This window comes from Ovis canadensis, chromosome 14, assembly GCF_042477335.2.
Source record: "Ovis canadensis isolate MfBH-ARS-UI-01 breed Bighorn chromosome 14, ARS-UI_OviCan_v2, whole genome shotgun sequence".
Taxonomy (NCBI): domain Eukaryota; kingdom Metazoa; phylum Chordata; class Mammalia; order Artiodactyla; family Bovidae; genus Ovis; species Ovis canadensis.
The window spans coordinates 77,394,351-77,451,012 of record NC_091258.1 but is presented as its reverse complement, the minus strand read 5'-3'; the positions used below and the strand labels follow the sequence as shown (position 1 = coordinate 77,451,012).

Below are 56,662 nucleotides of genomic sequence, written 5' to 3'. Positions count from 1 at the left end.
ACAGGGTGGCTTCTCTTCTGCAGCACACTTGAAATTTGTGCAAATTTTGCATTTTGCTGCAAATTTTACCCCAAGGAAAAAAAAAGAACCATTTAATGATATGCCTGTTTAAGTATGGGGGCAAGTTTAGCGGTGTCTACAGTTTCCTTTGAAATGGATCAGAGCGCATGTTAGTCACTCAGTCATGTCTGACTCTCCGAGACCACCTGGCTGCCCAGGCTCCTCTGTCTGTGGGATTCTCCAGGCAAGAGTACTACAGTGGGTTTCCATTTCCTTCTCCAGAGGATCTTCCCAACCCAGGGATCGAACCCAGGTCTCCTGCACTGCAGGCAGATTCTTTACCTTCTGAGTCACCAGGGAAACCTGAAATGGGTCAGAAATGGATCAAAAAATAAATAAGGTGGATTGACAGGGGGATAGATAGGTAATAAAGCAAAATATTCATGGTAGCATCTAGGTAGTGGGTCTCTATCTATTCAGTGTAACATTCTTTAGTGTTTCATCTTTATTGAGATATTGTTGATATGTAACACTGTGTAGGGTTCTTTGGAAACTTGTCTGTTCAGGTCCTTTGCTCAATTTATAACTTCCCTGGTGGTTCAGATGGTAAAGTGTCTGCCTACAATGCAGGAGACCCAGGTTCAATCCCTGGGTCGGGGAGGTCTCCTGGAGAAGGGAATGGTAACCCACTCCAGTATTCTTTCCGCCATCCCTCCCCACCACTGCAAAAAAAAGTGGCTCAAAGAAATATCTGGGCTTCCCTGGTGGCTCAGAGGTTAAAGCATCTGTCTACAATGCGGGAGACCTGGGTTCCATCCCTGGGTTGGGAAGATCCCCTGGAGAAGGAAATGGCAACCCACTCCAGTACTCTTGCCTGGAGAATCCCATGGAAGGTAGATTATTTGTGTGTGTGTGTGTGTGTGTGTGTGTGTGTGTGTTTCCCAGTGTAACATTCTTTCAACCTTTTTGTCTATTTGAAACTTTTCATGATAAAATGTTGCAAAAAAAAAAAAAAAGGGCAAGGCCATAATTATGCGTAGTCACTCAGTCCTGTTTGACTCTTTGCGACCTCATGGACTTTAGCCCACCAGTCTCCTCTGCCAATGGGATTCTCCAGGCCAGAATACTGGAGTGGATTGCCATGCCTTCCTCCAGGGGATCTTCCCAACCCAGGGAGCGAACCCATGTCTCCTGCATTGGCAAGTGGATTCTTTAATGCTTCACCACCTGAGAAGCCCAGGGCTGTAATTACAGCAACACAAAAAAGTAGTATTGGATTATAACCCAAATAAGAAATAAATGGCTGTGATCCCAGAATGATATAAACAATTGATCAAATAAAGTAATATATAGATGAGAGAGACGGGGCAAATTCCCTGTGCAGAATAATTCCAGATAATTGATGTGGAATCTCTACCCTCAAGGGTGGAGCATAACTCCCTACTCCTTAAGTGTGGGTTCAGCGAGATAACATCCTTCTAAAAGGAACAGCATGAAAGTGAGAGAAAAAGAGTAAGTTTGTAGTCAAGAAACCTGACAAGCCCTGCCTCAGCCAGGAATTCAAGGTCAGCATCAACAGTCCTGTTGATAGCATGTAGCCTTGATGGGGGTTGAGGAGACTGGCACTTCACGCTTCCGTGGTTTTCCTCCCCCAGACCTGGACCCCAGGCTAATCATGAGAAAAGCATCAGTCACACCCCAAGGGAGGGACTTCCCTGGTGGCTTCATGGTAAAGGGTCTGCCTGCCCATGCAGGAGACCATTTGAAACTTTCCATGGACCCCTGATCCAGGAAGATCCCACGTGCTGAGGAGCAACTCAGCCCGAGCACCACAGCCACTGAGCCTGCACTCTGGAGCCTGGGAGCTGCAACCGAAGGCACGTGGCCTAGAGCCGAGCTCTGCAATAAGAGACGCCACCGCGGTGAGACGCCCACGCACTGCAAGTAAGAAGTAGCCCTTTGCCACTGGAGAACAGCTCACGCAGCAACAAAGACCCACCAACAGCCACAAAGGAATCAATAAAGTTACCTTTTAAAACCCCAAGGGGGAGGAGCATCCTACAAAACACTGGACAGGTCCCCTTCAACATGTATCCAAAAACAAGGAAGAGGGGAGAAAGCACTGAAGCCCAGGGGAGCCTCAGGAGACTCTGTGACTTACATGCCACGTGGTCTCCTGGATGGGGGCCTGGAACAGAAGAAGGGCATGAGGTGGAAACCGCGGCGCTCCAGGTGAAGCTTGGGCCTTGGGCAACAACCGTGCCTGAACCAAGGCTCACTCACTGTGACGGGGGTGCCATAGCCACGCCACGTCAGATCTTAGCGGTGGGGGCAACGGGGGCCAAGGGTGGATAGGAGCTCTCTGTACCATCCTTGCAAACTTTTCTGGAAGTGCAAAACTGTTCTAAAATAAAAGATGGACTTAAATAAAGCAATCCCATTTTTTTTTTTTTTTTAATGATAGAGTAAAAAAAAAAAAAAAAAGTCTAGGCTTTGGTGCGAACAGGAAGCAGCTCCGTTCCTTCTCTGTCTGCCTTCACACTCCATCTGCCTGAGTCCCCTTTTCCTCCCCCGTCGCTATATGAGGAGCAGATACTCTACATTTTTCTTGCCATCTGGGGGTTTTCCACCTGTCCCGATTTCAAGGGGTCAACCGTCCAGCCTGACTTAATATCAGAATGTCCCCCTGGCATCCAGCTCGGTCACTCCCTGTTTTCCAAGGGGAGGCTTGAGCTAAGATGGGGGTGAGGGGGCCGGCCCATGGCTGGTTTGCCTGCTTACCTCGCCCTCTTGGTCCAGGTCTGAGACAGACGCTCCTTCCCGTGTGGTGCCAGGCATTCAGCTGATGTCTCTCTGTCTCACGGGAATCCCCCTCCCTCCTTCCCTCAAGCCCACCAAGAATTCCTGCTGCCCTTCTTCAGCACCAGATTTCTGCTGTTAATGATGCTCTCCAGCCAAAGACCGCCAGGAACACGCTTGCTCGCAGTTGAACGAGCTGGGTTTGCTACTCATCACAGTGGGAGAGAACTATGGGTTGAGAGGCGACTCTTTACCAGGGAAGTCCATGGGCTGCCCAGGGTCCCCGCCAAATTCACAGACCAAGGGACAGGGCGCTGCAAACTGCACTGTGAGCGCTCAGTTGTGTCCGATTCTCTGCAACCCCATGGACTGCAACCCTCCAGGCTCCTCTGTCCACGGGATTTCCCAGGCAAGAACACTGGGGTGGGTTGCCATTTCCTCTTCCAGGAGAGTCTTCCCAATCCAATGATCGAACAGGTGGTGGATTCTTTACCAGGGAAGTCCACGGGCTGCCCAGGGTCCCCGCCAAATTCACACATTGAAGTCGTCATCCTCAGCACCTCGGATGTGACTACAGTTGGAGAACAGGCCTCTGACCAGGTAATGAAGTTAATGTGAGGTCATTAGAGGGGGGCCCTAGTGGGATATGACTGCTGCCCTCACTAGAAGAGGAGATTAGGACACACGCATGACAGAGGGCCAGCCATCTGGGGACACAGTGAGGAGGAGGGCGCTTACGGGCCAAGGAGAGGAGTCTCAGAGGACACTAAACGGGCCGGGACCTTGGTCGCAGACTTTCAGCCTCCAGGATGGTCAGGAAATAAACTTCTGTTGTTGAAGCGCCTGAGTCTGTGGTTCTTTGCCACGGTGGCCAGGAAATGAGGCAGAGGGTGTGAGAAAGAGGCTACAACTGGCTTTGGATTTACTGGCTCACTTTGACCAGGGTCAGAGGAAGAGAGCTTGCCCTGGATTTGGGTGTTGTCAGGAAGCCGAGGAAACCCTGTGATTGGGTGTCTCAAGAAATCTTACCCACAAACAGCTCATACAATTCAATATAAGAAAAAACCCAATCCAAAAAAAAATGGGCAAAAGCCCTAAGCTGACATTTCTGTAAGGAAGACATACAGATGGCCAACAGGCACAGGAAAAGATGCTCAGCATCACTGATTATCAGAGAAATGGAAACCAAAGCCACAGTGAGGTTCACAGCTTCATGGCAAACCACACACCAGCCAGAACGGCCATCATCAAAAAGTCTGTAAACAATAAATGCTGGAGAGGCTGTGGAGAGAAGGGAGCCCTCCTACACTGTTGGTGGGGATGTAAACTGGTGCAGCCACTATGGAGAACAGTGTGGAGGTTCCTCAAAAACTGAAAATAGAGCTGCCATGCTGCTGCTGCTGCTGCTAAGTCGCTTCAGTCGTGTCCGACTCTGTGCGACCCCATAGACGGCAGCCCACCAGGCTCCCCTGTCCCTGGGAGTCTCCAGGCAAGAACACTGGAGTGGGTTGCCATTGCCTTCCCCAATGCATGAAAGTGAAAAGTGAAAGCGAAGTCACTCAGTCGTGTCTGACCCTTCGTGACCCCATGGACTCCGGCTCCTGGGCAGATACACACCAAACATGGCAACTCTAATTCAAGAAGATTCATGCACCCCAGTGTCCACAGGCGGCGCTAGTGGAAAAGCATCTGCCTGCAAATGCAGGAGACGCAAGAGACGAGGGTTCCGTTCCTGGGTCAGGAAGATGCCCTGGAGAAGGAAAAGGCAACTCGCGGCAGTGTTCCTGCCCGGAGAATCCCAGGGACAGAGGAGCCTGGCGGGCCACAGTCCACGGGGTCGACCTGACTGAGCACACACACCGCGTCCATAGCAGCACCATATGCGATAGCCCGAATGTGGAAGCAACCCAAGCGTCCGTCAGCAGAGGGCTGGCTTAAGAAGATGCGGCGGACGCATGCAATGGAGCGTCACTCAGCCATAAAGAAGAGGGGAAAAATGCCAATGTGGGCGGACCTAGAAATATCGCACTAAGCGAACTCATACAGAGGAAGAGAAGTCATATATGCCATCACAGTGTGGACTCTGAAAATTACTGATAATACAGATGAGTCCATATACAAAACAGAGGCAGACTCACAGACATTGAAAATAAGCTGTGGTTACTAAAGGGGAAAGGAAGGGGCAGGGAAGGGTAAATTAGGAGTGTGGGATTGACAGATACCAGCTACTACACATAAGAGAGACATCTATGTATCTACTGTATAGCAGAGAGAACCATATTCATCTTATAATGACCTATATATATACACATATATAAAGATGCTTACTCCTTAGAAGAAAAGTTATGACCAACCTAGATAGCATATTGAAAAGCAGAGACATTACTTTGCCAACAAAGGTCCGTCTAGTCAAGGCTATGGTTTTTCCTGTGGTCATGTATGGATGTGAGAGTTGAACTGTGAAGAAGGCTGAGCGCCGAAGAATTGATGCTTTTGAAGTGTGGTGTTGCAGAAGACTCTTGAGAGTCCCTTGGACTGCAAGGAGGTCCAACCAGTCCATTCTGAAGGAGATCAGCCCTGGGATTTCTTTGGAAGGAATGATGCTAAAGCTGAAACTCCAGTACTTTGGCCACCTGATGCGAAGAGTTGATTCATTGGAAAAGACTCTGATGCTGGGAGGGATTGGGGGCAGGAGGAGAAGGGGAAGACAGAGGCTGAGATGGCTGGATGGCATCACTGACTCGATGGACGTGAGTCTGAGTGAACTCCGGGAGATGGTGATGGACAGGGAGGCCTGGCGTGTCGGACACAACTCAGCAACTGAACTGAACTGAACTGAATGTTGTTATTTAGCTTCTAAGTTGTGCCCTACTCTTTTGCGACCTCATGGACTGTAGCCTGCCAGGCTCCTCTGTCCATGGAAGTTGCCAGGCAAGAATATTGCGGCGGGTTGTCATTTCCTTCTCCAGGGGATCTTTCAGATCCAGGGATCAAACCCAGGTCTCCTGCATTGCAAGCGGGTTTTTTTTTTTTTTTTTTTTTTTCCCCACTGAGCCACCAGGAACGCCGGTATTTTCTGCACACTCGAAACCAACACAATACTGTAAATCAATGAAAACCCTCCAAGTTTTAAAATTGACATATAAAAAGAGAGAGAGAGAGAAAGAAAGAAAAAGAGAAAGGAAGAAAGAAAGACATTTTGTCTGCAGGAGGGCAGAGGAGAGCAAAGTTAACCGGGTACCTGGCGAGGAAGCAGACTCGCGTCGCCGGGAAAGCGTTCGTGCTGCGGCTGCGGTTGACCCTGGCCTGGCCGAGGCGGGATGTGCAGCTTGTCCGCCTCCGCCCGGGAGCCTCACATCCCTGCCGCGCATCCTTTCCCACCAGGCGCCGGCGTTTTTCACCCCGATGGGCATGATCTCTTCTGACCAGTGCGTTATCTGCAGAGATGACCAGCCTGACTAACCTTCCTCCAGGCCCGGCCCGTGTCTCCCGGGTCCTGCGTGGGATGCCCCCACGGGTCTGGGGAGGCCCGCAGCAGACCTGGACACGAGGGAGAAGGGACTTAGACGGTGACAGACTCCGTGGTGGGCGTCTGCCTGTCGCGGTTCCACCCCAGGCCACCCGCGCCGCACCTGTCCCTCGCACTCGCTGGCTCCTGTCCTGCCCTGGCTCTGCTGGCCCCTGTTCTTCTCCACCAGGGCACCTCCGGGGCCCTCGCCACCTTGGGCAGGCCCCTGGGGTGCTCTGACTGCCTGGCGGCGCCCGCAGCTTCACACCTACTTCTGGTGTGTGTGTGTGTGTGTGTGCGTGCCAGCCGCTCAGCTTTACCTCACCTAACCTGGTGGCTCAGTCGGTAAAGAATCCACCTGCAGTGCAGACCGGGGTTCCATCCTTGGATCCAGGAAGATCCCCTGGAGGAGGGCATGGCAGCCCCTTTCTGTATTCTTGCCTGGACCATCCCACGGACAAAGGAGCCTGCCGGGCTACAGTCCATGGGGTTGCAAAGAGTCGGACACGACTGAGTGACTAACACCTCAACCTCACACCCCCCAAATTCAGAGGACCAGCCTTCTTCCACCGCGCTGCATCCCCGACCGGGGGAGGCTCTGGGATGTCTTAGAATACAGGCTGCCACACAGGCTGCCGCTGCGTGTCTGATGCTTCTGTGTGTTTATTAGACACACCACCGGCTTGTGCGCTGGTTGCTCAGTTGTGTCCAACTCTTTGCAACCCCCTGGGCTGCTCTGTTCATAGGATTCTCAAGGCAAGAGTACTGGAGTGGGTTGCCATTTCCTTCTCCAACCACCAGCTTGCAGGATCTTAATCCCCAGACCAGGGATGGAACCTGAGCCCCCTGCTGTGGAAGCACAGAGTCTTAACCCATGGATCCCCAGGGAAGTCTCATGAAGCTACTCTTTAGGACACGTGTGCATTTATTGTCCATGGGCTTTCCCCCCTGGGGCCTCAAACTGTGGAAATAGAGGAAATCCCCCCTGCTGTGTTTTGAACAGCTTTACTGAGATATAAGTGATATACAGAAAGCACATATTTAATCTGTGCCATTTGCTGACTTTGGAAAAAAACAAACCCTGTAAAAGCATTACCCCCATCAAGGTAATGTACATTTCTGACACCTCCCAGGCTCTTCTGCTTCCCTCTTGTAACACCCTTTTATGCTCTCCTTTGAGAATGCTTTCTCTTTTATTTTTTTGGCCTCATGCAGGACCTTAGCTCCCTGACCAGGGTTTCACCCTTGGCAGTGAAAGTTCGCAGTCCCAACCACCGGACCACCAGAGAATTCCCTACACTGTCATTTTGAAGTGACTTTAGATTTACAGAAGAGCTGTAAGGGTGGTACATAGACCTTTTGCTTAAGCTTCCTGATGTTAACATCTTACATAACCACAGTTTTCTTGCTTAATCGCTAAGTTGTGTCCGACTCTTTTGTGACCCCATGGACTGCAGCCCTCCAGGCTCCCCTGTCCATGGGATTTCCCAGGCAAGAATACTCGAATTGGCTGCCATTTCCTCCTCCAGGGGATCTTCCCAGCCCAGGATCAAAGCCCAGTCTCTGGATTGCAGGTGGGTTCTTTAACACTGAGCCGGCAGGGAAGCCATCAGGTGCAACAAGAAACCTGCTTTGTTTGGTATGCTGGGGAGGCATTTTGGAGGAAGTGATAGAAGATGGTCCCTGAAGGGTGAGAAGACGCTGTGGGGAGAGAGTCTCAGGCAGAAATAACAGCCCGTGCAAAGGTCCTGAGGCAGAGACAAGCTTAGATTTGGAGGAGCACACAGAACCAATATGTGTGTGCGTGTGTGTGTGGGGTGGCTGGTGGGAGCAAGGGAAGGGGTGTTCTGGAGGACGAGGTTGGAGAGAGGCAGGCCAGCTCTCCCAGGGTCTGAAGTCTGAGAGGCATCTTAGAGCTTAGCTTCAGGCAACAGAGCCATGGGTAGGGGTGGGGTTTAAGCAAACCTGGGTGTGGCATTGTGGCTACGAATGGAGTTTGACGGGAAATGGTATGTGTGTCCAGATGCTAGAGATGTGTTTAGATCTAGCCGGTGGGGACAAAGTCACGCCAGTTTGTTGACTGCATGAAAGCCACACAGCTAGGAAGACAGCATAACCTCGAGGCTCCCGGGATGCCCTCTGAGCGGGTATGTCTCACTTGGACAGGCAGGGATTTTCACTTTGCTTTTTCCTCTTTCCTCTTTCCTCTTTTTTCTTTCTTTGTGTCTGTGTGTGTGCTTAGTTGCTCAATCACTTCTGACACTTTGCGAACTCTGTCCGTGGGGATTCGATATTCTCCGTAGGCAAGAATATTGGAGTGGGTAGCTGTTCCCTTCTCCAGGGGATCTTCCCAACCTGAGCATCGAACCCAGGTCTTCTGCATCGCAGGTGGATTCGTTACCATCTGAGCCTCCAGGGAAGCCCATGAATACTGGAGCGGGTAGCCTATCCCTTCTCCAGGGGACCTTCCTAACCCAGGAATCAAACTGGGTTTCCTGCACTGCAGGTGAATTCTATACCAGCTGAGCTACTAGGGAAGCCCTAGTTCTTGGTATTTACACTCACTCTCTTTTGGGGGGATGGAGGGCAGGGAGCGCAACTCAATTCATGCTTAACAGGAAATCCTGCTCAGAAGACAAAGCAGAGAGAAGAGAAACCAGAACCGATGTGGGGGAGGGATGGATGGGAACTCTGAGCCCACAACGTGGTCCTTGTCTTTGGCCTGAAGGATAATCTCTCAAAGGAAGCACTGTGGTGCTTTGGGATTGGAAAGAAAACTGACCTTCTTCAGTCCTGTGGTAACTGCAGAGTTTCCCAAAACTTGCTGGCATACTGAGTACAGCACTTTAACAGCTTGGATTTGGAATAGCTCAACTGGAACTCCATCACTTCCATTAGCTTTTTTCGTAGAAATGCTTCCTAAAGCCCACTTGACTCCACACTCCAGGGTGTCTTCAGTTTAGAGTCACCCTTGTCACTTTCCACCTCAGTTTGGGTTGATTGCAGTGACTCTGTGACTGTTGCCTCCAGCCCTTGCCTCTCTGAACTAACCCCTGCGCTTCCCTCTCCCCAGCAGCCACACTGGGCTCCCTGCTGGTCTTTGAATGGGCTGCTGCACAGGCCCACCTCCCGCCTTTGCTCTCACTGTGCTCTCCTGGATGAACAGTGACCAACTTCGTCTCTCATTCTAACCCTTGCTCAAATGCATATCCTCAGCTCCTCCTCCTCAGACCACCTTATAAACATCTCAGCCTGCCCCCCAACCCCCAGGCATTGTAGCTCTCCCAGACCTTCCCTGCAGGTTCTTGCTTTTCCAAATCACTTTTCCTCTTCGAGAAGGGATGAATTTACTCATTGAGAAGACTCTTGAGAGTCCCTTGGACTGCAAGATGATCAAGCCAGTCAATCCTAAAGGAAATCAACCTCTGAATATTCATTGGAAGGACTGAAGCTGAAGCTCCAATCTGTTGGCCACCTGACAAAAAGAGCCAGGTCGTTGAAAAGACCCCGATGCTGGGAAAGATAGAGGGCAGGAGGAGAAGGGGGCGACAGAGCATCAGAAGGTTTCATGGCATCACCAACTCACTGGACACGGGTTTGAGCGAGCTCTGGGAGTTGGTGATGGACAGGGAGGCCTGGCGGGCTGCAGTCCCTGGGGTCATAAAGAGACTCACAAAGAGACTGCACAGCACTCTCTTCGCAAGAAGAAAAGACCCTCGAGGGCAGCGGGTTCTGTTTTGGTTTCTGATGGACCTCAAGAGCCTTGAAGAGTCATACACAGAGGATCAACAAATCCTTATTGAATGGAGAAATGAATTTGTCAGATTGAAAAAAAATTTTTTCCCCTTCCCTTCGGAAGGGAACTTCTTCTCTGTGGTAGCAAGAGGGAGCCCAAGATACAAGTTAATTCTCTGCAGCCCCAGACACCTAGCGGAGGAGAAGGCAATGGCATCCTACTCCAGTCCTCTAGCCTGGAAAATCCCACGGACGGAGGAGCCTGGCTGGCTGCTGTCTATGGGGTCGCACAGAGTCGGACACGACTGAGCGACTTCACTTTCACTTTTTTGTTTCATGCATTGGAGAAGGACATGGCACCCCACTCCAGGGTTCTTGCCTGGAGACTCCCGGGGCCGGGGGCGCCTGGGGGGCTGCTGTCTGTGGGGTCGCACATCCCAGGGGGGCCTGGGGGGCTGCCGTCTGTGGGGTCGCACATCCCAGAGGGGCCTGGGGGGCTGCCATTTGTGGGGTCGCACATCCCAGGGGTGCCTGGGGGGCTGCCGTCTGTGGGGTCGCACAGAGTCGGACGCGACTGAAGCGACTTAGCAGCAGCGGCAGCCAGACACATACAGCTTCCCGCATGGCTCAGCAGGTAAAGAACCTGCAATTCGGGAAACGCGAGTTTGATTCCTGGGTCAGGAAGATCTCCTGGGGGAGGAAGTGGCAACACACGCCAGGAATCTTGCCTGAAAAACCCAGGGGCAGAGGAGCCACAGTCCCTGGGGTCACAGACGGCGAGACAGGACTGAGTGACTAAACAGTCCGCTGCAGACACTCGTCGCCTCCTTATCGTGTGCATATCGTGAGTAACGCTGCAGAGAGCACAGGGGTGTTCATCACTCTTCAAGATCAAGCTCTCCTTTCCTTTGGAAAAACACGCAGGGGTGGGATCGCTGGATCACAGGATAGTTCTCTCTCTCTCTCTCTTTTTTTTTTTTTTTTTTAGGAAGAAGTGATTCTGGTTTTCATGCAAACACAGATGTGTATGGAAAGGATACCAACCAGCTCAGCTGAGCCGCCTTCAGCTCTCTGGGGACATCCCTGTGTGGACACCTGGGCGTCACCCTCCCACCTGCATCCTGAGGGCTGGCAGTTGGGAACTGGTGGCAGAAGCTGCAGCCCTTCCCGCTCATAGAGGAGCCCGACCTGGGTCTCACGGGACAGCCTCCTCCCGGGTCTGGGGACCGGAGGCGTCCTTCCTGTTCGGCTCCAGCCTTGCAGGGCGGGACCGCTCTGGGGGCCGGGGGTCAGCAGGCAGTGCCTCTCCCCATGAGAGCGCTCCTGTTCCTCGTCTCAGGAGATGCCTCTACCCAAAACCAGAGTCCTGTTTTATCCCATAATTTCCCAGGAATAATAAAACATTCCATAGTAATCAGCTCTTGACTAGCTTTTCTTTTCTCTTTTATTATTATTTTTTGAGACATCACACTGCTCTTTAGTTCTTATTTAATTTATTTTTGGCTGCGCTGCATCTTTGCAGCCGGCGTGTGGGCTTTCTCTAGCTGCAGGGAGTGGGGGCCACTCTCTCCTTGCGGAGCACCGGCTCTAGGGCACAGGGGCTTCAGTAGTTTGTGGCCCGTGGGCCCTAGGGCATGCAGGCTTCTGCGGTCCTGGCTCCCCGGCCCCAGGTGTGGGCTTAGTGGTTGCGGCACGTGGGCTTAGCTGCTCCATGGCAGGTGGAATTTTCCCAGATCAGGGATCGAACCCGTGTCCCCCGCATTGGCAGGCAGGCTCTCATCCACTGTGCCAGCAGGGGGGTCCTTGGCAAGGTTTTCTCGGTGGGCCCTTCATCATTTTTTAAATAGGATCCACCTTTTTCTTGTAACAGAGTTTTCCTCGAAAGGCAGTGAGCTCCCAGAATGGCAGCCATAACGTTGGCAAGTCGTTTTCTCGCGTGTCGATCGGCCCAAGCTCCAGACACGAGCAGGGCTGGCATTCTCAGTGCCTTGGCAGCCAGGATTGCGCCCGTCTTCCGCTATCTGCGGGGCTTAGCCCCGATTCTGGGGGCGGGGGGTTGTTATGTTTAACAGGGTGACGCTGCTGCTCGGTTGAGATTAGATCAAAGGTGAGGAGGTTAAAAACGAGTAACGGGGAGAAAGACAAGCAGCATAGGACATCGCTTATATGTGAAGCCTAACGTATGACACCAATCAACATTTCTACAGACACAGACAGACTGACGGACACAGCAAAGGGACTGTGGTTGCAGCGGGGTGGGGCTGGGGGAGAGACGGGCTGGGGGTTTGGGGTCAGTGGAGGCAAACTGTTCCCTATAGACTGGATAAACAGCAAGGTCCTGCTGTAGGGCACAGGGACTTATGCTCAATCTCATGGGACAAACCATGATGGAAAAGAAGGTAAAAAAGATTGTAAAAAACCCAAAATCAAGCAAAAAATTAGCAGAGAGGATAGATGTTTGCCTCCGGCAGGAAGAGGGCCTAGAGACCAGTCCTCCTCATCATTTAAAACTGGGGTTTCTATCCTTCTGAGCCTTGCTAACGCCCAGTCCACCTTCATCCCGGGATGTGGCCCTTGGTGGACATTCATGGGGTCCTCTCTCCACGATGGAGCCTTCTGCTTGCTACCCCGCCTTGAAAGTCCTGTTCAGTGAGATGGCCGAAACCCCCATCCCGCTTTCGCTCTCTTCTCCGTGCTTCTGCTGTCTAGATGCCGCAGGCCGCCGATGCAGCACTGTGCGCCCGTGACAAATCCCGCTGGCGTGGTTTCCTTCTCTTTTTCGCAATTTGGAACCAAAAATTCTCTCCTGCCTTGGAAACGCTCCAGGGCCGGCAACCAGATGTTCCTTATGCTTTGTCCCTGTTCTTTTGTTTCGTTTTTTCTTTTGCAAGTGGGAAGTTTAACCCAAAACAAGCTAGTCAGTCATTTTTGGAAACCAAACTTCTATCAGCATTTCTTTTGAGCTTACTTCCCAGTCTCAAATCCCTGTGTGTGTGTGTGTGTGTGTGTGTGTGAGAGTGTGTGTGTGGGTGAGAGTGTGTGTGTGACTGTGTGAGTGTGTGTGAGTGTATGAGAGTGTGCGCATGTGTGTGTGAGTGTCTGAGAGTGTGTGTGAGTGTGTGTGTGTGAGTGTCTGTGTGTGTGTCCTCAGTAGCTCAGTTGTGTCTGACACTTTGTGACCCCACGGACTGTAGCCTGCCAGGCTCCTCTGTCCATGGGATTTCCCAGGCAAGAATACTGGAGTGGGTTGCCATTTCCTTCTCCAGGGGATCTTCCTAACACAGGGATCGAACCTGGGTCTCCTGCACTGGCACGTGGATTGTTTATCCTAGAGCCACCTGGGAATCCCTGGCATTTTAGCAGTCACCATCCTGCCCCAAGCAACTCATCTCTTTCCTGGAGGACAAGAGCTTCTTAAGTAGTCAGTCTACCCATCCAAGTTTTGTTTTCTTTAATAAACACAAAATGTACGTTGATATTATATATCATTGCTAAACAGAGAAGCTCAACAATAGGTGACCACAAAGGATCTTCCCGGGTTGAAAGCCAGCCCCACCCCTCCCTGATTCTCATCACTGAAACCAGAGCACACGCGATGCCTGCCACTCAGTGTTTGTATTTTCCTTCTTCCAGGAATGGATGTGCCATTTTCACTCTCTCATTCTCCTTCGCCCCTCTGGTAGCAGAAGGTCTTAGTGGATGCTGAAGCCCCCAGATTTGGAAGAATCCTGGGAGAACAGGTCACCCCGTGGGAGGGACCCCGACTGCAGACCTGGAGACACCCCTAAGGAAGGGTCACATGAGTGAGAAAGAGACATCTTGTTGAGACACATTACTGAGGTTTTGAGGTTGATGTGTGAAAAAAAAGAAAAAAAAAATCGAGTGTTCCTAGCGATTGTTCAGCACCCCTGAGATCACGTGACTACCGGAGAGCTGTGATGTGTGTCTCCTTGACTAGGCTGGGAGCTCGAGTAATTTGCATGTTTCAAAAGATTCGGGTCTTTAAGAGACACCTGATTGGTTGAGCAACAAGCAATGAAAGAGAGGCACCAGGTACGCCTCCCTAGGGAGGTAACTCGCCTAAGGTGCCATATTCTACGAGTCGTTGCTCTTGTTCACTTGCTCAGTCGTGTCTGACTCTTTACAACCCCATGGACTGCAGCCCGCCAGGCTCCTCTGTCCATGGGATTTCCCAGGCAAGAATTCTGGAGTGGGTTGCCTCGCCCTCCTCCAGGGGATCTTCCAGGGATGGAACCCGTGTCTCCTGCATTGGCAGGTGGGTTCTTTGCCATCTGAGCCACCAAGGAAGCCCGGTGCCTCGGTTGGAGGGGTCATAACACGCTCCTTTGCCACTTAGCCTCCCGTGTGTTTCTTCTTTAGTTTACTTGCCACACGAGGCAGAGCTCATCTGGCCGTTCCCAGGAAAGCATTCCCCCTTTCACAGTGGTGTGGTCTCTCTGGGAGGTGGCTACTCACAAGGGAAGAATCTGCTGTCCGGTCTCAGGTGCATTCACCTGTGACCATAGTAAGTATTTACAGCCAAGAAATTTGGGCAGAAATAACATGTATCCTTTCCGGGCCAGCCATTTTACAGGTGGCTGCACCGTCTCTGCTTTCTCTTTCTCTTGCTTTTGGTTGGAGGCAGAGGGCACCACTGCCCATGAAGATGGTCAGGCCACAGATGGAAGCGACTGTAGTTCCTGAAAACTCCTAGGGAGGAAATTAGAACTTCACCCAGGAAAACCCACGTTGGTTATTTGCATAAGTGAGAAACAAACTTCCGTTGCGTTAAGACACTGGTGTCTCAGGGTTGACCTGCAGTTACAGTGGTGAGCGCTACTCTCCATTTATTTGTTTGATATCACAGCACCATTAAACAATTGATGGTTAATTCTTTGAGTCTGTCCCCGGTTGGATGGGAGCTCTGGGCACAGGGACCCTATCTGCTTCATTTGCTCCTGTGTGCCAGACGCCGAGCATGTGGCAGGCAGTGTGTAAATAGTGGTCAGCTGGCTTCTGAAGAAAGGGAACTGATGAGCTCACATTTATGAAAGTTCATGGGGGAAGCGACATGGCCAAGGTCACGGTGGAGACAGAATCGGAGGAAAATCTTATTCCGTCTGACTTCTCAGCCCACACTCTGCACGTCTTTCAATATTTCAAGGAACAAGTTTCCAATACACACCTACTCAGGGTGGCCAAAGTCCAAAACGCCGAGGAAGCCAAGTGCTGGGGAGAAATGTGGAGTGGGAGAAGCTCTCATCCTTCACTGGTGGGAAACGCAAAATGGGACAGCCGCTTCGATGAAAGACTGGCAGTTTCTTACAAAACTAACCCTGCTTCCCATGTGATCCAGCAATTGTGCTCCTTGGTATTTACCTAAATGGACTGAAAACTTATGTCTGCACAAAAAAGCTGAACACAGACGCGTACTGTCGTTCAGTCGCTCAGTCGAGTCCGACTCTTTGCGACCCCATGGACTGCAGCACACCAGGCCTCCCTGCCCATCACCCACTCCCGGAGCTTGCTCAAACTCACGTCCATCGAGTTGGTGATGCCCTCCAGCCACCTCATCGTCTGTCGTCCCCTTCTCCTCAGGCCCTCAATCTTTCCCAGCATCAGGGTCTTTTCCAACGAGTCGGCTCTTTGCATCAGGTGGTCAAAGAATGGGAGCTTCAACTTCCAATGTGTAGAGCAGCTGCTCTTTTCATAACTGCCCAAAGTTGGAAGCAACCAAGATGCTGATCAGTTGGAGAACAGATGAATAAACAGAGGTCCATGCACAGTATAGTACTCTGTGCTAAAAAGAGGAGCTAGCAAGCTCGTGAAAAAAGAGGGAGGAACTATATTAAAAAAAAACTTTTAATTTTATTTTCATTTTGTATTGGGGTATAGCCAATGCACGATGCGGTGATAGTTTCAGGTGAATGGCAAAGGGACTCACTATCCTTATACGGGTGTCCATTCTCCCCCCAGCTTCCCTCCCCTCCAGGCTCCCACCTAACACTGAGCAGAGTTCCCTGGGCTCCACAGTAGGTCCCTGTTGGTCATCCATTGCTAAGATAGCAGAGTGTGCATGTAGACACTGAGAAACTTTAAGTGCTTGTTACCCAGTGGAAGCAGTCACTCTGAATAGGCTAGACGGCATATGATTTCAACTCCACGACATTCTGGAGAAGGGAAAACTATGGATACGGTAAAAGGATCCGGGTTAGGGAGGGGGAGGGGATGAACATAGGGAGCAGAGGCATTTTCGGAGAGTGAAGCTACCGTATACGGGTCTGTAGTGCGGATTCATGGTGTTACGCGTTTGTCCAGACCCATAAAAGGCCCATCAAGGGTGAGCCCTGATGTAAACCACGGGCTTCGGGGGGTTCTGATGTCAGTGTGAATTCATCAGCTGTAACACATGCACCACCCTGGTGTCAGCCTGCTGGTAATGGGGGACGCTGTGCCTGTTGGGGGTGGGGCAGGAGGTGTATGGAAACCTTGGCATCTTCTGATCATCCACCCCCTTTTTTCCGTACTGTGCAGCTTGTGGGATCTTAGTTCTACAACAAGGGATCGAACCCAGGCCCCTCGGCAGTGAGAGTGCAGGGTCCTAACCACTGGACCTCCAGGGAATCCCTCTTCTGCTCGGTTTTGCTGTGAGCCTAAAACTAGTCTAGGAAATAAAATTTCCTTACGAAAAAACCCAAATTGCCCACAGGTGGTGGATGGTGTTTCAGATAACGTTGTTGCTTAGTTGCTAAGTCGTATTCTAGACTCTTTGTGAGCCTAGGAACTGTCAGGTTCCTCTGTGCATGGGAATTCCCAGGCAAGAATACTGGAGTGGGTTGCTATTTCCTTCGCCAGGGGCTCTACCCAACCCAGGGACTGAACCCACGTCTCCTGCATTGGCAGGTGGATTCTTCACCGCTGAGCCACCAGGGAAGTCCTCTCAGCTAAGTGAGCAGCAGTTTACTTGCAAAGCAGCTGAAACATCTGCTATGAAATGTTCCCTCCCCATGGACAGGGCTGGCAGTGAGGAGAAACGAAACCTCAAGGAAAGGAGTTACTTCCCTTCTTGAGAGAAAACTGTTGCCGGCCAAAAGCTTGGCCTTCTCGGCCCAGCGAAGCCAAATGAACAAAGGTGGAGACAGTTTGGAGGAAATAGAAAGGTGGTTTTTATTCTCAGCTGGCAGAGAGGGGAATGCAGTAGGCTTGTGCCTCAAGAACTGTGCCCCCCCCCCGCCCCGACGAGGCGTCTAGGGGCTTATATAAGACAAAGGCTTGCAGGGGTCGGTGATGAGGAGCGAAGACGATAGGGTCTTGATCTCTTCTTCTTGCATTGCTTCAAAGACAGTCATCGACGGGTGTCAGGAACCCAGTAATGGAGTCTGGCAGCTTGGAGGCTCTGCCGTCTTCTTTCTGATATGCAACTACAAGGGGCAGGGTGTTGCAAGGGTAAGCACCAGCTAGGGGATGTATTTAGCACAGAGTCCAAGGAAAGCAGCTGTGAAGTGTAGCTCCTGCAGAATTAGGGGGCAGAGATGCCAACTTAGTCACAGACACTCAGAGTTAGGAGCAAAGTAAAAAAAAAAAAAAAAAAACCAACACAACTAGGAATGTTCAGGCCTGCTGCTCACTGTTCTCTTTATCTTTGTTCTCAGGAAAGGGAAAAGAGAAAAAAAAATCACTTCTCTTCCTTTTCACTGCAACAGAACCAACAGGGAAACTGAAACAGACTTGGGTTAAGCTTCTGGGCATCACACCCTGCGTGTCTGTCTGTGGAGTCGGGTTCCGCTGCCTGTACAGCTGGTGTCCAGTTGGGTTGTGTCGGCTCCTCCCTTCGCCCGGGCCCAGAAGGGACGCGCGTGCCTGGCCTGGTTCCCCGCCCCCACCCATCCTCCTCCAAGAGCCCCGCCGTGGGGACAAGCGTGCCTCCTGGGCTGGTTTCTCCCCGGGCTCTGGGAAGCCGCCCCGGCAAGGACTTCCAGGTGCTCCTGACTGATGGCAAGCAATCAGGGATGGGCTCGACTGACCCCCGGGGCTTGTGATCACATGGAAATGTGCTGGCTGATGTTCCCAGGGCTTGTGGTCAAGTGTGAGCATGTCCGGCTGGCCCTGGTCCTCTCTGGGGCTTAGATGGGCCGTTTTAAGCTTTTTTTCAAAATTAATGAATTTATTTAGTTTTGGCTGCGATGGGCTTTCACCGTTGCCACGGGCTTTCTCTAGTTGTGGCAAGCAAGGGCTTCTCTCACTGCAGAGCGCAGGCTCCAGACACACAGGCTTTGGTAATTGTGGCTTAGTAGCTTCTGCAGCGTGTGGAATCTTCCCGGACCAGGGATCAAACCCGGGTCCCCTGCATTGGCAGGTGGGTTCTTAACCACTAGGGAAGTCCACAGGCTCTAGGCACACAAGCTTCAGTAGTTGTGGGACACAGGCTTAGCTGCCCTGCAGCATGTGGAATCTTCCCCGGACCAGGGATCAAACTCACATCTCCTGCACTGGCTGGCGGATTCTTAACCACTGGACCACCCCAGAAGTCCTGTTTTAAGCTTTTTAATCCAGGGAGTGACTTATATGGGAGGTGCCCCTGGGGTTCTTGGGGACATAGTGACACACAGAGGCCCTCCAGACTCATTGATGGAGACAGAGAGAAAAAAAAGGAGGCAGAGAATTTGCATGAAGTCAGACTAAGCGAAGCAGAAGAGATGAAGAGGCACAGACAGGGACAGACGTGCTGAGTGAAGGAGACCCCAGCTTACCTCGGATACCGAGGGTGGGCTTACAGATGCTCCTCCCAGAGTGGTGGCTGCTACTCACAAGAGGCTGTTGATCAACTGACATAAAGCCAGTCTCGACTGGGAAGTGCACATGTGTGTGTGCACGCTCAGTCGCCTCCGACTCTTTGCGACCCCATGGGCTGTAGCCCGCCAGACTCCTCTCTCCATGGATTTTCCAGGCAAGAATACTGGAGTGGGTTCCCATGCCCTCCTCCAGGGGATCTTCCCGACCCAAGGATCAAACCCACGTCCCCCGCAGCTCCTGCATTTGCAGGCGGGTTCTTTAACACTGAGCCACCTGGGAAGCCCAATCAGGATGCACTTCGGCGATAAAATACTCCCTGGACCTTGAATACATAATATGAGAAAGAGTGTGAGCTATCTTGTTGGTCATTTCTTATGCTGAAAAGACACCATTTTAAAATAGACTGGAGATGTTGTGGGGAGGGAGGTGGGAGGGGGGGTCATGTTTGGGAACGCATGTAAGAATTAAAGATTTTAAAATTAAAAAAATAAATAAACAACAACAACAATGAAAAAAAATAAAACCTATAGGAATATGAAAAAAAAATAAAATAAAATAGACTGGGTTATGTTGGTGTTTGACAGAGAAGGACAAAATTCTGTAAAGCAATAATCCTTCAATTAAAAAATAGATTGGGTTAAATGAAACATAAGTATAATTAATTTCTGTCAGTTTCTTTCTTTCTTTTTTTTTTTAGTGTAGATGTGTAAAAGTGCCTCAGTGGCTACTATTTGTGGTTTATGCTGTGTCTTTGCTGGACCGTGCTGATTTAGAAAGCTGACTGGCCACTTTAACAACCCACAGTCTTTGCAAAGGAGATTCAGAAGAAAACGGGCATTCCCCCTTAAGCAGACTCTGATAGAATCTCCAGAGAGCATGTGGCCAAGCGGCATTACTCAGAGACCTGGTGTGACCTATTCTTTCCGTCCCCAGAGAGATGAGCTAACTTTCCAAGTCTTGCTTAGCAGATGGTGGCTTTTCTGACTTCCCTTGAAATTTGTGATTTCAGTCACTGAAGACATTTTTCAGACAAGATGGTTTTTCTGACCATGACCTCTCACGTTATTGGATCCTAATGATTTCTGGACTCTGACTTCATGGTCATGGGGGGCTGGAACAGTGCAGAAGACAAAAACAATAAACTGGACAAAAGGTAAAATATACCCAAATTGAAGTCCGCAGAAGAGAAAAATGGAACACCCTTGGGGCAAAGTCTCAGAGACTTGTGGGACACAGAAAGAAGCTTCTATGTGGATTAATTGGCAGTCTGAAGGTGAAGAAGAGAGAGAACCAAGGAAGAGCAATATTTGAGGAAATCGTGACCTAGAAATTGTCCAGTCTTGTCTAATTTAAATTTTTTGTGTGACTTCATCTTTTTTTAAAATTTATTTTTAAAATTTATTTATTTTTAGTTGAAGGATAATTGCTTTGCAGTATTGTGATGATTTCTGCCATACATCGACATGAAACAGCCACAGGTATACATGTGTCCCCTCCCTCTTGGACCTCCCTCCCACCTCCCACCCCATCCCACTGCTCTAGGTTGTCACAGAGCCCTGGTCTGTGCCCCCTTTGTCATACTCCAATTTGAATTGTATCTGGCTTCTAATTATCCAATGTGATCCATATTTGTTTTGCAAGTTGGATCAGCCTTCAACTCACTGCTTCCAGAAGCTCAGAGAAACCCAAGATAAGTACAAATAAAAGTGTTCAGTACTTCAGAGTGAATTCATCCAAACTACAAAGGAAAAATAACATCAATCTTATGAAAAACACATTGCTGAGGAAAAAGAGAGACTATAACTTATATCCTATGTATTTATTTGTCTATTTATTTATCAAGTCAAGTATTAGTTGCCCAGTTGTGTCCGACTCTTTGCAACCCCATGGACCGTAGCCCATCAGGCTCCTCTGTCCATGGGATTCTCCAGGCAAGAATACTGGAGTGGGTTGCTATTTCCTTCTCCAGGGGATCTTTCCAACCCGGGGGTTGAATCTGGGTCTCCTGCATCTCCTGCATTGGTAGGCGGATTCTTTACTACCGCCCCACCTGTGAAGCCCCAGCAGATAGAAACTGCTCTATAAACAGCAACACAACAGCAACAAAACAGAGAGGTTTTTTTCTTGTTGTTAGACATACTGAGGGCCAAAATTATTTAATGATACCTTGAAATAGAAAGACAAAGCTGGAAGACAGACACTCCTAGGTGTCAAGCCTCACTATGGGGCTAGAGTGTCTGGTCCATGTGTTACTGGGCACAGATACACACACTAATCATCAGAGCAGAGCGCTCTCCTGCGATACAACACGGGATATCCCACAACTCAGTTGAGGAAAGGATGGTCCTTCCAATAAACTGTGCTGTATTAATCAGATTTCCATATGAAAAATGCATGTGAACTATGAGCACACAACCCCCACCCACCCACCCACACACACAGCATTGTGTCCCAAGGACTGAAGATATAAATCCAAAAAGTACATCCCTAGCTCTGGGAGGAACATACAGAAAATTTCTTCACCCTTTGCAGCAGCAATAAACATAAAATAAAATTGGATAAATGGGCTCTAATAAGATTCAGAAATAATCTTTTTCAAAATGCAGCAACAAGACAGTGACCCTCAGCTAGAAGAGGAACAAATATTCAAAAGGAACGCATCTGACAAAGGACTCGAGCATAATAAGAAAAAGAGAAAGCTTCCTACTGTTTAGTTAAAAAAAAAAAACAGTCAACTCAATTTTCTAAATGAGGAAATGAGAAAAATGACTCAGACAGACATTTCACAAAATTGGATGAATATTCAAATGACCAAAAGCCATAGGAAAATGTTTCCAAATGCATTAGTTACCTGAGACATGCAAAGTAATACCACAGAGGTACCACCACCCCTCACATGGGGGGCAAAAATAAGAAGGTGGGAAAGCAGAGGGGCGGGTGAGGATGTGAGGTAACCAGAATGCTCAGAGTGTGAACTGATGCCATCACTTCAAAACATATTCAGAAGTACCTACTAGAATTGAATAAATGCACAGGACAACACACGGCAATTACTCCCCGAGGTTTATTCCAACAGAAACACACATATACGCTCATCACTGGACATGAATTAAGACAGTCAAAGCAACACTTTCCATCCTAACGTAAACTGGAAGCTAAGCAAATGCCCCTTTACACTAGGGGGGATGTGCGCATGGTGGTGATTCACACAGTAAAATACTCCACAGCACCCAGAGTGTCGGACAAATCTTAAAATATTCGGTTGAGCAGAGGAAGCCACACACACACACACACACACACACACACACACACACAAAGAGGCTGCAGAGAATATTCACCCTGAGATAAAGAACCAAAACACGCAAATTTAACCCATGCTGTTAGAAGTCAGCAAAGTCATTACCTTTGGAGAGAAGTTACTGGCAAACCCAAGAGTGCTCAATCTGAGGATTCGTCAAGCTGTGCATTTGATATGTGCACTTTTAATCTATTACACTTCAGTAAAATTCAACACACACACATATGCTGAGACACAGAAGAGGAAAATTGCTGAACTTCAAAGGCAAAATCTTAAAAGCACTGAGAGAAAAAGGACAGATTATTTTCAAAGGAGCAATGAGAAGATCTGCAGTTCATTTGCAACAGAAATGATTAATGCCAGATTTAATCACTAAAAAATAAATGCCAACCTAGAACTCTACAGCAGGAGAAAACTTCAAAATTGGAGGTGAGATGAAGACATTAATTTCAGGCAATGAAAAACTGAATTCTTCACCAACAGATGGGCACCAAAAGAAGGAAGCGTGTTATTCACTTCAGTTGTGTCCAACTCTTTCGAGCCCTATAGACCATAGCCTGTCAGGCTCCTCTGTCACTGGGATTCTCCAGGCAAAAATACTGGAGTGGGTAGCCATGCCCTTCTCCAGGGGATCTTCCCAACCTGGTGATTGAAACTGTGTCTTCTGCATTGTAGGTGGTTTCAGGTAAAAGGAAAATAATCCCAGTGGAAAGACATGCAGGAGGGAACAAAGGACAATGGAAAGGTAATACTTGAATAAAGACAGGAATTTCAAAAATGGTTACATAATTAATGAATAGAACATTCAGTTCAGTTCAGTCACTCAGTCATGTCCAACTCTTTGCAGCCCCATGGACTGCAGCACTCCAGGCCTCCCTGTCCATCACCAACTCCTGGAATTTACTCAAACTCATGTCCACTGAGTCAGTGATGCCACCCAACCATCTCATCCTATGTCGTTCCCTTCTCCTCCTGCCCTCAATCTTTCCAAGCATCAGGGTGTTTTCCAATGGGTCAGTTCTTTGCATCAGGTGGCCAAAGTATTGGAGTTCCAGTTTCAACATCAGTCCCTCCAATGAACACCCAGGACTGATCTCCTTTAGGATGGACTGGTTGGATCTCCTTGCAACCAGGGACTCTCAAGAGTTCTGTCCAACACCACAGTTTAAAAGCATCAATTCTTCAGCACTCAGCTTTCTTTATAGCCCAACTCTCACACCCATACATGACTCTCGGAAAAACCATAGCCTTGACTAGAAGGACCTTTGTTGGCAAAGTATCTTTTCTGGGTGAGATCCAACATTCTCCTGTCAATGGTTGTTCAGCAGTGAGTTGTAATTTGTGGAGTTCTCGGAGGAGATGAGCACATGTCCTTTTACTCTGCCGTCTTGTAGTCAAAGGAATAGAACATTAGTCCGTGCTTACTCCGTATCTGACTTCAAAAATCATTTTCAAATCTCTATTGGGTCATAAAGTTAAAAACAACAGTGAACACGCATATGTATATACATACACATGCAAATATGTATATATGTGGTCACCCTGTATTTACAAAAATGCAAGAGAAACTTGGACACGCGATTTTAGATGTTGGCTGCTTTAGGTGGTGAAGGAATGAAGCCTGCTGCAGGACACCATGGATATAGACAGGATTTTGTCAGTTTTCCTTTTGGATGGGAATGTCACAGTGTTTCTTTCCTGTTCTTATTTTTTTTTCCATTGCAGTGGCTTCTCTTGCTGTGGAGCACAGGCTCTAGGGCGTGTGGGCTTCAGTAGTTGTGGTTCATGGACTTAGTTGCCCGCGGGATCTTCCTGGACCAAGGAGGGAACCCATGTCCCTTGCATTGCAAGCCAGGTTCATTACCCACTGGACCACCAGGGAAGTCCTCCCTGTCCTGTTTAACTTTCTTTAAGGTGGCCTTTGGAAATCGCCCAGCAGTGTGATGGGAAATATGTAACAGTTTCATCTATGAAAGAAAGCAACAGATCTGTAGCACTCGCCAGTTTCTGGGGAGTAAATACAGTGTGGCTCATTGCAAGCTTCAGCCTTTGACAAAATTCAACATCCATTTATGATAAAAAAAACTCTCCAGAAAGCATCAATAGAAGGAACACACCTCAACATAATAAAAGCTATATATGACAAACCCAGAGCAAACATTATCCTCAATGGTGAAAAATTGAAAGCATTTCCCCTAAAGTCAGGAACAAGGCAAGGGTGCCCACTTTCACCGCTACTATTCAACATAGTTTTGGAAGTTTTGGCCACAGCAATCAGAGCAGAAAAAGAAATAAAAGGAATCCAAATTGGAAAAGAAGTAAAACTCTCACTGTTTGCAGATGACATGATTCTCTACATAGAAAACCCTAAAGACTCCACCAGAAAATTACTAGAACTAATCAATGAATATAGTAAAGTTGCAGGATATAAAATCAACACACAGAAATCCCTTGCATTCCTATACACTAATAATGAGAAAATAGAAAGAGAAATTAAGGAAACAATTCCATTCACCATTGCAATGAAAAAAATAAAATATTTAGGAATATATCTACCTAAAGAAACTAAAGACCTATATATAAAAAACTATAAAACACTGATGAAAGAAATCAAAGAGGACACTAATAGATGGAGAAATAGACCGTGTTCATGGATTGGAAGAATCAATATAGTGAAAATGAGTATACTACCCAAAGCAATCTATAGATTCAATGCAATTCCTATCAAGCTACCAACGGTATTTTTCACAGAACTAGAACAAATAATTTCACAATTTGTATGGAATACAAAAAACCTCGAATAGCCAAAGCAATCTTGAGAAAGAAGAATGGAACTTGAGGAATCAACCTGCCTGACTTCAGGCTCTATTACAAAGCCACAGTCATCAAGACAGTATGGTACTGGCACAAAGACAGACATATAGATCAATGGAACAAAATAGAAAGCCCAGAGATAAATCCATGCACCTATGGACACCTTATCTTTGACAAAGGAGGCAAGATATACAATGGAGAGAAGACAATCTCTTTAACAAGTGGTGCTGGGAAAACTGGTCAACCACTTGTAAGAGAATGAAACTAGATCACTTTCTAACACCATACACAAAAATAAACTCAAAATGGATTAAAGATCTAAATGTAAGACCAGAAACTATAAAACTCCTAGAGGAGAACATAGACAAAACACTCTCCAACATACATCACAGCAGGATCCTCTATGACCCACCTCCCAGAATATTGGAAATAAAAGCAAAAATAAACAAATGGGACCTAATTAAAATTAAAAGTTTCTGCACAATAAAGGAAACAATAAGCAAGGTGAAAAGACAGCCTTCAGAATGGGAGAAAAGAATAGCAAATGAAGCAACTGACAAACAACTAATCTCAAAAATATACATGTAACTCCTGCAGCTCAATTCCAGAAAAACAAATGATCCAATAAAAAAATGGGCCAAAGAACTAAACAGACGTTTCTCCAAAGAAGACATACAGATGGCTAACACACACATGAAAAGATGCTCAACATCACTCATTATCAGAGAAATGCAAATCAAAACCACAATGAGGTACCATTTCACACCAGTCTGAATGGCTGCTATTCAAAAGTCTACAAGCAATAAATGCTGGAGAGGATGTGGAGAAAAGGGAACCCTCTTACACTGTTGGTGGGAATGCAAACTAGTACAGCCACTATGGAGAACAGTGTGGAGATTCCTTAAAAAACTGGAAATAGAACTGCCTCATGACCCAGCAATCCCACTACTGGGCATACGCACCGAGGAAATCAGAATTGAAAGAGACACGTGTACCCCAATGTTCATCGCAGCACTGTTTGTAATAGCCAGGACATGGAAGCAACCTAGATGTCCATCAGCAGATGAATGGATAAGAAAGCTGTGGTACATATACACAATGGAGTATTACTCAGCCATTAAAAAGAATATATTTGAATCAGTTCTAATGAGGTGGATAAAACTGGAGCGGATTATACAGAGTGAAGTAAGCCAGAAAGAAAAACACCAATACAGTATACTAACACATATATATGGAATTTAGAAAGATGGTAATGATAACCCTGTATGTGAGACAGCAAAAGAGACACAGTTGTATAGAACAGACTTTTGGACTCTGTGAGAGAGGGTGAGGGTGGGATGATTTGGGAGAATGGCATTAAAACATGTATAATATCATATATGAAACAAATTGCCAGTCCAGGTTCGATGCAGGATACAGGATCCTCGTGGCTGTTGCACTGGGATGACCCAGAGGGACGGTATGGGGAGGGAAGAGGGAGGGGGATTCAGGATGGGGAACATGTGTATACCCATGGTGGATTCATGTTGATGTATGGCAAAACCAATACAATATTGTAAAGTAATTAGCCTCCAATTAAAATTTTTTTAAAAAACCACTAAAAAAATATATATATATTTTTTTTAAAAAGTGAGATCACTGAGCCTGCAGTGGGGGAGGGATGTTCACAGTCAGGCGTCAGGAACCGGCTTGAGCTGGTTGCTCCACAGACCACTGAGTGCAGCTGTCAAGTGAGACTGTATGACTCCAGGGGCCTAGGGCTGCAGGGCTGCCTTTAAGGAAGTAAAGTTCAGGACGGGTTAGGAGGAAGAGAGAGCAAGCCAGAGGGCAGGAGGGTGAGAGGCAGAGACAGAGAGATCAAGACACAGAGACAATGAGGGACAGAGGGAGAGACAGAAAGACAGGGAGAGACAGATGCCAACAGAGACAGAAATACAGAGAGAGAGAGACAGAGGGAAAGGGAGAAATTTTATTCAGTCAACAAATAAGAGAATTTTAGATAAAGCCCTCAAGAAATAGTTTTAATATGTATCTTACATTGCTCATTATACAGAATTGCAAGATACATTCAACAACTCACTGAGTTTCACCAAGGAAATTGTTATCTCTGTGATACTGAGTCAAAATTCTGCTTGGAACACTCCTGTGAGTCTCTGTGTGTCGCTTGTTTTGGTTGCCCTGGGTCATGGTTGCTGTGCAGGCTCTCTCTAATTGTGGTGCGGGATTCTCCCTGTGGTGACTGCTCCTGTTATGGAACCTGGGCTCTAGGCGTGCTTGGGTTTCAGGAGTTGCAGCAGGCAGGCTCAAGCTGTGCTGCACAGGCTTAGTTGCCCTGTGGCATGTGGGATCTTCCCACACTAGGGACCAAACTAGGGACCAAATGTCCCAGGCATTGGCAAGCAGATCCTTAACCACTGGACCACCACAGAAGCTCCATAATTTTTTTTTAAACAAGAATAATGTACTTATGTATTAGTAGGTAAAGGAGTATTATATATCACCATCATCATAAGACCTGGTAGTTGAGGAAAGAAGAAAAGCAAAAAAGTTTTTAAAAGCTTTGATATGAGTTTAGCACTTGTAAAACCAAATCTTGGCCAGTTTGGATAGGAGGCTTGGGGCCAAGATGTGTAGTTCATGTCAGGAAGTAGTTAGGGGATGAGGGCTGCCTAATATAGCATCAGGTTTCCTGTAGAACAGTTTCAGAAAGCCCTGTTCTTTTCTGAGCTCAGCCCGGGGCAGAACAGAGAGACCCACACAGAGCAGAAAGAAAACTGCTTGGTCCTACATGCTCGCTGAGATACAGAACTGTTGGCCTGTGTTCTGGTCCAACACACCACAGACAGCGCATTTTTCAGCTTGCTTTGTTTCTGCCTGTGATGTGTTGTTGTTGAGTTGCTCAGTTGTGTCCAACTCTTCGTGACCCCATGGACTGTAGCCCGCCAGGCTCCTCTGTCCATGGGATTCTCCAGGCCAGAATACTGGAGTGGGTTGCCGTGCCCTCCTCCAGGGGAACTTCCCAACCTAGGGACCGAACCTAGGTCTCCTGCATTGCAGACAGAATCTTTACTGTCTGAGCCAGCAGGGAAGCCCTGAAGGGAAAACAGAGGTGTGGGCTAGTCTGGAAAACTTGAGGTGAGCTTTGCAGCAGAGTCTCCTGGAAGCAGGGAGCATGCCCTTGGACACCTCGGCACTGTTGACTCACATTCTATACTGTAGGCCCATAGATCCACAATGGACACGCCCATATTTAATGGTTGCAGTTAACTGTCCACAAGTTATCTGTTAATAAAGCTGATAAAAGCCACTAGTGACCACGAGTGAGGGAGACACACACACACACAGAGGTCAGATGGGTGGTTACACGGGGCTGTGTTGGTGTTCGTCCTAGTTAGCCAGGGTGACCCCGGTTGACTCTAGCCTTGACTGTACTAGCCTCACACTTTAGCCTTTAGCTGCTACCCTCGATCAGGCCATGAAACTAAAACTTGATTCATCATTGTCAAGGTGACAGCCATGTTCAGCATTCAGCCTGGCTCCAGGGAATCTCGTCTTTTCATTTTTGGCCATATGACCTTTGCTGAGTTTTCATTTCTTTGAGGCATTTAAGACAACCTTTAAAATATGCTATAAAACAGTTTTATTTTTCAAGGTAGTTATTATTATTTTTTAAATCATTTATTCATTTTTGGCTGTGCTAGGTCTTTGATACTGTGTGGGTTTTCTCTAGTTGCAGCAACAGGGGGCTACTCTCTAGTTGCCATGCACTCTTTGTGGTGGCTTCTCTTGTTCCAGAATACAGACTCTAGGGCACAGGCTCAATAGTAATGGCACACGGGCTTAGCTGCTCTGCAGTATGTGGGATCATCCCGGCCTAGGGATTGAACCCATGTCTCTTGCATTGGCAGGTGGATTCTTTACCACTGAGCTATCAATAAAACAGTTATTATTTTAAGACAGTTATTATTTTATGCAGTGTGGTCCATAGATTTAGTCTGATATTTGACAGAAAATCTAGCACAGTTATTCTTTACTTATTAAGAACTCCAGGGGTAGGCAGTCACAGGGCTTTTTCAGCAATTCCAGGAGTTTCTACAAACCTTAGATCTTGTGTTCTTTCACCTCAGTATGTTCAGTATCTCTGCAATTGTAGTCAAGCTTGTTGCCTCATGGTTGCAAGATGGGTGTTGAAGCTCCAGATATCACATCATCATCATATAGCTGCCCATGGACAGGATTAAAGGAGCCAAATGTCTTATGAGACCCTCTGTTAACAAGAGAGAAATGTGATTCCAGAAACCCTGATATATTCCACATTAAGTGTCATTGACCATCCACGGTCCAGTCACTGCAAATGGGATTGTTGGATTGCCTTAGCCCCATACCGCATCCTCTCCACTCCCCTTCCCCATCCAGGGTTGGAACACAGCCCCTTGGATAGAACTAGGTTTCTGTAAATAGGAAGACTGAGCACCGGCTGCTGTGTAGTCCGCCATCACCGTCTGGCAGAGCTCCTCCCGGGAGAAGCAGCTGTTCCCTGGCCTCGGGGACAGAGGACAGGGATTCCACTACGGGGCTCCTGTCCTGCAGGCTCCATGTGCACACACGCCCTCCCGCCCCCCAGCCCTGCTCTCATTTCAGCTCCCAGCTGGGGGCCCCACCGGGTCCCAAGCCCAGGCCCAGGTCCCAAGGTCTGTCTCCCCATCACTCAGCTCTGGGATTTTGTGTGTGCTCCCCGGCCAGCCCCGCCTCCCCTGGTTCCAGAGCGCCTGGGGAAAGGGGCAGAGAACCCATGGGATAAGGCATTTTTAATGCACTTGACACCTCCAGGGAATGTAACATACATCGCAATATTAAACACTCAGAGGAGGATTTCAGGGTTTTCCATTTTCAATACGAGGAACCGTTGGCATAAAGTGATGTAACTCCTTGCCCAAGAACAGAGTCGGGACTGACGGTCAAGTCGGTGTTCTGGGCGGAGAATGGGGCTTCCCCCTAGGGGTGCACCCGGAGAGCAGTTGAGCCTCGTGGGAGCCCAGAGGGAGGAACAGCTGGGAGCCGGCCCTGCGGCCCCTTAGCGGGAAGTGTGTGACGGGCGGGGAGGGCGCTCTTCCCCTTTGTGTGAGGCTGTTGGTTGGAAACCGCCCCATAAAGGCCCGGGGCACATCCCTTCTCCCCCGCGGTCTGCAGGCTCCGTCCCTCAGTACCGACTCCAGGGCGCGCTGGGACAGGGCTAGGCCATGGCGCCTGGACCCTCCACTCTCCTGAGCCTGGGTGAGTCTGGGGGTGCCAGGCCGGATTCCAGGGGCAGAGGGGCTCTGTTCAGCCCTGACTCCAGCCCAGGAGACCCCGGAGTCCTGGGGGGGCAACGTGGTTCCCTCTCCATCCCCGGGCCTGAGCCCTCAGCTTTGGCCCAGACCCAAGTGATGGGGAAGGTTCGGTCCTGGACGAGGGCTGGGTGTGGGGAGCGTGCAGACTGAGCCGGGCTGGCCTGGAGGAGAGGGTAGGGTTGTCTGAGATTACTTTAGAGCGAGGAGAGGGCTTGCACTCAGATGTAATATTGGGGGGCTCGGGGGGGGGAGTTTGGGAAATCATGGGAAGACACCTGCCCACCCCACGGCTCCTCGAGGGCCCCGGAACTGCAGCCCGTGAGGATACCGTCAGGTGGGCTTCTTCTTACTAGAGCTTCTCTTCCAGCTCTCTGTCTGGCCCAGACGGCCCGCACCCAGCAGGGTGAGTCTCCCCCAAACCCCCATCTCCCCAAGACGGACCTCGATGAGAGCGGAGCGGACCCGGGGGCCTGGGGGCCCTGGGTTGTGCCCTGAGCTGCTAACAGCCCCAGTGCGGGACCCTGGCCCGGGTCTCCCCTGTCCCCCTTCTGTCCTTGATGACCCTGCGGGGATGACCCGACTCTCAGGCCCGGGCTGAGCCCACCAGCTCCCACCCTCACGAGTCCAGACCACCCCTGCAGCCCCATGCAGAGAACAGCGCTCACCCCGGGCAGGGGCAGATGCCCAGGACCAGGCCAGCTGTCTCCTCCAGCCTCCCCTGCACAGTGCCCCCGTGAAGCGGCCACTGCTCCCTGGGTTTTCTTTCACTTTCTGAATCTCACCACCCAGCCCGGCCCTCCCCACCGTGACTCCTGAGCCCTGCCCCTCAGCCCAGGGACCATCCTCCATGTCTGCTCTCAGCTCAGGATCCCCCTCCCTCTGACCCCCAGGGGGCAGCTCGGCCTCCCGCTGCCCCGCTCCCCGAGATTCCCATACTCACCCCGAGAGAGCACACATCACCTCCCATACCCGTGGGTTTGCACAACTGTCTGTGAGTGTCTGTCGTCCCTCTGGACTGTCAGCCCCAAGGGGGCAGGCGTCGGGGTGTTTCCCGTATTTGTGGATCCAGAGGCACATGGAGGCCTCAGTAAATGGATGGACGGGACCTAGATGTGGTGGAAAGAAAGAGGGAGGGAATGAGGGGGTGAGGGGTAAGGGAGGGGGAGCTCTCCCAGTCTGTGTTGCTGAGTCTCAAAGGCAGCTGCCTGTCCTGGGTGTGAAAGTGTGAGGTGAGGGGAGCAGTCTGCAGAACGGGAAAGTGAAGGGTGTGTGTGTGTGTGTGTATGTAGGCAGGTGGGTGCGTGTATATGTATGTGTGTATTTGGGCAGGTGTGTGTACAGGTGTGTGTGTGTGGTGTGTATATGTGTTTGTGTATATGCGGGTACCTGTGTGTGTGTATGTGGGCAGGTGTGTGTGTGCAGGTGTGTGTGTGCAGGTGTATATGTGGGTGTGTCTATATATGTGTGTGCACATGTGTATTGTGTATGTGTATATGTGGGTGCACGTGTGTGTGTGTATGTGGGCAGGTGTGTGTGTGGGCAGGTGTGTGTGTGCAGGTGTATATGTGGGTGTGTGTCTGTATATGTGTGCACACGTGTGTATGTGTGTGCATGGGTGCATGTGTGTGCAGGGGTGTGTGTGCACGCTCATGTGTGCACATGTGTGTGCATGTATGTAGGCAGGTGTGTATGTGTATATGTGTGTGTATTTGGGCAGGTGTGTATGTAGGTGTGTGTGTGGTGTGTATGTGTATATGTGGGTGCATGTGTGTGTGTATGTGGGCAGGTGTGTGTGTGTGCAGGTGTATATGTGGGTGTGTGTCTGTATATGTGTGTGCACATGTGTATTGTGTATGTGTATATGTGGGTGCACGTGTGTGTGTGTATGTGGGCAGGTGTGTGTGCAGGTGTGTGTGCAGGTGTATATGTGGGTGTGTCTATATATGTGTGTGCACATGTGTATTGTGTATGTGTATATGTGGGTGCATGTGTGTGTGCAGGGGTGTGTGCAGGTGTGTGTGCAGGTGTATATGTGGGTGTGTGTCTGTATATGTGTGCACACATGTGTATGTGTATGGGTGCATGTGTGTGCAGGGGTGTGTGTGTATGTGCATGTGTATATGTGGGTGGGTGTGTGCACATGTGCACATGTGTGTGTGTGTATGTGCATGAGTGTGTGAGTGTGTGTGTGTGTTTGCGGAAGAGCGGGAGCACAGGTCTGGTCCCGCATTCCCTGGCGGGTGAGGGTCGCTGTGTCCAGGGTGAGTCTGCAGAGACCATCCCTGGGTTTTCTCAGTATTCTCTTCCTCCATCCCAGTGTGTTTCCGTGTCCTGGTCACTGAGGCTTCTGGAAACCCCTTGTGTCTCAACTAGGCAGGGGCGCAGTGGGGGTGCTGGTGGGGGGTCGGGGCGTCGAGGAGGGCTTGCAGCCCTGGAGCAGGAAGTTGGCTTCAGAGTCCGTGAAGTCCCCACAGAGGCAGCGGTCAGCAGAGGGCGCTCCTCACTCACTCACGTTGTTGTCTATCTGGAGGTTAGCTGTGGTTTCAGGACGTGCACGCACGTGTCAAGTTGATGCTGTGGGGGTGGTGGAATTTGTGGAATTTAATTTTGTGTCTCCTCGGCTGGCCTATGGTCACTTACGTGGTCAGCATTCTGGGTGTGTCTGCAAGGATGTTTTGGGATGGTATCAACGTTTAAATCATTGGGTTTTGAGCAAAGCAGACTGTCCTCCACAATGTGGGTGGGCCTCACACACCCTCTGATGGCCAAAGACTGACCCCCGCTGCATGAGGGGCTGCGCCCGCAGACTCCAACCCTGAGCTGCAGCTCCAGCTCTCCCGCCCCCCAGTTGGCACCCACCCGTCAGACCCTGGGCTCGCCCAGGTGCTGCAGAGTGCACACAAGGACCCTCAGCCGCTGGAGTCTGTGGGGCCAGATCTGTGCCCCATGTCCTCCACACACACTCCCCTGCACACACCCCACCCCTGCACACACCCATACCCATACACCCCCCCACACGCACACATGCATACACTCATCCCTGCACACACACACACCCATACCCCCCCAATGCACACACATACCTGCACACACACACACCCCACACCCACACACATGCACACACATACCTACACACACACACCCCACACCTACACACATGCACACAAATACCTGCACACCCCCACACCCCCACACCCACACACATGCACACACATACCTGCACACCCCACCCCACACCCACACACATGCACACACATACCTGCACACCCCCACACCTGCACACACCCACACCCATACACACCCCCACACATGCACACACATACCTGCACACACACACACCCCACACCTACACACATGCACACACATACCTGCACACACACATCCACACCCACACACATGCACACACATACCTGCACACACACCCCCACACCCACACACATGCACACACATACCTGCACACACACACCCCACACCTACACACATGCACACACATACCTGCACACACCCACACCCATACACACCCCCACACACATGCACACACATACCTGCACACACCCACACCCCCACACCTGCACACATGTATACACACATACTTGCACACACACACACACCCCTGCACACCCCCCACCCCTGCACACACCCACACCCATACACCCCCCCACATGCACACATGCATACACTCATCCCTGCACACACACACCCATACCCCCCCAATGCACACACATACCTGCACACACACCCCCCCACACCCACACACATGCACACACATACCTGCACACCCCCACACCTGCACACACCCACACCCATACACCCCCCACATGCACACACATACCTGCACACACCCACACCCCCCACACCTGCACACACCCACACCCATACACACCCCCCACATGCACACATGCACACACATGCCTGCATATACCCACACACACACCCCCACACCTGCACACATGCACACACCCATACCTGCACACACACACACACACCCTGACACACACCCACAGCCCCCACACATTCATACCCACACCCCCAACCTCCCACGTATATACACACACTCATACACACACACCCATCCACATCCCCCCACACACCCACACATGCACACATACACCCTCCCCCACCCCACATGCACACACATATATACCTGCACACACACACACATACACCCCCACACACACCTGCACACATGCATACACCCATACCTGCACACATTTCCCCACACACCCACAGCCCCCACACATTCATACCCACATCCCAACCTCCCACATATATACACACACTCATACACACCCACAGCCCCCACACATTCATACCCACATCCCAATCCCCCACATACATACACACACTCATGCACATACACCCACCCACATCCCCCCACACACCTGCACACACACACATACACCCTCCCCACACACATGCACACACATATATACCTGCACACACACACATACCTACCCATACACACCCCCACACAGGTACACACACACCCCCACACCCATATATACCTGCACACACACATACACCCATACACATCCCCACACACATACACACACCCCCCACACACCCACACACACATATACCCGCACACACACATACACCCATACACATCCCCACACACATACACACACCCCACACACACCCCCACACACATATACCCGCACACACACATACACCCATACACATCCCCACACACATACACACACCCACACACACCCCACACATATGTACCTGCACACACACACACACACACACACACACACACATATGCACACACATATATACCCCCCCACACACACACACATACCTGCACATACACCTACCCCTCTCACACAATCTCTCCCAGCACAGGCAGCGGCCCTTCCCTTCAGACCCAGCACAGGTCACTCCCCCCGACTCAGAGCCCTGCTTTCCTCATCCCAGGAACGACCTGGGCATCCCCTGCTGTGTCCCCCTGCCGCTCTCTCTGGTGTGGCCGTGGGCAGGGAGGGAGCTGCCCCCAGCTTCTCTGTCACCTCCGTGTCATCCTGAGCAAGCTGTGACCAAGCCTCAGGGTCCTTACATCAGTGGGGAGGCTAACCGCAGTGGGTGGGATTCAGCTGCCCCTGGGACGGGCAGGGGGTGGGGCTGTCCTCTGCAGGGGCGATGGGGGCGTCCCAAACTGGATGGGGCGAGGGCTGCACAACGTGGCAAGTTTCCAACAAGAAAAAGAAGCGAGAGAGTGAATTGCACTGGGTGGTGATTCTCCACTAAGATGAGAGAATTATGTGGTGTGGTGACCTCCACTAAGATGAGTCAGTTGTGTGGGTGTGGTGGTCTCCACTAAGATGAGAGAATTGTGCGGTGTGGTGATCTCCACTAAGGTGAGTCGGTTGTGTGGTGTGGTGATCTCCACTAAGATGAGAGAACTGCGTCGTGTGCTGGTCTCCTCAGGACAGACCCTGGGGCCCTGCTCTCCCCTCCTAGGGACCCTGCCCAGACCCTCCATCTCAGCTGAGCCGGGCTCCGTGGTGCCCTGGGGGCGGCCGGTGAGCATCGTGTGCCGGGGCCCTGCCGGGGTTACGAGCTTCCGCCTGGAGAAGGGTAATAGGAAGGCCTATGAGGATGTGGGTGTCACGTCCCGAGGTGAACAGGAGACCGAGGCCAGATTCCACATCACCACTCTGAGTGAAGACGCCGTTGGGCCTTATCGCTGCATCTATCAAATAGAGTCCTCCTGGTCGGCGCTCAGCGAGGCCCTGAGCCTGGAGGGGACCGCGGAGGCCGTCTCTGCCCTTCCTGCAGGTGTGCCTGGGCCCCGCTGTGCCCTCCGCCCACTGGCCCCCACCCCCGCCCCTGGAGCCCTCTGCTTCTGTCCTCTCTGCCCATGCCTCCCCTGCCTCCCTGCCTGGCTCAGCTCCCTGAGCCTGGTCTCACCAGGCAAGTCACAAGGTCCAGGGGACCCCTGACCAGAGCTGGATGGTGCTTCAGGGGACTTTAGGGGCGAGGCCATGCCTGTCCTGTGTGTGGTCAGCCCCCAGGGTGTCCTGGAGTCAGGGTCGGTCCAGAACACTCTGACCCCCCCACCCCCAGAGAAGGTCACCATGAAAAGTCTGGGCAGTGATGTGGGACACAGCTCTGGGAGGTGCTGAGGGAGGTGACCCCAGCATGATGGAGCAGGGGGGCTCCACCTTGTCTGGCCCCAGCCCCCTTTTCTCAGGAATCTTGGTGTTGTCCCGGGTTGAGAGAAGGCCATGAGTGGCCTGCGGTCGGATGCTCAGGATGGAGAGGTGCCAGGCTGAGAGGGACAGACCCTGGGCAGCCCCTACACAGCACCAGTCCTTCTCCTGTCCCCCCACCATTACAGGACCCCCTGGAGGCGTCGGCTCCCCCACCACTCAGTGCTGCTTCTCCGCTGGTGAGTAGCTGACCCCTGCCTGGAGGGGTGTCGGGGCACGGGGTGGGTTGGGGGCTCTGTGCTGGGATCAGGGCACAGCCCTCTCCCAGACCTGGCTCAGGGACTGTGAGAGCGCAGCACGGGACTGGCAGGCTCAGGGCACCGGGGTGTCTCTGACACTCATAAGGACCCTGGGAACAGCACCCACCTGGATAGATGACCCTGCACCGGGCGCCCGATGGCAGTAATGCCAGGACGGCCCATAGTGGGCGGCACTTCCTGGACCTCTCAGAGCCTCCGCCCTTCTTCCTATGCAGAAAAGAGCTTACAGGTTCTTGTCCAAAGGGGCAGGGATTGGAAGGGAGGAACCAGCCCAGGGCAGCCAGATCGGACCCCAGACTCGGGGGTTTGGCCGTCGCTCCGCACCGCCCCCTTGCGGTCAGGGTCCACGGCGGGCCCGGCTCCGCGCTGAGAGACGGACGGCGGTGGGGTGGGGGGATGGGCTGGGAGCCAAAGGGAAGGGACAGCTGATGGTTACACCTGAGCAGCCTGGAAAGCAGAGCTGCCCTCTCGGAAGGCCCTGAACAGGCCGGGGGTAGGAGTCCAGCTCAGCCCCCTTCCATCTCGCTCCCTCACTCCTATTTCATGCTGTGGAGACTCATGTCCACAGAAGACCCCATCACCGAGACTGCCTGGATCCAGTCCCGCCCTCCCCAGCTCTGCGCCCCGGAGCAAATCAAATCACCCAATCCTTCCACGTTCCTCGTCGCTCGTGTACAAAACCAGTAATAAATGCACCGACCCCGCAGCACTGCCTGAGCCTGGAGAAGCATTGATCTTATTCATAGGAGGAAATATTTTCTTTCCTCCTCGTGGAGTGTGCTCTTTGGGGAAAGAGGACGAGAACAGGCTTTGGTGTTGGTATTATTCCAGCTCTGCCAATGCGCTGTGGACCCAGGGCTTCAGCGCTCAGACCTGGCTTTGTAAAGCGGGGGAGAGCAAGTCCCAAGCCACAGGACTGGTGTGCATGTGAGAGCTTTCTTTATATCTGAGTGTGAACACCATAAGCACCCAGCATGTGTGTGTGTGTGGGGGGGCAGTATGCAGCAGGTGCTCCATAAAGGCATACTGCTGATAATCTGATTCCACCCTCCTAGCTCCCTCAGGCCTGTCGACAGAGCAGGTTTATATTCTCATTGGGGTCTCTGTGCCCTTTCTCCTTTGTCTCTCCCTCCTGGTCCTTCTCCTCCTCCATCGTCAGCTCCGGAGAAAACGAGGTAGGTCTCAGGGACAGGGTGGGGTGACCAGGCAGAGTGTTTGGGGGTGCTGGAAAGAAGCCTTCTCTTCTGAATTCACACCTGACTCTCCTCAGGGCCTCCCAGAAGCAAAGACGAGGAGAAGAGACTTCAGGGGAGGTGAGGACCCTGGGGATGACCTCCCAGCCCCGTCCTCTGCCCCCAGGCAGCCCTCAGGGCTCACATGTTCTTTCTCCTCAGGCTCAGCCCAGCTGTGGATGTCCGAGATGGGACCGCAGGTAAAGACAAGGAGGGGGGACAAGTCTGGGAGGGGAAGCAGGGGTTCAGCCACACTTCAGGGAAGCAGTGTTGGAGTGAAGCATGCCAGGACGTTCCAGGTGGGGTGGAGACAAAATATGAATCTGTGAGGTCAGGCATGTTTGTCTTTTAAGCTCCACCTCAGAGAACTGAGCCCTGGTCCTCCTCGCATTCAGATGTGGCCAGCGTTGACAGATTTCCTGACATGGATGGAGAGGTGGGCGCCTTGGTAAGTGTTTGCATTCATCAGCTAATGCTCTGAACCAAAGCCCCTGCAATTTAGCAGCTTAACAGAATCATCTGTTTCTTGGGCCAGGAACTTGGAATCGGATCGGCTGGGTAGTTCTGGCTCATGGTCTGTTCTGAGGTTGCCATCAAGATGCTGAGCAGGGCTGCACTCATCAGAGGCTCGACCGGGGCTGGAAGAGCCACTTCCATGATGCTCAGTCCCCTGGCAGCAGGCAGGATCTCACATCCTCACCACATGGGCTTTTCATGGTGGTCAGACTCCCCCAGAGGGAGGGACCCCAAGAGAGAGGGATAGAAGCCACAGTGTCTTCTGTGTCCTCACTGTGGAGGTGACATGCCCTCACTCTGCCACCCAAACTCACCCTGCATCTTTATCCTCAGACCCCTGCTGCAGGAGGCCCCCAGGAGGTGACCTATGCCCGGCTGAACCACAAGCTCCTCACCCAGAGAGCGGCCAGAGCTGTGTCCCCGCCGTCCTCAGAGCCCATGGCTGAGTCCAGCACGTACGCAACCATTGCCAGACATTGACCACATGCCCACCTGGCCTCTGCACTAAAGATGCAGGAAGTCACGCTTGCAAAAGCCCGAAGTGGACGTTGGGTTTCCCTGTGGAATCATTCCTTTCTGGAAAGACATCTAGTCCATCCTCCTGCAGTCAAGAGCTGAAGTCCTGAGACCCCCCATATTACCTTCTAGAAGATTCATTAACTGTGTGATCCCTCCCACAACCAACTAGCTCCTTGGGGAGAAGGTGTAGCACTTGTTTCAAGAGGCCCAGCTATGGTGTCTGTTGGCTGTTTCCAAAGACCCAGCTCTAGTTCTTGGCTGTTTCTAGAGACCCAGCTTTGGCACTTGGCTGTTTGAAGAGACCCAACTATGGTGCTTGGCTGTTTCCAGAGACCCAGCTATGTTCCTACAGTTGCCCAGTGGATTCCTGAGGTGTCCTGTGAATCTTCCACTGCCCCTGGAGAACCATTTTGTCTTCTGAGCTGACTCTGCAAACCGTCCTAGAGTGCGGGTGGTGACCTTGAATCTGGGCTGCACGCATGCAGCTCATAGCTGACACCCAGTTTGCTGGGTCACACTCCACCTTGTTTATCAGTCAGTGTCCTCACAGGTCCAAGAGCGTCAGCCCCGCATGTGGCGCTGGGAACACAGGTTCTAGGTCCCAGTCTCTGCCCCACCGTCCCCCAAAACTCAGTGAGGGAAACAAGACAAAAACCAGACAATCAGTGTTTTCTGACCCCAGAGTGTCTGCGGGGACTTGTGTCTGGGTGAAGGCGCAGAGCTGCCCCACCTGCACACAGCTCCCATCCCCCGCAGGCACAGGTCCATGAAGGCACGCACACACAGACAGACTTACACACGTGCACACACTGTACACACGCATGCACGCATGCAGACACCCACACGCGTGGGCACGGTGGCCTGGTCGAGGGAGTTGGTGAGGCCATGACTGCACAGGGAGGGCCCCTCGGGCTTTAGGTCCACCCCGAGGAACTGGCAGGCCCCCGTCTCCCATCCCACCCCAGTTCATCCCCACTGGACGCCATGCATTCCCCAGGCACGAGAGGGCCCAGCAGCTGTAGGACACTGTCCTTGACCTGACCGTCACCCCTCACTGGGCTAAAGCCCGTCAGATTTGGGATTGGAGGCCATTCATCCCAACAAGCGTACACCTGCTGCTGTAACAAGTTGCCACTCACATAGCAGCACCAAACAGCGCAGCTTATTTCCCTACAGCTCAGGAAGCCAGAAGTCAGATCAGTTACCCGGGGCTGAAACCCGGGGTGGGCAGGGCTGTGTTCCTTCTGGAGGCTCCATGGGAGGCTCCGTTCCTCTACCCTGTGCAGCGTCTGGGCCCATCTGCACTCCCTGGCTCGCGGCCCCTTCCTCCACCTTTGGATCCTGCCTCTACCTGGTGCAGCGTCTGGGGGCCATCCGCACTCCCTGGCTCGCGGCCCCTTCCTCCACCTTCGGATCCTCCCTCTGACTAGGACTCTGGCTTCTGCGGTCACGTCTCGCCTCCTCACTCTCTGACCCGCCTGCTTCTCTTATAAGAACCCTGGTGATTACACTGGGTCCACCTAGATATCCAAGCTCATCTCCCCTTTGCAAGAGCCTTAACTCAGCCACACCTGCAAAGACCCCTTTTGCACCTAAGGTAACACAGCAGCTGGTTCCTGTCTCCCTGAGTGGGTGTCCATCTGCAGCACCACCTCCGTTCGTGGGCTCCTCTGGGCTTGAATGCGTCACTCTGAATTCTACGCACCTCCTTGCAGGGCTGTTTCCTTCTGTCTCCACTAGCTGGCGAAATAACGAATTGTTCAGAGTCTATTTCCTGTGTCCTAGAACCTCTGTGTCAGAGGAGGTCGGGTAGGAAGCAGTGGAGACTAGAAACACCCCCATCGTGTGACCCCCAGGTGTCCATAGGGACAGGTGGCCCCCGTGTGACAGGACTGTGGCTGCCCACAGCACCGTGTCCTCCCTTCCTGGGCTCCCAGCGAGATGATCTCCCAGCCTCCTTGCAGTTATGTGTGTCCTGGGATGGCGTTCACAGTGAGCAGGATGCATGGAGCTGCTTCCAGGCCTGGGCCCAAACCCTCCCTCACAAGATCCCCTCTGTTGGTCATTCTGCCGGTGGATGCGGATACCCTGGGGGACCTTGGCGGCACACACTGAGCGTGGAGCTCTGTACCTCTTGTAGTAGTCCCGTGTCACGTTTCTGTAAAGTTGATGCTTTAACGTGTGTGATACAGGCATATTCTGGTGCGAACATTAATAAAGGGCAAGCTTTAAAATGCAGCTGGGAACCCTAAAGGGGCGCTGTCTTGCCTCCCCTCTCTGTTGCAGCTTACTTTACATTTCTGGGCAGGAAGGCAGTTACCTTACTAGACAGCTGCGGAAGGACGATTTTTCGCCTTACCCACCAACAGCCCAGCCAATGAGAAGCGGCCACAGCTCAGCCAATGAGAAACAGCCACATCCCAGCCAATGGGAAACCATCACTGCCTTGAAGGCTTGCTTTTCTTCAAGGGGCTTTGATTCAAAGCAGCCAGCGAGCTTCCTCCTTTTTCTCTGTTAAGTAATATTCCTCTCATTTGTTCTCTGAATTTGACTGTGGTTTGCCATAGTTCGAATGTCCTGAATTGCAATCCCTGTGCCATTTCTAAATAAACTCATGGTTAAAACAACAACCGAAAACTGCACATTGAATTTTAAGGTTGACGCAGGACATCTCTTTTCCTGGATGAGCTGATAATAAGCCTGAGCCAACTGTACAGGTCTCCTGCCTCTCTCATTGCGCCTCTCCCCCAATATTTGAGCAAGAATCCTCTTCCGCTGGTGCACATATCAAACACAAACCAGTCAATCCAGGGTCCACACCCCTAACCACCTGCTTTATGGGGGTCCACAATCTGGGCCATTATCCACTTGCCCTTGTCACCCCAGGTCCGGGTATAGGCTAGCCAGGGACACCCCCTCCACCCCAGAACCAGCCAGGAGAGCGATTCCACTGAGCGGTGTGCGTGGTCACCACCCTGCTTAAGGGGGTCAGACTGTCGTTCCCACTTGGATTAAAACAGAAACTTTATCCCAAAATCCCGCTAGAGGGCGGCAGCATCCAGTTATCAATATTTTCGTTTTTCGTTCTTAATAGAAGCATAAGACGGAGAAGGCAATGGCAACCCACTCCAGTACTCTTGCCTGGAAAATCCCATGGGCGGAGGAGCCAGGCGGGCTGCAGTCCATGGGGTTTGCAAAGAGTCGGACACGATTGAGCGACTTCACTTTCACTTTTCCCTTCCATGCGTTGGAGAAGGAAATGGCAACCCACTCCAGGGTTCTTGCCTGGAGAATCCCAAGGACGGGGGAGCCTGGTGGGCTGCCATCTATGGGGTCTCACAGAGTCGGACACGACTGAAGCGACTCAGCAGCAGCAGCAGCGGAAACATAGGAAACCTGCATGCCTCTTACAGGCCTGGTATTTTTAAATGTCTTTATACATCTTAAGCATATTTTAATAATTCATCCTAGATTCAGCCAGGTCCTGCTGATGCTCTTCAGGTCCTGGACTGAAGCGTTAGATGGCTTGCCCAAGGTCGGCCAGCTCTGAGTGTCGGGGCCACAGACCCACGAGGACACCTGACGCCCTGCCCTGACCTCAGGGCGGGCTGTGTCTCACCAGCCGGGAGGTTACTGTCCTGGCTCGAGGAGGGTGCCCCGCCCCCAACCATTATTAGTCCTGATCTTTCATTTCTTATTTACACTCGCGGTTAGTTCCTGCCGAGACCTGCGTCTTAACTCGGTCGTCTTCATCTTCGTTTCCTCCGGTTCCATTCTTCCGCTCAGTTTCTCTGTTTTATTCTCCCTCTGCCTCTCTCTGTGTTCCTCTCTGTCTCTGTCTGTTATTTTCCCAGTATTACCGTATTATTCAGGACTCTCTGGGACGTTCAGGTCATCACACGGTTGTATGGGGATTTCTGAGAGGAGGCCATCACGGGAACAGACTCTCTGGGTTCAGGAGGTGGAGAGTCCACCCCAGGACCTGCTGCAAACCCTGGAGAGTAGCTGACAGTATCAGCGTGGGTGTGTGACAGCAGCTGTGTGCGTGTGGACAGCGTCAGTGTGCGTGTGTGACAGCGGCAGTGTGCGTGTGGACAGCGTCAGTGTGCGTGTGTGACAGCGGCAGTGTGGGTGTGAAGCCCGAGACCGGGAGGGCGGCGGTGTCAGGCCCGGCCTGGGGCTGGGGAGGCGGGAACCAGGGGCTCTGAGTCTGAGGGCCGGAGATGCCGGACGTCCCAGCACAAGAAGAGGCAGGGAATTCACCCCCTGCCCCTTCTTCGCTTCACCCCCGGGGGATGGGGTGGAGCCGTCCACACTGTGAGGGTGGACCCCTTCCCTCAGCTCACCTCTTCCAGAGTCTCCTTCGCAGACACGCCCAGAAATACTGTTTTACCAGCACAGGAGGTTCCTTAGCCCAGGCAGGTCGACACATAAGTTAATGATCACAGTTAGAATGGTGCATTTCCCCTAAAACCTGGCCTGACCCTGACCCCAGGCAGACACGCGGACAGGTGGGCGCTTCGCAGAGGGAAGCGTGGAGGGCTGGCATTCCTGGAGGCGTTCCTGAACATTCTATGCCCCCGCCCGGTTCACGGATGGTTGACATGGTGCTGTCTGCCCCACTGAAAAACATTTTTATGAGTCCAGCCCACAGCGGGGAGCAGACAGGTTTAGGAGAAGTAAACACAAAGGTAAAAGAAAAACCTTTCCCACCCGGGGAGCAGGTGGGAAGAGAAGACGGGCCCAGGGAGAGGACAGGAAACAGGAAGTCACGGCTCGGCTCGTCTTCTTGACCCCGTGGCCTCCCGAGCCCGCGGATGGACTCAGGGCCCTGCGGTGCAGGGACCTTCCCGCGGGGAGGGCGGCCCCTCCTGCTCTGAGGCTCTCAGGCGCCACCTGGAGGACGAGCCGGGCAGTGCTGCGTGGTCAGGCAGCGAGGCTCCGCTTCACGCTCCGACCCTGCCCGCTCCGGTGGGCTCACGGGGGTGAGTGACGGGGGTCACATCGGGCCCCGTCGTGGTGGGAGGAGAGACGTCGCCTGAGTGTGAGGGGGCAGGGACAGATGCTGAGACGCTGAGCTCCTGGGGACGAAGAGCTCACCTCGATGACCTGAAGGGTCCCCGAGCCCCCAGGGAGCCGAGCGAGGATGGACCCCCTCGACCGCCGCCCGCAGACGTCAGCCTCCAGCAGCCTGTGAGCGAGGCCCGCACGGCGGGTCAGCGCGGAGCCAGCGCCAGCGGGGGCCCGGAGTCTTCCTTGGAGTGCGAATGACTGCTCCCTCTCCCCTGGGTGCTGTTCTGGTGGAGCGTGGACAGGGAAACACTGAGGCGGAATAAATGCCACGGGGTGTGTTTATACTGCTTGGCAGAGGCTAAGTATCAAACTCTGGCAGGGCGTGTGTGTGTGTGTGTGTGTGTGTGTGTGTGTGTGTGTGTGTGTGTGTGGCGCGGCCAGTAAGCGGGGGCTGCTCCGGGGACCAGATCAGTGCCAGACAAGTAAAGACGTTTCAGGGACTTCCCCGCTGGTCTGGCGGGTAGGACTCAGCACTCCCGATGCAGCGGGCCGCGTTCCACCCCTGGTCAGGGAACCAGACCCCACATGGCGCGACTAGGAGTTCACGTGGGACAGTCAAAGGTCCCGCAAGCTGAAGAAGACAAAAATCCCAAGTGTCCCAAAGAAGACCGAAGATCCCTCGTGTTGCAGCTAAGACTTGGCGCAACCAGATATATAAATACTAAAAAAGCCATTTCTCTGATTCTTGTTGGTGTTTGGCAGAAACCAATGCAGTACTGTAAAGCAATTATCCTTCAACTGAAAACGAATAAATTTAATTAAAAAAAGCCATTTCATTTCTTCTACTGAGCTGCACTGCCGATAATCTACACACACATGCACACAAATACACGCACACACATGCACATGGGCTTGGACACGTATGCACACTCACCCAAAACTAATGCATGCCAATGATGATACAGTCATTTATATGCAGTACTATCTAACGTCTCCACATTTTAATTTCCTAAGGAAGGCCATCCCCCTAAGGCCTCTAACGGCATTTTGGTTTTACAGAGCAGAGTCCCATCAGTGGGAAACCACTGATTCCAGAAAGGTGGTATGTTGATTCATAATATGATACAACGATAAAATAGTCAAAATGAATGATTTCTCTGAATTATAAAAAAGTAACGAATCATAGAAAATTGTATAAAAATTCCTTTTCCAGAGGGGTTTGTGTTTTGTTCTAATGGTTCCGAGCGCTCACTGACAGAATCTCTTATCAAAACCTGGAGCCTCCTGATAAAGAACTAGTGATTAGGGGAGGGGTAAAATAGGAGACTGGGATTAGCAGACACACACTACTCTATAAAATAGATATCTGGGGCTTCCCTGGCGGTCCAGGGGTTAAGAATCCGCTTGCCAGTGCAGGGGACTTGCGTTGCATCCCTGGTCTGGGAGGATTCCACGTGCGGCAAGGCAACTAAGCCGGCAAGCCACTAGAGGGCGCCCTGCTCACCGCGGCTAGAGAAAGCGCTCACCGCGGCTAGACAACGCGCTCACCAAGGCTAGAGAAAGCCCGCACCACGGCTAGAGAAAGCGCTCACCACGACTGGAGAAAGCTCTCGCCACCGCTAGAGAACGCGCTCGTCACGGCTACAGAAAGCCCGCACCAAGGCTAGAGAAAGCCGGCACCACAGTGAAGACCCAGTGCAGCCACGGATCGGTAGATGAGATTGTAGAAAAGAGAGAGGCAACAAGGACCCCCCGCAGAGCACAGGGGTCTATATTCAGTATCTGGAGGTAATGTGTGACGGAGGAGAACCTGAAAAAAATACACGTCCGAGTCACTGTTCAGGTGTTCACTTCACTTTGTAACAGCTGAAACTGACAAGACATTGCAAGTCAACTTCAATTAAAAAATAGTGTTAGAGTTAGTGATTAATGGCTAGTTTAGAATCAAATTACTCAAAACCCGAATGACTTCATGAAAAGACACCCAGTTTGAATAATAGAAGGGCTTCCCTGGTGGCTCAGATAGTAAATAATCCGCCGGCCAACGCAGGAGACATGGGTTCGATCTCTGGGTTTGGAGGATCCCCTGGAGAAGGGAATGGCAACCCACCCCAGGATTCTTGCCTGGAGAATCCCGTGGAGGAGAATCCCTGGAGATTCTCACCAGAGGAGCCTGGTGGGCTACAGTCCATGGGGCCACAAGGAGTCGGACTGAAGCGACTTAGCATGCATGCGTCGCACTTTCTTGAACGTATGTATCATTGTTTTCGTTCCGAACAAGAAGAATAATTGAGAGGCCACGTTTACTGCTTTGTCACTTAAAAATCCATCCACAGCACCCTTGCATGCGTGCTCCTTCCATGACAACGCTCATAGGTTTGTGGCAGGTTCCACTGGGCCCTGCCCTCTGCCAATAATGCCCCCCCCCCCCCACCACTGACTTTCCTACCTGGGGTGACATGGTTTAAAAATGAGTGATGGGTCTGGTCGGCAGTAAACAGTGGGCAGGGCTGCCTTGTCTGAGTGTCTGCACATGGGTGAGTTTCAACACAGGATGTGTGGCCGATCTCATCCTGATTTGTGGGAGGAAATGAGGAGGATGGCTGTTTTCATGCAGAAGGGGAAGTGCTTTTCAGAGGAGAGTAACTGACCACAGAGCCTGGCTTCCTGCAGCCCGCTGGGGGCCCTCGGTGGCAGCCACACTGCCCCTTTCCTGGGTTCCCTTTTGGCACAGAGCTCGGGGCTCTGCACTTCCTGTTTCTTGCAGGAGCTGGTGAGCTGGGCTGGGGGCACAAGGTGGGGGTCTGGGCAGATGTAGGGGCTTGGGTCAAGACGCCTAAGGCACGAGGACCTTGATGCTGGGAAGGATTTCAGACACCAACAGCCCGGCTGTCTTCTCCTTGAACAGAAGCAACCTGGGGCTGAGGGCCTCGCGGGCTTGAATGCAGCAAGGCTTGGGAGCAGCCACAGGTCTGGACAGACTGACCCCTCGGACGGGACACCGCTGCCCTTCATCTCTATCAGACCTCGCCTTGCTGACCCCAGCATCCTGAGGAGGTCCCTTCCTGAACACCCAGCTCTGTGAGCCTGGCTTTGGTGCCCTGGGCTCAACCAGCCCCTCTCCGGGGCTGTGACTCTGAGAAACCCCAGGTCTCTCCCTCCCTCCATGTCGGACCCCCCTCCCCAGTCTCCTCCTCCCAAGGCCGGCCCCTCCGCTGGGTGTCGTGAAGGTAGGACTCGGGGTGGGAGGGCGCCCAGACCACTCCTGCCTCAGCATAGGGCCCGTGTCCTGTGAGCCCCGTGGGATGCAGGCAAGAATCCAGCCACCGTTGCAGACCCGTCGGGTTCTCTGCACACTCGCAGGTCCAAGAAGCCCCGCCCACCCGCGTTGGACCAACGGAATTTTTCCCTTAGTGCACCCACACCTGTAGACTGAAGGCTTTCCGTTTAGAAGTGATCTGAGCCAGCTGGGAGGGAGGGTGAGTGTGGATAGCGCAGCCAGCCCAGGGTCACAGGATAAGGGGTGTGCACCTACCCTGGAGGGCGTGAGGGAGGCTGGACCGACAGCCTGTCTGGGTGCCTCCTGATGGAACAACGTGACGTTTACAGGAGAGTTTTCTTTCTCCTTTTGCGCTGGGAAATCTAAGTGTTTGAGCGAGGAAATGAATGCTTTGTGTACTGTCAGCCTGTTAGGACCAGAAGCAGTGCAGGCAGGGAAGTTTCTCCACCAATACGCTACATTGTGGTCTGGTTATTTATGCAATTGTCTATATATCTATGTAACCATGTATCTGTGTATTTACCTACATATTTATGTATGTATCTATGTATCTTATTTGTAGCTTTGGCTCAGAGGGTAAAGCGTCTGCCTGCAACGCAGGAGACCTGGGTTCGATCCCTGGGTCAGGAAGATCCCCTGGAGAAGGAAATGACAACCCACTCCAGTATTCTTGCCTGGAAAATCCCATGGACAGAGAAGCCTGGCAGACTGCAGTCCATGGGATCACAAAGAGTCGGACATGACTGAGCGACTTCATTTCATCCATGTAGCTATTTACCTATGTGTCTATGTAACTATCTGTATATCTAAGTATCTGTCTATGTATCATCCAGCTACTTCTCAATCAATCGACCTATTTATCTACCTATCATGTTTCTATCTATGATGAGTTAATACTATGCCTGCTTCATCCAGACTCAGGTTGAGTCTGGTTATGACAGATCCCATTGGAAACACTTATCTGTGTAATTGTTTTGTTCATTAAGTTTTTCTATGACACCAGACCTTCCTTGAGGGCAGGGAATACATGGGTTTTGGTCAATTTTATCTCCTCATTTCCTGGGATGGCCACGGGTTGACATGCTTAAATATTTCTTTAGTGAAATAAGATTCCTGAATGATGAGTGGATGAACAAATGGGCAAGTCCAAGCAGTCGTGGAGCGGTTAAGGTGGGTGATCTCGAGCAGTCAGAAAAGAGATGATGTCATTGGAAAAAAGCAAACCCAAAACCCCTCATGGCATTTTCTAGTACCCTGGAGTCACGGCCTAAGACGAGGATGGAAGTGTAGGTGGTTTATCTGAGAAGCAAGAAGGCAGAGTGGGGCAGGGAGAGTGCGACGGAAAGGAATCCCTGGTAGAGAAGCCTGAGGTCCGTGCAGGAGGCGATGGCACGGGACCCCACCAGGACCTCGGAGAGTGTAGAGAACGCCCTGCAGGGCCTTCCCTCCAAAGGTGGTGACACTTGGCAATGTACTCATGGGCTTCTGTTCCTCACTGCTTGGAATTGTCCCAGGGATGGCTACATTCTTCAAGGTCAGGGCTGAAAGTGGTTCTGACACCTACAGAGCCATCAACCACATCGAAAATGAAAGAGCAGGTCACCAGAGGGATCTGAACCAGAGGCTAAAAACACATGCTTGAAAATCTCTGTTCAACGGATTGAATCCAGTCTGTGAACTTGACTTCACCCTTTCCGAAAGCCTCTGCGTCTTTGCCTTCTGGACCAGAAGACAATTCCTCTTTCAATCCCTGCTTCCTCTTTTCCCTCCCAGCCAGCGTTTCAGTTCCAAGGTCAGACGGTCTTCTCACCCTTTGAGGAGAACAGAGCAGAGCGATGGTTACTAACCTCCTAGATCAGACCACAACTCTAGGTCACTTCAGGCCTTACCAGTCGGAACTGCTGAAAGTCTAGCCCCGAGGCTTAACGCGCTGGGAGTGGCCCGGGCCCCTGCCCCGGAAGGCCAACGGGAAGACGGGCGGTAACCAAAGGGCTGCCTGTCGGGGCGTCATCTGGTTCCATCAGCCCTGAAGGAAACATCCCGAATCCTGGCCACAGAGAAAGAGCTCATTCCTGTTGTTTTCATGACAGTTTTACACTTTTAGATTCTTATTTGTACTGTTACAGGCTCCCCAAATTAGACATATCTTTACAACTCTTGCATTTACACGGAATTTTCACTCTCCTCTAGGTGCCAGGAAACCAGGCCAGTTGTCCCCTCCCTGCCAAAACAAACAACAACAAAAAAGGTGGAATATTAGAAGACTCAGGCCCATCACCAGCTGTTTTTGTTTGCTTGTTTTCACCGAAATTTTGGCAGTGCAGGCCCTGTCCTCACATGAATTCTACGTGTTCTTCTCTGACGGGGACATTGAGGGGCAAACAGAGTGGGAGAGGCGGGATGAGATGGTTCTTGCAGGACCGCGGACACCAGGGAGAACCTGCACGTGAGGACCCCGGGGAGCTGGGCCACCAGGGGAAGACGGAGGGGGGGAGGGGGGAGGGGAAGGGAAGGGGGCGGGGGGCTGGGAGGGGAGAGGGGGAGGAGGGGGTGGGGAGAGGGGAGGGGTAGGGGAAGGGAAGGGGGAAGGGGGCTGAATGGTGCGTGGTGCTCGGGGAGCAGAGGGAAGAGGACTGGAGAGTCCTCGAGACGCGTGGTGAGAGTCACTCAGCCATCAAAAAGTCACACTTGTAGTCACTATAGAATTACTTTCTATGAACCAACCACTTTCAGATCCACAGAGAAATCCCAGCTTCCCCTGAGTAGGAACAACAAAAACAGCAGCAGAGGAAACTTCCACGGGATGAATGTGATACACACTGTGCAGAACGGAGCCCGTGTGAGTGTCTATCTTTCAAACATTCCTGAGTGGCACACAAATCAGACCCGTGGACAGCATCCTTGGACATGACAAATATGGCAGTTCTTCTTCAGCTAATTTATAAATGAGCCCCAGTCCTCAAAATGCACCAACAAGCAGTTTTTCAAAAACTAGACAAATTGATTCTAATCTTTATATGGAAAAATAACAACTAGGAAACACCCAGAGAGAAGCAGTATGCAGGCAGAGGGGATGAGCTCAACCAGAAGTTAAAGCACACCACACAGGGACTCCTCTGCTGGCTGAGTGGTTAGACTTCACCTTCCCGTGCCCCGGGTTCCATCCTTTGTTGAGGAGTTAAGATCCCGTATGTCCAACTGGCAAAAAGCCAAGACAGAAAAAGAAACAATGTTGCAACAAATTCAACAAAGACTTTAAAAACGGTTTACATTAAATTTTTTAAAAATTAAAAAAAAAATAGCACATACACCACAGAGCCTCTGAGTCATGAGGCAGTAAGAAAGCCTAGGTGCATCTCCTTACTCTGGGAAAAGAAAGGAAAGAACCAGCCATATTCCGCAGGCATTCAAAGCAGTGGGGTATTACACACAGTGTGGTTTACATGCAAACGGACGCTTCTGGGAGAGGGCAACACATGGCTACAGCTCCAGGTCTGCTGCTGCTGCTAAGTTGCTTCAGTCGTGTCCGACTCTGTACGACCTCATAGACGGCAGCCCACCAGGCTCCGCCGTCCCTGAGATTCTCCAGGCAAGAACACTGGAGTGGGTTGCCATTTCCTTCTCCAATGCATGAAAGTGAAAAGTGAAAGTGAAGTCGCTCAGTCATGCCCGACTCTTAGTGACCCCATGGACTGCAGCCCACCAGGCTCCTCTGTCCATGGGATTTTCCAGGCAAGAGTACTGGAGTGGGTTGCCATTGCCTTCTCAGTAGCTGCTAAAATTATTAACTGAATGTTTAACGGGGAACGTGGTATGTTCACACTCTCAGAGCATCAATATCTCCCCGTACCGCAGTGACTGATCATAAAGGGCAAACCACAGCTTCACTCTGGGGAACCCCGGGGCATGCCGAGTTTGCCCGCAATCACCGATAAGCAGAAGCAAGGACAGCGGGCTTGGCTGGCACTCCGCCCCCGTGCACAGCCCGCATCTGACTCCGGTGCTGTGTGCACCTCCTTTCTCGGCGGCTCCCCCTTCCTCAGCGGCCAGGCACCGCTCTCATCACCCCTGTGAGGGGAGGAGCCCCGGGTCTCTGGTCGTGAGACTGATGGAAACTTCACTGAGTCCAGACAGGCGGCCCTGAGCCGGAGACTCGAGATGAACACGAGCCGTTCAAGACCAGGAGGGGCTCAGACCTTGGGCAGGAGCTGCTGATCTGACTGTCCAGCCCTAAGCCTGGCATCGGGCTCTCATCTCCTGATGGCGCATTTGGACCATGCCTGGAGCACACGTCTGGGTTTATGACGGGCGGAAATTGTTCGCTGAACAAAAAGGATTCTTACATCTTCTGTGGGATGGCCTTGGAGACTGACCTGTAGGGGAAGAGCTGCTCTGCTTCCAGTGAACATTTCAGCATTGAAACGCATGCTGGGGGTGACGGGCACCTGCCCAAGGCATCCTCGTGGTCAGCGTGGCCTCCCAGGCTCTGCCGTCCTCTGCTCAGTCTGGGGCGGGCAGGAGAGTCGCTGTGATTTCAGCACCCGTCACCCTGCTCAGCCCCCCTCCACGCGGAAGGAGAGCGAGTCATAGGTCCATTATCATCATTCAGTTACTTGAGGATGAGCCTTGAATTTCCCTTTCAGATCCCCTAACACACCTTCTCAGTGGTGGAGGTGGGGAGACAGTCCTGGATCATCCGGGGAACAGGGGTCACCACCAAGGTCTTTATGCGTGAGACAAGGAGGCAGGGAAGACACAGCCAGGGCACATGTGACTTGAAAGCGGACGCTGGAGAGCTGTGACTGCCGGCTTTGAAGATGGGAAGGGTTTGTAGAAGCTTGAGAAGGTGAGGGGAGAGATTTCCCCAGAGAGATAGGGAGGAACGCAGCCTGACGACACCTCGGTTTTAATGCCGGGGTTTCCAGTTTGGACTTCTGACCTCCAGAACAGAAGGTAATTACTGTGTCGGTTTAACGTGGTGACTTCCAGCAGCTGCTCTGCAGCCAGAGGAAGCAAACACACTGAGTATCCGAGGGGATTTCGGTGGCTGTCGCTGTTTGTTTGCCAGTCGGAACTCTGCAAGCTCAGCATCTGAATCTGTTGTGCCCAGAGATGTATCTCTAAGGCAGGCACATGGCCAACACCGAGAAATAGGTGCAGATGCTTGGGGCGGTGGGGGGGGGGGGGCGGGAAGCCATCAGACCAGGAAGACTTAAGGCAGCTTAGAGTCACGGGAGGCCCCAGAAGTGGTCTGAAATGTCTGTTAAACCCACTGCCCGCTCCAGCCTCAGCCTACAGAAACCAGGGCCTGGCTCCGGGGAGGGTTGGTCCCCTTTTGCGGCGACGCTGATGTGACCATCACATGACAGGAAGCACCAGCCTCGGAGAGGACACGCGGTGTGGTCTGTCTGTGCGCAGGGCACCCAGGTCTCCTCCATCCTCACAGCCTGGACTGCAGGGAGGAGACGCCATGGCCCCCGCGCTCCCTGCCCTGCTCTGCCTCGGTGAGATGGGAGGGGCGGGGGGAGCCCTGCTCTGGAGGGACACCCCCCACCAGCCAGCCTGCTCCTTCAGGGGACCCCAGGGCCCAGGAGGCTCCCGGGGAGGAGAGGCACTGCTCAGGGCTGAGGGCACACCTCTCACAGGGCGCTCTCTTCCAGGGCTGAGTGTGGGCCTGAGGACCCAGGTGCAGGCCGGTGAGTCTGTCCCAGGGCCCAGCTCCTTCCTCTTGTGGGGACAAGGGTGTCCCCCAGGCCTCGGGCAGGGGGAGGGCAGCTCGGGGCTGCAGAGGGGGCGTCTGGGAGGTCTGGGCTGAGAGCCGAGGCCTGTGGGGGGGGGTCGCCTGGTGAGCCCGTCTCTGGTTTCTTTCCAGGGACCCTCCCCAAACCCACCATCTGGGCTGAGCCGGGCTCTGTGGTTCCCTGGGGGAACCCCGTGACCATCTGGTGTCAGGGGACTCCAGGGGCCCTGGAGTTCCATCTGGATAAAGAGGGAAGCCTGGTTCCCTGGCACAGACATAAACCCCTGGAGCCCGGAGACAAGGCCAGGTTCTCCATCCAACACATGGGACAGGACCACGCAGGGAGCTATCGCTGCTACTACAAAACCCCCACTGGCTGGTCAGAGCACAGTGACCCCCTGGAGCTGGTGGTGACAGGTGAGGGACACTCGGGGACCTCGGGCTCTGCCCTCGGGAGGGGGTCTGCTCTCAGGGGCTGTCTCTCTCCCAGCCCTGCCCTGGCGGCAAGGGGGGAGCCCCAGGGAACCAGCTGCCTCCTTCTCTCCTAGGATCCTACAGCAAACCCAGCCTCTCAGCCCTGCCGAGCCCTGTGGTGACCTCGGGAGGGAACGTGACCCTCCAGTGTGCCTCCTATCATGGGTTTAACAGATTCCTCCTGACCAAGGAAGGAGAAGACGAGGCCTCTTGGACCCTGGATGGAGAGCGAACGCCCGACTGGCAGACCCAGGCCCTGTTCCCCGTGGGCCCCGTGACCCCCGGACACGGGTGGACGTTCAGATGCCACGGCTTTAACAGGGACACCCCCCGGGTGTGGTCGGCCCCCAGCAACCCCCTGGAGCTCCTGGTCCCAGGTGAGGAAGTCCCGTCCTGACCCCATGCATTTGAGCAGACAAGACAACGTACTGGGGTCTCTGCTCCCAGGGGAGCCGCTGTGAGGGGGTGGGGGGAGGAGTGTGGGGCTCACAGGACAGACACACAGAGTGAAAGACGGCGGGGCCTGGGGCCGGGCCGGGAGAGGGGCGTCCACGAGGGAAGCGCTCCCTACAACCCAGGGTGTGTCTCTCCTAGGGCTGTCTGGGAAGCCCTCCCTCCTGACCCCGCAGGGCCCCGTCGTCACCTCTGGACAGAACCTGACCCTCCAGTGTCGCTCTGACGTTGGCTACGCCAGATTCGCTCTGTCCAAGGAGGGGGGACAGGACCTCCCCCAGCGCCCTGCCCAGAGGCCCCAGGCAGGGCTCTCTCAGGCCGACTTCCCCCTGGGCCCTGTGGGCACCATCCACGGGGGCCGGTACAGATGCTACGGTGGACACAGCCTCTCCTCTGAGTGGTCGGCCTCCAGCGAGCCCCTGGAGCTGCTGGTGGCAGGTGAGGGGCCAGCGGGTCACTCAGGGACCAGACTCTGCACAGGCCCCACCGGGGAGCCCCAGGGGTGGTGCTGGGACCAGGGGGAGGGGTCCCAGGGAGGCACAGAGAGATGGGGTGGGGGAGGGGAGAGACTCGGAGAGACAGAGACAGCGCTGAGGGGCCAGAGAGGCCCGTGGAGTCTCGCTCAGAGCCCGCCCGGCGCCCGCACCCCCTTCCCCTCTGCAGGACGGCTCAGAGACAGCCCCACCCTCTCAGTGCGGCCTGGCCCTTCGGTGACTCCGGGAGAGACCGTGACCCTGCTGTGTCAGTCAGGAGACAGGACGGACACTTTCCTTCTGTCCAAGGAGGGGGCAGCCCATCGCCCCCTGCGTCTGCGCTCCCAGGACCAAGACGGGCGGTACCAGGCCGAGTTCTCCTTGAGCCCTGTGACCTCAGCCCACGGGGGCACCTACAGGTGCTACCGCTCACTCAGCGCAGACCCCTACCTGCTGTCCCAGCCCAGTGAGCCCCTGGCCCTCGTGGTCTCAGGTGAGGCCCCATCTGTCCTTCTGACTCAGCAGCTCGGGGCTCTGTGCCCTGGGAGGGCAGGGCGGTCGTGGAGGAAGGGGCGCTGAGGGAAGGGCCCGCTGAGGGAGGGGGCCTCTGAGGGAGGGGCTTCGGAGCCCGCCCCCAGCCCCTTCCTCCCGCACTGGGGGCCCTGAGAAGCAGGTGGGCAGTGGGAGGGTCTTGGGGAGGCCAGAGGGGCAGGGCAGAGGGGATTGAGGTGGGGACCCCGGGTCAGCCCGGCACACCCCTTCCTGGGCTCATTCCCAAGGCCCCATTCTCCCAGCCACAGACCCAGATCTGAACCTGGGGAGTCTTGGGGCTCTGTACTCAGGGGAGACAGCCCACCCCAAGGCGCTTTGAGATTCTCTGGGAGGACAAGGCCCCTCAGATCAAGGGCTGGGGGAGTCAGGCAGAGATGGCGGGGGAACCACAGGCTGCAGGGGCCTGAGGCTGCTGGATGGGGGGGGATTAGCCTGGGGAGGAGCAGGCCCGTCCCACCTCATCCTGCCCCTGGAGGCTCCAGGGATCGCCCCCTCCCCCAGGCAGAGTCAAGCCAGCAGACGCAGGGGGCTGAGCGAGCGCCTGTGGGGGGGCGGTGGTGGGTCCCTAGGAGCCATGGTTGGGTCCCACCCCAGGACCCCTCAGACCACCACTCAGGGGCGGGTCCACCCTGTGCTTTCTGAGCTCCGGCAGCTAAGGGTCCTGAGCAGGAACATCTGAGACAGTAAGATACAGAGGCCCCGGGAGGCTCCCGAGGAGGATACGGCCCACCCACAGCCTCCCTTCAGGACCCTCAGGCCCCGCTGACACCCTCCCCCATCACTGCAGTCAGACCCGCGAGTGTGAATGAGTATACTGTCCCCGTCAGGGGCTGGGCTTGGGGCCGCATCCTCTCCTGGGAGGCGGGTGCCCTGGGCTCACTCCTCGGTTCCGGATGACGGGGCCGGGCTGACCTGTGCACTCTCACCCCAGACTACACGGTGCAGAATCTCACCCACATGGGCCTCGCAGCCTCCGTCCTGCTGCTCCTTGGGGTCCTGCTCTGCCAGGCTCGGCATGACTGCAGAGGAGACAGAGACGCGGCCCGGAGCTGAGCACAGGGACCTGGCACTGCCTGGAGCGCTGCAGCCTGGGATGCGAGCTTCCAGCCCCGGAGCTTCGGGAAGAGCCTCTGACCCCGGGGGGAGAGATGCGCCGCGGGGCAGGAGGAGGGGGTCTGGGGGCTCGGCCTCTGTTCACCGGGGCCCCTCCCTCCCAGGGAGGACGCCCCGACTCCTATCTCTGCTCACCCGCTGCCCCAGGCACATCCCACATGGCAGGGGCGGGTCCTCACCCTGCAGGCCTGCAGGCTCTGTCCACTCTCATGAAGGACCTGAGCCTCGTTTTTAATGCCCACCGTCTCTGGTGTGAGCAATGACCTCCATCCCTTCTCAGAAACAGAATGTCGTTTAAATAACCGAATAAATGTGTGGAAGTGGGGCCCCATTGGGAACAGATGGATCCAGAACTCTTCCTGAGCCCCTCTCTGTACCCCTCACGCCCTGCTCTCCTCGGCAGACGACACCCGGTGTCGTCTCTGCAGACACCGTCGCTGCGAGGAGACGCCCTGACGTTTGAAGTGACAGCTAGGTGCCGTGCTGGTAAACGGCTAAGGAATACAACGTTTTATAAGGAGCCCAGGTGTGCGAACTGTGTGTCT

General features: G+C 52.6%; 2 protein-coding genes and 3 long non-coding RNA genes across 21 annotated transcripts in view; 3 read left to right on the top strand and 2 right to left on the bottom strand.

The window, feature by feature from the left end:
- Positions 1–8,298: 8,298 nt before the first annotated feature.
- LOC138419500 (uncharacterized) lies at positions 8,299–11,459 on the top strand. Its single transcript, XR_011248991.1, has 3 exons — positions 8,299–8,454; positions 10,677–10,886; positions 11,031–11,459. It is a non-coding gene; the product is annotated as an uncharacterized lncRNA (long non-coding RNA).
- Positions 11,460–17,184: 5,725 nt separating this feature from the next.
- On the bottom strand, positions 17,185–31,470 carry LOC138419321 (uncharacterized). Of its 2 annotated transcripts, none has more exons than XR_011248937.1 (3): positions 31,218–31,470; positions 29,048–29,214; positions 17,185–17,553 (listed from the first exon to the last, which is right to left on the bottom strand). It is a non-coding gene; the product is annotated as an uncharacterized lncRNA (long non-coding RNA). The 2 variants fall into 2 exon arrangements; XR_011248936.1 differs by lacking the exon at positions 31,218–31,470 and adding an exon at positions 30,943–31,031.
- Positions 29,979–41,656, top strand: LAIR1 (leukocyte associated immunoglobulin like receptor 1). 10 transcript variants are annotated; one of them, XM_069552046.1, is made up of 9 exons: positions 29,979–30,221; positions 30,645–30,680; positions 35,741–36,058; positions 36,460–36,671; positions 37,808–37,927; positions 38,023–38,065; positions 38,147–38,184; positions 38,338–38,432; positions 38,520–41,656. In XM_069552046.1, exons 1-9 carry the CDS (start codon positions 30,188–30,190, stop codon positions 38,587–38,589), a joined length of 966 nt encoding a protein of 321 aa, XP_069408147.1. In that variant the 5' UTR covers positions 29,979–30,187; the 3' UTR covers positions 38,590–41,656. The 10 variants fall into 10 exon arrangements, with proteins under 10 accessions (XP_069408147.1, XP_069408154.1, XP_069408156.1 ...); XM_069552053.1 differs by having other exon boundaries at positions 30,024–30,221; positions 36,621–36,671; positions 38,834–41,656; XM_069552055.1 differs by having other exon boundaries at positions 30,071–30,221; positions 36,621–36,671; positions 38,380–38,432; positions 38,834–41,656.
- Positions 41,657–46,606: 4,950 nt separating this feature from the next.
- Positions 46,607–56,662, top strand: part of LOC138419300 (leukocyte immunoglobulin-like receptor subfamily A member 6) — a 19,118-nt gene continuing 9,062 nt past the window's right edge. Inside the window, exons 1-11 of one of the 7 annotated variants that reach the window (XM_069552002.1) lie at positions 46,607–46,805; positions 46,941–48,078; positions 49,503–49,758; positions 50,046–50,151; positions 52,682–52,816; positions 52,973–53,008; positions 53,185–53,469; positions 53,601–53,903; positions 54,121–54,417; positions 54,643–54,945; positions 55,936–56,638. In XM_069552002.1, the coding sequence (XP_069408103.1) occupies positions 52,783–52,816; positions 52,973–53,008; positions 53,185–53,469; positions 53,601–53,903; positions 54,121–54,417; positions 54,643–54,945; positions 55,936–56,057 (1,380 nt within the window). In that variant the 5' untranslated portion in view covers positions 46,607–46,805; positions 46,941–48,078; positions 49,503–49,758; positions 50,046–50,151; positions 52,682–52,782 and the 3' untranslated portion in view covers positions 56,058–56,638. Of the gene's footprint in view, positions 46,806–46,940; positions 48,079–49,502; positions 49,759–50,045; positions 50,152–50,675; positions 52,266–52,587; positions 52,817–52,972; positions 53,009–53,184; positions 53,470–53,600; positions 53,904–54,120; positions 54,418–54,642; positions 54,946–55,935; positions 56,639–56,662 lie in introns of those variants that run through there. The other 6 variants (XM_069551995.1, XM_069551994.1, XM_069551996.1 and 3 more) reach the window with 6 other exon arrangements.
- LOC138419319 (uncharacterized) lies at positions 49,424–52,010 on the bottom strand. The gene is made up of 2 exons (XR_011248935.1): positions 51,686–52,010; positions 49,424–49,533 (listed from the first exon to the last, which is right to left on the bottom strand). It is a non-coding gene; the product is annotated as an uncharacterized lncRNA (long non-coding RNA).

Excerpts from the sequence above, each read along its gene's own strand:
- LAIR1 (XM_069552046.1), top strand. The coding sequence starts at position 30,188 with ATGGCGCCTGGACCCTCCACTCTCCTGAGCCTGG. Across the intron at positions 30,222-30,644 it reads CTCCACTCTCCTGAGCCTGG|CTCTCTGTCTGGCCCAGACG; the intron begins GTGAGTCTGGGG and ends CTTCTCTTCCAG. Across the intron at positions 36,059-36,459 it reads CGTCTCTGCCCTTCCTGCAG|CCCCCTTTTCTCAGGAATCT; the intron begins GTGTGCCTGGGC and ends GTCTGGCCCCAG.